The following is a 70,502-nucleotide window of genomic DNA, read 5'->3' on the forward strand; positions in this document are numbered from 1 at the left end:
TCCTCCCCGACGCTGCCACTTCCCGCATGATCTGTCTGGAGCGAAAGATGAAGAGGAAAGGCTCCGGGTGGAAAACACACACTGAAACATCGACAGACGAGAGGGCGAAAGCGCGGCGGACGGCATCGCCAGCATCCCAGACCTTGGCGAAGCCACGTTCCACGACCCCCACCAGAGCGCATTGGAGCTCGCCCTCCAGTTGCACCATCTCCGGAGTAGGATCGATGATGCACCTCTTGGAGGAGGCTGGACGGGGCGGCGGGGGAGCGGCGAACGGAGCGGCCAGCCTAGGACCGCGAGGGGGGGGAGGGTACGAGCCACGTCCACTCACCCTGTGCAAAACCGAACCGAGAACCGAAAGAAATACCCGAAACCGAACCCAAATTCGGTTTTTCCGGTTTCCGGTTCCGGTTTCAAAAATGTATAACCGTTGGATTTCGGTTTTTCCGGTTTAAACCGAATGGTTTTCGGTTAAACCGAACAAAACCGAAACTATATAAACAGGAAGATGCATTAGCTATCGCATGTGCTGTAGTAGCTTAGTGGTATGTACCAAACATTAGCTATCGAATGTGCTGTAGTAGCTTAGTGGTATGTACCGAACGTGTGGTGCAAAGGGTCCAGTATTCGATTCCTTGCTGCCTTGATTTTGTTTATTTTTTTCTCACCAATTGGGCCTCTGGGCCGATTTTGAGCACGCATGGACTTCCCATATGCACTTTTAAGCCGGTTCTGAGCGCCTTGGAGCGTAATCAGTGGAATCAGAATAACTACATCGATCAAAATTAGTAGGTGCTTTTGTTTTGAAACATGGTCATAAAATTTATGTGTTGCTCAAAAATTCGCGTCAATTTTGGTTAATTTAGTTATAACCGAAACCGAACCGAAACTAAATGATTATAACCGAAACCGAGCCGTATATTTATACGTAACTGTATTAACCGAAGTATGCAAACCGTATTAACAGAAAAACCGTATTAACTGAACCAAATCGAACTGAAAAACCGAACGCACACCCTGAACGTCCACCCACGAGCGACGCGTTCTGGCGCCCGCGACGCCCGCACCACCCCGACCAACGGCATCCACGGCAGCAGTCCGCTGCGGCTGAGGCAGAGGGCCGGCCGCGGGGGCCACAGGAGCGGCCGCCGGAGGGCCACGAGGTTTGGGGCAAGCACGCTAGTGGTGCTTGTCCGATCCACAGAGGAAGCAGCGGGAAGGGTTTGTGCAGAAAGCCGTAATGTGGTCATTGTCGAGGCAGTTGTAGCAGAGGCCGACCATCTCCTTGGGGACCGGCTTGCGCGGCATAGCGCGAGGCAGCAGGGAGACCGGCGGGGCCGGGGCCGAGCGGCGACGCTTCCTCCCCTGGGCGATGTTCCACTCGTCGGCCGCGGGCCCAGCCGATCTTTGACTGGGCGCACAGCGGGGCCGGCATCCACTGTCAATTCCGGCGCCTTGCACGCAGCCTCTTCCAGAGCACGTCGGCAAGTGGCCCAACTGGAGGAAGGAGGAGGGGCAGGGGAGGCACACCAGGAAGATGTCAGGCTTCCCTCGGAGCTGGAGTATTCGAGATCTACACGCTGGGCTTCCATGGCGAGGGGCGGGAATGTAGAAATATGAGATTGGAAACCTAATTGGTATTCCACGATATTCGTTGTTTTTTTGATCTGACCCTCGTATGGGGCATATATAGAGGTACAGGTGGGAGATAGACTTGGAGTATAAGACAAGTAATATCGTTTAATTGATCCTATCTTATCTCTCTAATTCCAACCATATTATATCTCTTACATTCCCCCTCAGTCGTAGCGGGAGCAAAGTGGACGATTGAAACTGGATTTGAAGTCTTGTGCTTCTGTCGTTTTCTCTGCTTCAACATCATCAACTGCGTTCGTCACCTAGGGTGGTCCTGCCGTCCCCTTCTGATGCCGTCCCCTGTCTCTCCTCTATTCCCTCCCACAGTCTAGCGGGAGTGTCGTGGACGCTAGTGACGACGCGGACGCTTTTGACTGGAGTTATTGCCGATGAGTCGCTGTAGACGTAGCCCTTGATGTCGATGTTGAGGTAGCCGATCATGATGTAGCCGTGGTCAATGTAGTCGTGGTCGAAGTAGTAGTCGTCGTAGTGGATGTAGCCGCATGTAGCTGGAGGCGCAAAAAAAATGCGATATGATGTAAAGACGGAGCTGCAATCGAAGACGATGCACCTTGCAGATGTCAAAGGGTGTCTTCGGGAGGAGCGTCTTGCAGATGTCAGAAGACGCGTAAAAGGAGATGAGGCCGCCAGCTTTGCCAGAACTGGTGGGAACCCATCGTGCACGCATCGTTTTTGCCAGGACCGTGCGCGCCGTGCGACCGCCAGTTTTGCCAGAACTGGAGGCGAGTCATCACAAATTGTGATGTTGGGTGTCGATACAGTCAAATCCGTCGGATATGCGGGGATGCCGTTGTCGATGAAGCTAACATGGGTATGCCGTCTGTAATATGGTTATGATTAGAGAGATAAGATAGGATCAATTTAAACGATATTACTTGTCTCTTACACCGTCGTTGTTGATGCGTCTTGCAGTTGAACTGTCCGAGGACACGGGAGATGTCCATCCATGTGGACGAAGTGGCGGCGGTTGGTTGACGATGATTCTTGATGAAGATCACGTTGATGAAGATCTTTGGTGATGAAGTGTCGGCGATGAAGTATCAGCGGTCATGTCGACCATGATACGTGGCTTGAAGGCATCCTTTTTGGCGACGTTGCGTTGATGCCGTGCTGTCGGAGAAGTCATGCTCCACACCGGCCTGCGTGTGGATGATGCATGTGTGCTTCCCGTAGATTTTCTCGAGGAAGTGAAGGTAGCTCTCGTAGCCGGGCGCGACGTAGTCGTTCAGATCGAGGGCGTGATGTCCCTCGGTGCAAGTCGGTGTAGATCGGTCGGGGTAGCCGATGATGTCGGCCTTGCTCGGCTGCAGACGTGGACGTATATACGTGCCGGTCCGGTTGATGCAGATGTACCCCTGGCCGCAGGCGCGCTGTAGACGGAGAAGCTTGTACGTGTCGATTTGCGGTCGCGCGTGTCGTCCAGCGTAGCTGTTTGACGTGGTAGCTGCACTGGAGGATGGCTCGTACGCAAGCATAGATCTCCTGGTACGCGCACGCATGGCGGCGTGGCTGCAGCGTGTGAAGGCAGATTGGATCGGTGGATCGTGAGCTCTCCATGCATGCACCTGATTATTCACCAGAGGCTGGATGGTGATGGATGGCGTGGAGTTCGATCGGCTACTGCTGCTTGGTGTAGATGGCTCGTTGCAGATTGCCGGTGTCGAGGTAGCTGCGCGGAAGGTCCGACGTGGCTTGTCATGTACCGTGTTCTCGGCCGGCCGGCGGCTTGAAGCACAGATTCTGCTCTGATTTTCACCTGGACGAGGGTAGCTGGAGACCATAGGGTATTTTCGTGGCCAATAAAAAAGCTAATGAAATTTGGGAATCAAGAATTGATCTAATCTCTATAATACCGATCTCATCTACGATGACCGGAAAACACTAATTAACGAGGGAGTCCTCCAGGGAGATTATGGAGATCGATCTCCCCGGGGGCGGCATGATGCGGAAGGTGTGACCAAAGATCGGCGACGTCCGTCTAACCGTTTTGATACCATGTAAAATATGACATTGGAAGCTTAATTGGTATTTCACGATATTTGTTTTTTTTTTTATCTGACCCTCGTATGAGGTATATATAGAGGTACAAGGAGGAGATAGACTTGGAGTATAAGACAAGCAATATCGTTTAAATTGATCCTATCTTATCTCTCTAACCCAACCATATTATATCTCTTACAGCAAATATGAGGCGCAGGCCACCGGCGGTGACCCACGGAGGCTGTGGGCGTCGTCGGCCGCGTGGCCGGGCAGAAGGCGCCCCCCCCCCCCCCAAGGCCCCCTAAACGGGCTTGAGGGGCGCCGACGCACAAAAACCTACCTAGCCGGCCTCCTCAAATTGTTTTTAGCCGGCGCGGCTTAAAAAGTTAGCCGGCACCCACAGGTTGAACCCAGCCCAAGGGGAGGCCAGCGGGGGCGCCGGCGTCGCGTTTTATGGCATGGGCCCGCCTTGTCCGCGCCATTTACTGTCCTCACCGGATTCGGCATTAATCGCCACCGGCTTCGCCTCGGCTTCGCAGGCGAGTTATGGCGGTCGCCGGGTCAAACCGCCGCTCAGTCCCGTCAGTTTTCACGTGGCACGCCCCCACGCATTCCCAACACCGTTTCCCGCCGCGTTCACACCCCCGACGGCCTATAAGGCAACGTCGTCGACCTCACCATTCATCCACCTCGGCCATCTCCTCCCTCGCCTTCTCTCCTCTCCCTTGCCCTCAATGCCATGGCCCATTGGGGCGAGCGCCGCTGGCTCCGCGTCGACGAGGCGGAAGTGGTCCGGGCGGCGGGCTACCTGTCGCCGCCGCCTGCCCCATGGCTGGCCACTCAGCTGGGGCGGCCGGCCCGTCCAACTGGTGTCGACGGGTGCGCGCCTGCAGGAGCGCATCTGGGAGCGCTGGGTCGCCCTGACGCCGGTGCAGCAGTCGTCGGTGGAGCGGGCTCGACAGACCGGCACCGCCTGGGCCGGTTTCTTCGACGATGAACACCCGCGCGCCATCAAAGATGTTCCGCACCCAACGGTGCGGAACAACATCGATCGCCGGCCAGCAATCAGCCGCGGCTCGATGGAGGCGCGCCGCTCCCTCATCCACCGGCCCTCCCCCCCCCCCCCCCCTCCTCCACCGGCCGAATGCCGCTGCTACTTGGGCGGTGGCTCCAGCCCGTCCTCGCGCGTGCCCCACCGGCTCATTAAAGATGAGTCGGGTTCATCCTCGGCTGGAGCACGGCGGCCGAAGCCGAAGACGGAGGAGTTCCCGGGTTAGCGTGCCGCCGAGCGCGCTAGCAGGGAGGAGGCGGAGGAGGGGCACCGGCTCCTCGGTTACGCATCCGAGGCCGAGGTCTAGGCATGGCGGGCGGTCGAGGCGGCCAAGGAGGAGGCGAAGAAGGCGGCGCCGGCGCTCGTGCCGGTGAAGCAGGAGCCAGGAGTCATCGTCATCGACTCCGACGATGACTCCGGCTTCAACTTCGACACCAGCGACAGCGACGGCGACTCGTGGATGAACCAACTAGATGACTAGTTATTTTTTCAATTATGTGAATAATCGCAAGTTTAATGAAATGTCGCCAAACTTTATGAAATGTCCCCTAATTTGATGAATGTTTGCCTAATTTGATGAAATTTCGCAAGTTTAGTTTTTAGTATCGGGGGTCTAGCTGGGACGCGGTAGGCCCCTAAATTCCAGCGCTCCCTCTATGTCCAAAAATGTGGCAGGCCGGACGCCATACGGTGGGGACGGCCGGAGATGCTCTAACGTGGAGTGTAAAATAAAAGTGGTCACTATGGCCACCGAAACACCTACGACACCAAAAGCGGATCTGAGTTGGAGATGAGAGGGGCCGTGCCTCCGGGGAAGCTGATCTCCAGCGACCCAGCGGCTGCCACCGGCCGGCCGCGTTGCGCTATTCCAGCGGCTGCGCGAGCGACGGGGATTTGAGGAGGATAATTTATTTTTCAGAGGTTGAGCAGTCGAAGGAGTCTGTCTTTCTTTTTCTCTACACTCGAAATTACGTTTTTACCCTCAGTGACTTGGTACCTTTGCCTTGTCCCCTCGGTATTGACGTGATGGTGATCTTCAGCCCTTGGAATTTGGATCTGACAGAATGAACGGCTCAAAGATAAGCACGACTGCACGTTCTCGTGCTTGAGCATAGTCAATGGGCGATCCTAGGTTTCTAGAAAATCTCTCGCAAAACCCAGGCGCAATGCCCCCGGAATGAGCATAGTCAATGGGCGATACTAGGTTATAAAAGGCCCCCGGAACAGCCAGGAAGAGTAGGTTCTCAGAACAAGAAAAGAGAGAAAGAGGGAGAGAGGGAGAAAGAGAATACATCTCTTCCCACAACCTGTGGTACGTGAGCCTTTTCATTTTCTTCGGAATGGTTAGTTCCGAGTTTGAAATTGCAGTCGCGATTAGGGCTGCAAATTTTTGATCCTCAGGGTATCCTTTGACCCTTCTTATTTCAACCAAATGAACTAAAATTTTAAAATGACACATTTTTTGGAAAACTAGTTCATTTGTTTGAACTAAGAAGGATCAAAGGGTATCCTGAGGATCAAAAATCTGCAGCTCTAGTCGCGATGCGCGTTTTTGTCCACCAAGGATCCGCTGAGCTGATAAAAATGTGCAGAAAATATGGTGCCTGTAGCGGGGGGCGGAGCTCTCGCCAATTGGATTATCAGCATCATCCTTCTCGCGCTTTACATGCAAACGTGCGTAGTACTCTCCTATGAACCCCCCACGCCCACCCTCATCTAGTTGTTGCGATCGAGCTTATATGTACTGCTGTTTTTCTTGTTTAAGGTTTAGGATAGGTTTCATCTTCTCTTACTTCGATGCGCAATTAATTTCAGCTTCAACGGCCCAGCACGCAATCATGACGGCGAGCTAGTGTTCCAGAATTTCCCGCTCATGACAAAATCGGCCAGCTGTTTGAAGCAGTTCTTCACGGCATGCGATGCTATTCAGACCGAGGGAACTGAGGTGTTTGGGTTCGTCTGCTCGGCGGGGTTCTTCGTTCTCTCTTCTGTAATTACCACTCATCTTGACGTGAGTCGCAGATCCTGGCCTAGAACCAAGGTAAGATTCACTGGATCTATTTTGTTTAAGATTAACTTAAACCAAAGTGAAGTTGAAGAGGCGACGGTGGACTGCTCGATTTTGTTTTCCGTTGCCTTCTATACGGTGTAGGCTTGACTTTTTTTTCCTACGCCCCAGGCTATGGCTTGGTCTGTGTGGGGCTCCTCCGTCTTGTCGCCGGGACACAGATATTTTGTCTTCCATTCTAAAAAAAATAATCAATTTAGTTAGCGCGGAAAAATAAATAAATAGGTAGTTATAGTATTGCCATTCGGGCTCTCCCAACACGGTGAGTCACACTGTGTCTAAACCATGCCAGCTAGGATAGAGTGTGACGTGATAGGCTAACTGAAGAGGAAAAAAAGGTTACGGTATCTTACTACCGATACGACTAAGTCGCTAAACCCGATGTGAAGAGGAGGCTGCTCTTGCCGGCACACTGCGCAGAAGAAAAACGATAGTTTTTCAAGTTGATTTAATGCATTAGCAGCAGATTTTAGCATTGATAGTACAATAGCTTGCTTATGAAATTCAGTAGTACAGTACTTGTGCATCAACTCTTATTACAGATTGTTTTCTGGGGGAACTCTTGCAGATCGTGGGCATGGCAACCTCAATGGCGGCCGGAGTCTTCTTGCTCTGCCGTGGGATGGTTATCCCACAGGATCATGCTTGGCACACTATTGCTCCTCCCACCATCATCATTTTTACAGTATCGGCAGAAGCTGGCCTGCTCATACACGCCCAGGTATAAGATCGCAGGCTTAAATTAAGCAGCACGCATGCACTCGAGAAACAGAACCTTTGACACGTACTCCCAACTTGTGTGCGCACAGATAAAAGAAGATGGAGGCAGCAACCACTTGGTTCGCGACCTGCTCATGAGATTGGCGGATACATCCATCAGCATCTACCGATGGACCCATTTGATTCGACAAACACGACATCCCTTGGATGCAGAGAAGATTCTGCGTTTGGTAAGGAGCTTCGGTTATTATTTGCGATTACCACTGTCCGGTCAACCAAGAGCTGAAGCATGGGTTGCGACGTTCGCAGGTCGGGAGCGGCCTTCCGGTGCTGATTGGAGCTTGCCAGGTCGCCTGGATCGCGTACAAGGCGGGCTTCGTCCGTGAGGTGGTCGAATGGCTCCGGAAGATCCCCTGGGTTTTCGCCGGGAAGAAGACGAGGATGCCGGAGCTGCCATGGCCGGAGACGAAGACGGTGACGCGGCGGAGAAGGCGCCAGAAGGAAGCGTCGAGGTCATGGTGGTGGAGGCGGCGACGGCGGCAATGATGGCGTCAGCAGCGGCGGTGGCTTATGTGTGTACATGCATGGGTGGATGTACCGCTAGCTGCCAACTTGGCTGCTCTCCGCCTTTTGCCTTTTCGGTTTTGCTATTTCTATGTGAAAGTGTTTTTTACCGGTGCCGGTAGCCGGATTTCCCGTCCGATCCACACGGCGATTCCCGCTGGACAGGCGTTGCTGGTTTGGGAAGCATTGACTACCCGCATGTATCTCGACTCGCGAAAGACCCGGGCATCCCATGCATCCGTCATCGGTGACGGAGTACAAAGGATGAGAAGATATTAATCAGATGGCAGATGCTTTATTTATTTATTTTTAGATCCCGTCGAAGTGTTTCATGGTTATCTCTTGTCTCCCTGCTTTCCCTCGATTTTTTGCTGCTTTATTCGGTGTCGTGACACTTGTATTTTCGTTATGAAAATTAATGGGAAAAGGAGAGATCCCTGATTGTTTATTTATTTATTTTTAGATGAATACCCCATTATCTGATTGTTTGATTGTTTCAAGACCATAATTAAACTATTCATACAAGGTGACACATATAATGAAAACTGTCGTTCAGTGCAAATTCATGAACTTTACATGTAGTACATTGGATAAAAAGCACACAATTCGGATCAAATGTGAAAATCCCATTAGCCACGTAAACAAACAGTACAAAATAAAATATAGACAAAGTAGCTGGAGGTACTTTCACCTTTGATTTGTCATGTGTTTTTGATCCAACAGTGTACGAAAAAAGTTTGCAAGTTTGCACTGAATGGGAGTTTTCCTTGGATATGTCGCTTTTATACAAATACATCCGATTTCTTTCTTGTAATAGTGCTTGTATACTCGACTTTCTTTCCTGTATTAGTGCTTGTATACTAAAGAAATAGTGCTTCAATGGCAATCTCGCGGATGAATTTTACGTGTGTTTGCCGGTCCAGTTTCTTGAAGGTGCTCATAGGGGGTGGTGTGTGTGCGCGCGCGCGCGTTCAGGGGTGAGTGTTCGTGGGTGTTCGTGAACGTCTGCGTCTGTTGTTTCTAAAAAAAAGTTGCGTTGACTGTTTATGTTTTTTGTTGTTTATGGTTTTGAAAAAAGTTACATGTTACTGTGTATATATGGCTAACTTCATTGAATTGGAAAGCTCATTTTTGTTGTTGTTCGTGATCCGTTATTTTCGTTGACTTGGCTGGAGCATGCATGCACGGTTTACTTAGCTTGGAAGGAAGGAGGAGATCTTCTGTCTCTATTGGGTGCACGCCCTTGAATGGTTTGCAATTGGGAAGCGGAAGGAGGAGACAGAGATGAAGGCACAAATTTAGGCGGGCAAAGACGAAGAATTCAATCAGGAGATCTATACGGACCACGGAGGACGGCTGGTGCGCTCAAAACGCGGAAGAGAGAAGACAGTTCCAGCTCAATTTAGAGGTCAACAGCACAGAAGAAAAATACTGAGTGCGGATTAGTATATGAGTAAAATACACCACTGGTCCACGAACTCGAAAAACGCATACTTAAATCTCTAAACTGAGACTACTGTGTCACTTTAGTCAAAAACAGTTTGGCGAGGGTTAAACACGCCACGTCGGTTTCAGCGACCCTTTCACCGGCGTCCTCGCCAAAATTGAGCGTTGTGGACTTGATAGCAACCTCAGGCGAGGCGGGGGCGGCAACGGCATGGTTCTTAGGGCCCCAGGATCCCCGCTTGGACGCAGCCACCTTGCCCCTCGCGGGCGGCTTGGGCATGGTGATTTTGCAAAAAAATTCTGAGAAAATCGAGTAGCAGCTCGTGGTCCTGTCCGAAGCCAACATGGCAGCCACATGACGTGTTTAAGTCTCGCCAAACTGTTTTTTGACTAAAGTGACACGATAGTCCCAGTTTAAGGATTTAAGTATGCGTTTTCCGAATTCGTGAACTAAAATGTTCATTTTTGCCGGGTTCATGGACCAGTGTATTTTACTCCTAGTATATTGCAAACCGAATAAGCCCCAAGGTTCCCCAAAGACAGCACACAGTTCCTGTTAGGGCACGGAATTTTTCTCCATAGATACATATTTCGTCAAATCAATACCGTGTAAACTAAAACAGGAGCGGGCGCTTTCTCGTAGATCAGGTGATCAGCAGAAGATCATCGCACTGTAAAGATAAGAAAAATGTAACATGCACCAACAGAAAATAAAGACGGAGAAGGCCAACTGAATTTTTCCTCTAACCACTCTACAATTGATTCAGCTTCCATGACAAAGCAAGTCAGCAGTAGTTCGTGTTTATTCAAGCTTGGATCAGCAAAGGAGAAAGAAAAAAAAGTAAGACTACATTCTGCTATGTAACTAATGGCAATAAAAGAGACATGGCATCAGGGGAGCATCTGAGCTTCTGCAAATTGTGTGGAAGCCCAGAGACACCCCTCCACCCCACTGACGAGTGGGAGCGACGTGGGGGAACAAGGGAGGGGCAAAACTACTATCATCAATTTTGCAATGGCAAAGTAATCAATCCAATCATGGCAGGTAACCAACAAGAGAGCCAACATTCTTCTACTTCCTAGCCTATAGCTCTTCAGTTTGTACCTTCAGCCCCCACATGAGTGCATCCTTTCATGAGTACTATCATCAATTTTGCATGTGTTCTCACCAGCTATGCTTAAAGCTCACGCTTTCATTGGGCATCAACGCTATTCTGTTCAAAGTATTTGGAGGTTAATCTTCGTCGTAAACCGTCATGTCCGAGTGTGGGAGATATGGACTTGAGGTGGTCAGCATTTTCAGATGCCACGCCATTCTCAGCGACTAACAAGGCAGGTGCATCATCCCTTTGGCAACTGCTGCTATGCATATCAACAGCTCCGTTACAGCAACTTTCTTCTCCATAGCTCGCATTCTTGGTGCCACTACAGCAAATTTCTTCTCCGTAGCTCGCATTATTGGTGCCAAGAGCTGCATATCCGTTCTCATCACCATGAACACTTACATCAATGCCATTTTCTTGTACCTGGTCTGGCAGTGCTGCGTCGCCAACAAGATCTTGCTCCTTGGAGATGTTGCCGGTTAGCGGATCATGCATAAAGCTTGCAGTGGAGCCCATGGCTGCGGACTCCCTGCAACGCTTTGTAAGCAAACCAGGAGACATGCCAATGCCACCTTTGCTGCTTCCAGATGAAATATTACTATTTGATATGTTGTTGCCATTTGCAGAGGATGATGATGTGGCATTACTACAGGACAAACCATCATCTCCTTTGACTGATTTCTCTCTAGAACAAGGCCTTTCAAGGAAGCCTCGTTGTAAGAATGGTTCACTGTTGCTTGTATTATTCCGATTTGGGTTGCTGCTTGATGGTGATCGGTGAGGCCTTGGATTAAAACCATTAACAGAAGGTGCATCTCTCTTCGCTGCATGCAAGGAGTGATTGCCAGATCGTGTATCGCCATTGAAAAGAACTCCATTGCTAGCAGTTGCAAACATATCTCCATTACAATGTACACTTCCAGTTGCAGAGGATGTAAGTTGACCACCGGAGTTGGCAATATGTCCTTGCTCTGGTCTGCTGAGGCGTTCGTTCCAATGACCATTTGTTGTTTGGGAAGCAACAGCTATGCTGCCACCATTTTGAATTTTTCCCAGAAAGGAAGACTTCTTTCTTGAGGGCTTGTCAAGGAAACCAGGAGAAAATAGAGGTTTTGGTTTTCTGGCCGTCCCATTTTCAAAGGTCGGGACTAATGTTTTGTTGCCTATCACTCCAGCTGAATCACTTGACACTGTGACAGATTGTTCTTGCACATTCCGTCTTTCAACTTCTGCTCCAGCTTCAAAATCGATATCCATATAGTCAGCTTCTGGAGCAGGTTCTTTACTTTCCTCTTCAGAGGAATGAACTGAAGATGATTCACATGCGGAGTTGCCAAATTGGTCAGGTCTCATTGTAGCATTGTCTTCCAACAGAGAACCTGGGCCTCTAGTAGCTTCTTCCAGGACATGTGATGCCGATGAAACTGGCAAATGTAGACTTTGATTGGTAATGAATTTATCTCTCTCGATGTTTATATGCAAATCCATGTCTGACTCCTGGTCGATGCTCATTTTATGCAAAGATTCATTGGTGGATTCAGAATCTTCTCGTAGATCTTCCAAAGGTTTCAAAAGTGATTCACATTTTAATGTAACATCCATTGGTAACAAATGATTTTGCCCATCTGAAGGAGGCACTCCACATTGTTTCTCCTGTTTAATGGGTTCTTTGACGGTAAGAAGTGGTCCAGGACGAGCTGTTCTCCTGAAAAATTGTCAAGGGAAAATGAAAGCTAGTCAGACCACAAGACCAAAGCATTTTAGCATAGTTGCAGTTAAGTAATACAGTTAGATTCCTGAGAAAAATTGTAAATAGACAAATAGCTTAGCACAAGAACAAAAAATACTGCTAACATGGTAAAGTAAGAAACTGAACAAAGTCAAGAACATTTTAGCATGTTGCTAGCAGTTAAATCGAAAGACAAGTAATACTAGTTCAATTTATGATCAAAAAGGTGGATTAAAGAGACATATAATTTAGCATGGACAAAACTATTGCAGAAACATGGTAAACTAAGAAACTTAGAAAACGACAAAAAAATGTAGTTATGGAAGTCCCATCCTGGCAGAAAACTCTCTTCCTCGTAAAAGAACAGAACAATATGGAGGCAAGTATGAGCCATACAAAAAGTTTCTTTCTTTTGACTAAAGGAAAATATGAATTCCACCCCCGCTATTAATATATCTGGTTGGAAATGAAGAAGGTTATAACACAATGCTATGCAAAGAAATACAAAGATCAGCAAGTAGATATGATCTGCTCAAGCTGACATCGAGTAACAAAAGGAAAAAATAGTCTTGGATTTTGGTATGCTAATATATGTAAGCTTTCTCATACCATTAGGAATTAGTGATCCCATATGAAAGAGACATAGATGAGGACATGCGTAACAATTACCTGCTATATAGAAGCATATAAGCACCTTGGGCATGTACTTCCTCCTCGTCAACAATCATCACCTACAAATGTAAGAAACAAAGTGGATCATTGGCCTTTACGATACAAATATTTGTATCATCATAATACAAAGGTGAACAGAAAGATACCTTGCAGTCATCAACTTTACGCCAACGTCCTCGAAAATCTTTTATGTAGCATATATAATGCCCAAAGTATGAAGCATTCATCATATCTAGATGAACAACGACAGCATAGAGATCATACTGGTCACTTCCATCAGTGGTACTCATGTATCGAGTTAGATCTAACTTCGTAGGGAATGTAACTCTCTTGTTCAATTTTCCATATCTACCACTCTGTGATAACCACATGAAGGTATGTTACGCACCACTTTCATAATCATATAATCATAATACAACAGCATTGATATAGTTCTGAGAAGCTCATACCCTAACCTGGAATCTTTTGAGAGTAATAGTGAGTATATTTGGAGCTTGATGAACTGTAAGATGCTTCTGTGCTTTCACATAGTCGCTGCATCTGCACAAAAGCAATCAACATGTTCCAGAAAAAATATGTCATTTGATTGAGATTTTGGCCATGTTAGATATACATCAATCTGAAGTCTACAAAGACAGAAAAAAAACCTTAGTAAAAAAGGGGATGGACTGACCCTTAATCTGATCTAGAAAGTACTCCCTCCGATCCTAAATTGTTGTCGAAATATTACATGTATCTAGACGCTTTTTAAGAATAGATACATCTATATTTGGGCAAATTTGCGTCAAGAATTTAGGATCAGAGGGAGTAGTATATATTAAGAACATAATCACCAGCTCACAAAACTTCGCACAAGATGAAAATCAAGCTAAGTTTAAGTATTCCTGCCTATTCTGTATTGTTGAAATAATTTGTGATCATGTATTAAGAAACTTAAGACAGACCAAGAAATCATTACATACTGATTCTTAACAAGAACAAGCTGGTTTCAGCATATGCTCAAGATAAATTAGTCGCCAATGGACATCATATCAAAATATGAACCTGCAATATCTCTGAGAAGTATACAAATGGAAAAAAAAACTTACCCATCACATCTGTATTTATTGTCCCCATCAAGCCACTCTACAGCAGTGAACTGATTTAAGCATTCTTCCAAGGATTCAGCGTCACCATGAATCTCAACTGTCAAGTCCATCATATTCTCATAGCGGTTTGAGACCATTCCACAGGCAGTACACTGAACCTACACATGCCATGAAAGTTAGGCACCCCTACGATACGTTTGATGCATTGTAACACATGCATATGGAAAGACAGGTATCCTTAGGAATCTAGAGCTGATTGAAAAGACAGACTGGCTAGTTGAAATTGAAATGTTTAATTTAATTTAAGTTAATGCTGAAACAAAAGAAACCTGAGATCTCAGACGACCGCCAAATATGTGCTGAATAATAGTTGTCTCCTGGATGCTAAGATCTACAACCTTCTCACCTCCAAATTCATCAAGGCAAGCGGACTGCATCTTATCTATTGCGAACCTACAAAAACAACATACATCATACAGCCTTCTAGACAAGCAAAAAGAGAGCAAACGCACATAAAAGCAGAGGAGTAATTCACCTCATGAATTCATGAGCATCCTCCTGTTTACCAAAGCCAAGGTTGCCACCAATATTTGGTAAATGAGAAAGAATCTTCATGGGAGCAAATGGGTGTAAACTATCAGTCGCTTTTTGAATATGAGATTGCAGCTCACATAAGAAACACCAATCTTCGTGTCTTCTAGAACCTGAAATTTTGAGATGCCGAAAACTGTTAGTCACAAATTATATGTTCACACGGAATCATTGTAAACCATCACTTACATTCCCTTGCATGGTCCTTCCATAACAGATATGCCACAAGTGGCCTTGTGCATGAAAGACATTGCAAAACCACATTGGCAAAGCAACTGCACAAAAAGAACAGGAACTATTAGATGGATTCAAGCAAGCATGTTTAGACCAAAAGATAGTATTATTCCAACATACCTGTTGCCACAATTCACAAGCCCACAAGGTAAAAAATCATGGTCCCTCCAATTGTACAGCTTTAAAAACTCATCATAAGGAAAGATAACCTGTGAATGGAACATGACTGATAAATCATGTGCCCATTATGCATGCAAGTTTCTGCATCAATAGTATAGGTACACACCTTGTTTAACTTTCGGTGGCCAGGCACTAACGAGATACGACCAAAGACAGACGACTTCTTACTGCTTGCCTCACCTCCACAGGGTAACTTGTCAACAGAATCTAGTTTCATTTGTTTGCACTTGAATTTGTGATCAGATTGCCAATGCTTCGACTGGCATTCTCCAGAACTATACAAAAGCATAAATGTAAGACAGATGCTCAGGAGAAATATAACAGCACAATGATACAAGATACTATCATACTAGTGTAAAACAGGATTCAGTGATCGTGTGTCATTAAATTACTGAAGCCTAACTAACAACAAAACGATACATGTAAGCTCCAAGCATGGGAGTGGGAAAACCTTCAGTCAAACCATCATTGTGTTGATTTGATTTATTATAACACCAACACCCAAGGTATAGCAACACACTGAAAAAAAAAACTTTGACAAACTTCCTTAAGGGCCAAAACTACCAGACATGACAAAACGATCCAAACTACATTGAAGATGAAACCATTTTTGTTACAGTCAAACCAAGCATATGATTGTGAACTGTTAAAAAACAAAATCATAATGTCTGATGTGTGGAGATCATAAAACATTTAAATATGAGAGCAGCATCCGTTACCACTACATCTTAATAATAGATAGGCAGGCACTATAGTTTAACTTATTCTTGTACTGTCCAAACACTCATCACATAACTCACACTTGAACACAAAATATCATGTTTCTCCTAGAAGAAAAACACAAGAGAATCAGAAAATATTAAAAAAATATAGATAGTTTTGCAAATTTCAGCAGTGTTTTCAACTCTATCTTACCAAAATACAGGAAGTTTCCTGGACATACGAAGTCAATACAGGAACCACTAACTATATAGCCTCTGATCCCTACTGTGACTACCCTAGCACTTACCAAAACTATAGGTTTGCCATGATTTCTCCTCAACAGCACAATGCATGTTCAATCACCCAAACACCCGCTCGATAAGCTCTACATCCAGGATAGCAAGAATTTGAACTTTCTGCTATACACGTACACAACCAAATCGCACAACTAGAGCATAAGGACCTGCAAAGGATACGCACATCATCTGTTCTCCCCATATCCTCACCAGAACACCAAACTGCACAAACACCACTCTATAACATCTGAAGACCAGAGATTCCAACGATTATGTACGTCCACACTCACGAACAACTAATCACTCGCCCAAAATACCAGATTACCGAGCATCCAAGAAACAACAGCAAAAATCACAATTCACGGTGAGGAGCATGAGAGGTAAGGCCAAGAACCGTGAAAGATCCTAGCATAATTGAGCGCACTAGTAACCAAATTACACAACACAAGCGACAATTTGGGCAGGAACTCGGTAAGATCACGTGCAGGGCGCAGGTGCTAGACCATAACAAGCAACAGGGAGGAGGGAGAGGGAAGAAGAAGAAGAAAGAGGAGGCGCACGCACCAGTACCGCATACGCTTGCACCCGGAGCACCTCTTGATGCTGGCGCGGCCGCACTCGGCGCAGGGCGCCGTCTCCCCGCCGCCGCCGCCAGCGGCCGCCTGGCCCTGCCCCTGCGCCATGGGCTGCTGCTGCTGCTGGTGGTGGTGGTTCTCCTGGGGCGGCATCGGGTACGCGAGCGCGCCGCTGCTGCTGTGGTGATCGTCGTACGCGGAAGCGAACCCCGCGGCGTCGACGACGAAGTAGCGCGACGCGGCCCGGCGCACGGCGGCGACGGCGGCTGTGAAGAGCACGAACCCGACGACCGCCGCCTGGATCAACGCCGCGAAATCGATGCCCCCGCCCGAACCCTCGCCGCCGCCGACACCCCCCGGCATCTAATATACCACCCCCCGGCTAGGGTTCGCAGCGGGAGCAGCAGCGGGTTAGGGTTGCGCGCAGCCGAGCCACCGCCGCCACCGACCATCCGCGCCGAACCCGGACCCGAACCCGACCCGAGTCCGACCGACCGACCCGGGTCGCACCGCACACTCACAGCCGGAGCCGGAAGGGGAGGAGAGAGCGCTCTGCTCAGCTGCCGGCCGCTGGCGTGTGGGGCCCCGGCGGCAGCGAGACTAGCGACTTGGCGAGCCGAGTCAACCCCGGGTCGCGCAAATGGTGGATTGGGGGCGCCGGCGGAAGGAAGTCCGGAAGTGAGAATTGAGAAAGGCCGTCGCGTCTCGCTTCTGCTCTTCCTCTTCTCCTCCGCTTATGCGTCCATGCAAGGATGCCGCAGGTCTTCTCGCTGCTGGTTGTTGCTGGGCAAGATCACTCTCTCCTTTTAGAAAGGGGAGAGAGATACCAGGAGACTTCTAGGCATAGCTGGATGGATTTATGGGAATGTCTTCTTGATAAATGATTAAAAAAAAGAGAATACTAGGTTTTGTTTTCTTGTTTCTTTTTCTGGTATATTTATTTAATATTTTTTTGGCCAAGGTGAGTGTAATTTTCTTCTTCTAGAAAACAAAATGAAAGAATGTGTAGAAGATATTTAAAAAAATTATATCCAGTTCTTTTATAGGACATAGCCAAATCAAATGGTAGAACTTTCACTGTGATCACCTTTGAAATTTTTGGACTATATGTGCAAAAACTTTATGCATCAATTTATCTTGATAAGTATAATTCATGATATACAATATCTTGATGATATACAATATATTACAATGAAAATCAGTGGCCAGAATACATTTCAAAGACCGTGGTGGTGACGCCATGACAATGTCAAGTCAACATGAGTTAGCATTTTCTTAAGCTAGGGGCTTCTTTTCTTTTTGTTGTCATTCTTCCGAAAACAACATTAAAAATACACGTACATATATATAATTGAAAACTTGTAAAACATAATTTGCTCACGTTGATTATTGTGTCTTTTTTAAAGGAGTCTTGCAGTATTAAAACCAATATTATCTACCGTTATTCCATGCAATTTCATATCCAGATTGAAAACGGTGTTCGCTTCAACCCTACCCTTCCATCTGTTTCTCGAAACACAAAATTGCCCCTCCCCGTCAGAAAACATAAAAATCAAAGTTTTTTTACAGGTGAAACCAAGTAAATAATTTCTGCAATATGTATTCCCAGTTTTTCTTATTTTTTGTGCTGAAAAAATAGTATATATACACAGCACATGTGTGAAAGCTTTTAACGGATGAATAGCAGTGGAGCGGCATCCTCGGTGTACCACGTTTACCTGTTGCTTTCTCACATCCGTCGACCTTGACCTGGCGATACACCTTCTAACGGCACGTACGAAATGATCATGTTTTATTCGTGGTGAAGGAGCACAATTTATGACGCCTTTGATTAGCAGTAATATCTTCTGCATCAAGTAACTTTTTTCCAGTTAAAAAACATTTTTTGTTTTGAAACGCCTCTTTCTTTTCATTTTCCCTTTTGAAGTTTGAAACGCCATTTTTGTTTAGTAAACTGATGGCCAGCGTCATGCTTTAATCGTGGCAGTTGTTACGAGCACAGTGCAACGGCACGAAGGGTATCCAAAGGATGCTAATTAAACGGTACACACAAACGAATAGTGAGTAGTTATTTCAATTTGATATGAAATTTTGATCCATTAACACTGCCAGTAGTAGATTTGTATTTTCTTTTAGCTACGGTTTGAGTTTGAGTTTTTTTTAGAACTGATCGAATTTTTTTTAGCTTGAGTCGATCCGTGTTGCTGCCTTGCTTGTACAGTTGTACTCCGTATGTGGTAGTACGAAGGGTAGGCCCAGTGCCTGTGGCCTTTATACGAGCCCAGCCCAGCCCACCGCACCCAAGTACGGAAGTACCCAACCCCACCTCGATTGCGAAAGGCGAAAGCCCGCCGTGCTCTGCGAGGCTGCGACCTGTGTCGTCCGGCCCGTCCCCAAGGTATGAACCCTAGCCGCCGCGTCGTCTTCCCAGTCTCTACTCGAAGCAGATTGATAAACCAATCCAGTGAGTCCAGTTCGGAACCATGGCGGTGCCCGCGGGCAGCTTGAAGTTTCCGCCGGCGATGACCGAAAACGCCGCCGCCGAAGAGAACAAGGAGAAGGTGGAGGCTGGCCCTAACAATCCTGCGGGCAGCTTGGGTTTCTCGCCGGTGATGAGAGGAAAAGGCGCCGGAGCGAAGGAGGAGAAGCGGAAGGACAAGGATGATGACGAGGAGGAGCTGGTCGTCACGAACCCTGTGCGGGCCAGTCTGATCTACCACTCCTTCGTAAGCCCCCTCACCTCGAATTTCTTGTTACTCCGTATTTATTAGTATTTGATCAGTAGATGTTATGATCGATGTTTTTTACTTCCATGGATATATATATGAGATTGCCGTTCAAGACCAAGGATCACGGTAGATCAGTAGATGTTATAGTCGATATTATTGCTTCCATGGATATACGCAATTCCCGTTAAAGTTCCAAGACCAAGCATCACGGTACTGCTTGCAAAACGTTGAAATGTACAAAAGTAAATAAAATGTGTTCAGCCCACCTGTTCAAAGACCACTTGAGAATGCTCAATTTGGGGTGCAAGCTTGGTCGATTTTTTTTGTTTGGCCTAGGCTTGGCTGGTGGTTGCCTGCCCTTGGGGGGATGCAGACAACCAAACAAGTCCCAAATGTTTTACAACCCCGATTTCTTTGTGCTGCAGAATATCTTTATCTTGATCCATGTATTTTCTGCGCTTACAATCATGATCAGCGAGTGTACGTTGGGTTTTTGTTTTGATTTGTGAACAAACCCTGAACTTCCCAAATCATTCACTTTGTCTCTGTTTTCAGTTTCATTCCAGTACAATACATCAAGACTTGTTATTTCAGTGTAGTATTTCTTCATTAAAATCACTACTAGCTCAACTTGAGAACTGAAACTGCTATATGATAAATAAGCAAAAGTTGATCTACATACACCTTGCATAGCTCATTTGATTCTGATTTCCAGAAATTCCGTCCTCGTCAACGACACTATAACATACAGTACACGATACAAATTTCTTGCCAACATGCACATTAGTGAGGGTGAGACAAAATTGAGAAGAGAAACAAACGAAGCCATCTAATTCTTCTTTGTTTCATTCTGTAAATTGGATTTTTATTTTTATTTTTTGCCAAACAGTATGCATCATTGCCTCATTGGGCAGCTGGGTTAGGTCCAGTGATGTTTTGTTTTTGCCATGTGTAGTCCATGTTAGTGCTAAACCCACAAAAGGGAGACAGTGATTGCCTTGGAATTTCATGGTTCCATTTACACCAAACAAAACATATAGGACGAAAATTGTACTTCAAGTTTGCAAGAATTATCGGAATCTAATTTTTCTTTCCTTTTTATTTCCTGCAGAACATTGCATTCGTCTTGGAAGTCATCTTCTTCATCGCCCATATAGTCATATACCACAATGCTAGTGAGTCATATACCACAATGTTACTGCCTTCGTGTCGCCTCTATTCATATTGCCACTTTACGCTATGCCCATGCTCAGGGATGTTTTCGTTGAGACATATGCCATGGCACCTCGTAGCAAGTATCCATAGTGTTGGTGATGAACTTCTGTTCGCTGAGAAGGTCTAACAAGCGTACTAGTGAACAAGGGGCACCATTTTGTATCTAAGGTCTACCTGGTAGTATAGTATGTTGCCTTGTATGGGGTTACACTTGTCAATCTTAAGGTTTTGTGCGCCATCTTGATAAACCAGACACATCATGTATTTCGCTACTTCGACCTGGTTGTTGTTTTGGCTGATATCAAGTGTGGGGCATCACATACCTGTTATCTGGCAGTTGTTAAGGTTTTTATGTAGAAAAATAACAATGACACAATTTTGACTGGTTCTTAGCCAAAACTTTGGTTGTCAATATGAGTCACACCATCTCTCACAAATTTTTAGCCAAATAGTTGGCAAAGTGAGGTGCCAACATTTGGTTGGGCTAGCTTTGTCACAAACCAAATATACCCTTGGTCTGGTGTTGCTTGCCCATAAATTGACTAACAAAAAATGAACTAGCGCTAGAGTTGGCTAAAGGGAATTAACTGACATGCCGAATAATTGGCAGCAATCCACACAAAGACCAAACTTTGGTCAATGATCAAAAAATTGGCAAGGTACATTTTGGTTTCGATCCAAACATACCCTACATACGCCCGAAGCTCTACTCGTAAACCCGACGGGAGACGGGTTTTCATCCAATTAAGGTGCATGGTAACAAAAAACACTCACCAAAAAATTGCATCCGACCAGGGGTCTCTCTTCAAACTCCGAAAACGGATTGGAGAGGCAACGTGACAATATACAACGAAGCAGCTTAGCTCTGACCGGCCGAGAAAATAAAGGTGCACATAGACATAGATTCCTATATGCCCCCTGCAGGGGGCAATACGCCAAGTCACCAATGTTAGAGTGATCTCCCAGCCGTGTGGGCCCATCGGGCCTAGATCTGATGCACCCTGATCGGGGGCGCCCAACCCAATATGGTTGGCGGGCCCTTGTCGCGCTGCGCTATATAAAGAGGAGGGGGGCCGGGTCACGCACTACGAGGTTTGCTCATTTGCCACCCACCCCACTGATACTCCCTACTGATCTAGGGTTTTGCGTAGACAGCGACGGGAAGCTCTGCCGCCGCCGTCGCTCCCCGTCGCTGTCTCTCCCTCGCCGTCGAAATGTCCGCCCCATCGAGCTCCTCATCGTCCCAAAGTGAAGGTGCGTTCCCTTCTTCCTCTCTCTCTCTCTCTCTATCCCATACCGAAATCTAGTTGAATCCTAGAAAGTTCTACCGATCGATCTACACCTAGCATTCTTTCAATGGTATCTGAGCCTTCTAGGCTTGTAGATCCGTCGGCAGTGAGAGAGAAAGAAAAAGGAAATAAGAAAAGCAAACCCTAACCCTAAAAGAGAAGCTCACCCGAAAGAAGTGGGCGCCGCCGCCGTCGCCAGTTGTCGGCCGCCGGTCACTTGACGGCGACGCGCGCACTGTTGGGTGCTGACGAGGGAATGACCCTTCGAGTCCTCAACCTTCATATACCCGATACAGCCCAGCAGGGGGTCCACTCGAAGGCCCATCAAGTATATGCAGGTCGAGTCCCTCAAAGTGCGGCTCAGGCCAAGAAGTATAATCTTTTCGTACCAGAATAAACTGATTTGATTGTAACCTTCCTGATTATCACGCTCGAGACCTAGCCGCCAGTATATAAAGCTAGGAGGGGGAGTCGGGAAGGGGTAACCTCTACACATACGCCAGATCCATCTGCGCACCATAGCCTCATAGCTTCTCTGTAATCTCGATCAATACAATACACCAAAAGCAGGACGTAGGGGTATTACCTTCCGAGGGCTCCGAACCTGGGTAAACCTTGCGACTTCCCTAGTCTTTGTTAGTCGACGAGATCGCTGGTGCACCCCGTGCTCTCCCTCAGTCGAAAACCCTTGAGTCAGGGTATTGCCGAGGTAGCCCCTCGTCATTGGCGCCAATTGTGGGGAAGAAGTGCATCAGATCTACGATCTTCTTGACCATGCTGTTCTCAATCCACAACCACGGAGGAGCCGATCCGCTTCGGGTCCTTGAGCTTCTTAGCTCACCCGCCGGCATTGCGCTTCGCTTTCCATGACCTCTACGGTCTTCTGAAGCAACGAACAGGTCTTCGCGGCGGAAGTAGGCGAGAGTAGTGGAGACGGACACCGCATTGGCAGAACCATCTTTGCCGAGGCACACGCAAGAGACGTGACCAATGATCGCCCAACGATCATTCTCACGCCGGAAGAGGAAGCTCGGGTCGAGGCCGCTCTTAACGGCACTAACCCTTTACCACCAGACGCCATGTGCAACGAGATGATGGCATATCACCATGCGCTAGACACTACGCATGCTCGACTGCGAGAGGAGTAGGCAGACCTGCAACGACGGAGAGAGGTCGCCGACGCCTCGAGTGCTCGCAGACAGCTCTCAGCGCAGAGTCGCAGTGCTTGCTCCCGAAGCACCCCAGATACAGAGCGGCGCGCTATCAATCTCGGTTGAACAATATTCCCAAGCGAGATCGCATCGGCATGACACGCAGTCTGGACGACGAATTGATGACCGTCAATACCCAGGGAGAGTTGCTTCCCCAGACGCCACAAGGAGCCGTGGTAGCTGCAAACACGTACCTCCTCTCCACTATGCCACCGGATGACGACCCGAAGGCAGCAATTCACAAGCAGGTCTTGGCCGGCTTGGGCCTCATCGGGAATGCCCTCATGGGCCCCAACTCGAACCAGATGGAGCCCCAGCGACATAGGGATGGAGGCTCCCCACGACAAAACAATCGCGCAACTCCTCCACGACGAGGACTGGAAGAACAGCCTAATCGCTGCCGCAACACCCCCGTACTAGGAGATGCTCGTGATATCATTATGCAGCGGAGAATTGATCGCGAGCGGTCAGCCCGTGCTGGCCGCATCACAGAAGAAGAGGATGAAACTTGCGGCGCGGCCTGCTTTAGCCGTCATGTTCGCAATTCAAAGATTCCCGACAATTTTTCAGTATCGTCGAGCGCAATCAAGTTTGACGGATCCCAGGAGCCGAGAGCTTGGTTAGAAGATTACCTCACAATGGTACGACCGAAGGGAGGAACGAAGAACACGGCCATGCAATGCTTGCAGTTGTAGCTCAAGGGGCACGCTCGCATATGGCTGGCTAGTCTGACAGAAGGCGAAATAGGCTCGTGGGACGAGCTCTGTCAAGTTTTCACCCGCAAATTTCGGGCAACGTTTAAAAGACCAGTTTCATTGGAGGAACTCCGAGCATGCACTCAGAGGTCGAGTGAATCCATTCGACCGTACATACAACGATGGACATCCCTAAAAAATGCAGTAGAAGAAATATCAGACGAAAGTGCAGTCGACGCCTTCAAACGTGGGTTGAAACGTGTCACTTTTAATGAAGAACTGGGACGGAGCAGGCCAAAAGAGGTTGCAGATCTGATGGAGATAGCAAATAAATGGTCGGATGGAGAAGATTCAATTCGAAATGAGCACAATGCACTACCCGATGATGAAAAAGCCGAGAGAGGACACGGTCGTAACACCGAAAGACGAAAGAAGCGAAAGGAGTGGGAGCCTAACGCTCCCGAGTTCGTAGCGGCAGAGTTCGAGCGTAACGGCGGTGGACGAGGTGAAGGAAATCATGAAGGACATCGGGATAGAAATCACCATGGCAACTACCGGGATAGCAGCAAGAATCAGCAGTGGCAGCCTCGGAGGTTGCGGCGAGATGGGAAACCCTCTTTGTCGTTGACGCAACAGTTGTCATCTCCCTGCCCCTTCCATGGTACTAGGGATGTCGATGGAAATATAAGGTGCGGCCACACGCTATGCGAGTGCCGTCGTTTTCACGAGTTGCATGACACACGCAGCCAGTTTCAGAATTCAACGGCAAGCAGGGATTACCCTCGGGGGCCAGGTCAGCAATCAACGAGGAATAATCCCAATTCTTTGGCTCTGCCACACGCCACTTGAGTTGGGATGGTCGCGCACAATGCACCACCTCCCCCTCCACTGCCACCAAATTTTGCTGGATCCGTGCAACACACGCAGCCTGCGTCACGGCCATCTGAACCATCAGCCGCAGCTAACGCGTATCCAGCGCTTTTGGAAAATATCTGCATGATACAGAAAGGAAGGCCGTCCAACCGAGATAAAAATGTCATCACTCGACAAGTTCATCTGGCTGTAGCCGCGCCACCCGCCACCCCAGAATACCTCAACTGGTCCGAGGTCGCCATTTCGTTCTCGCGGGCAGATCATCCACCTTCGATCCCGAGGCCAGGACAGTCAGCACTAGTCCTCGAAGCTCAGGTGGGAGGCTATGAGATGAGCCAGGTGTTCATAGATGGAGGCAGTGGCATTAACATCATATGTGCGGATACACTAAGGCCGTTGAACAGATCTTTAACAAATCTCCAAGCCACAGACACATCTTTCCACGGAATTGTTCCGGGAAAACCGGCAGTGCCATTGGGCCGGGTTAGCCTCGACGTCGTCTTTGGCAACCCCGCTAACTTTCGCAAAGAACGGATTGATTTTGAAGTACTCGACTGGAAATCGCAATACCATGTGCTTCTGGGCCGGCCGGCACTCGCCAGGTTCACGACCATCCCCCACTATGCATATCTCATGATGAAAATGCCTGGGCCCTATGGCATAATAACGTCCGAGGAAGCTTTACAAGGTCGGACAATTGTGACAGAGAATTCCATAAACTTGCTGAATCATTCGGTATGTAGACAGAACTCGCCTCTTTGAAGGCAACGACAGACAACGGCGTACTTCCCATGACGAAGAAAGCGCCACAACAGATAGAGTTCAGCACGAAGAGTGACACAACGGAGCATCAGTTACACCCGACGGATCCCAGTAAAACAGTGCTGGTGTCCTCGAGCCTTCCTCCCGCATAGGAAAGCGCGCTCGCCGAGTTCCTGCGCGAGAATATGAATTTTTTTGCCTAGGTACCATCCGATATATCGGGTATTCCCAGGGAACTCGCCGAGCACTCTTTGCATGTGGACGAGCATGCCAAACCCATCAGGCAACCGATGCGACGTTTTTCAGAACCCAAGCGGAAGGCCATTGGTGAAGAGGTCAATCGTTTGCTTGACGCAAAGTTTATCTGGGAAATTAAACAAGCGACCTGGGTGGCGAATCCCGTGCTTGTCCCGGAGAAGAACACAAAAGTTTTGCGCATATGGGTCGACTTCACCTCATTGAACAAACATTGCCCGAATGATCATTTTCCCCTACCTCGAATTGACCAGATCGTCGACTCGACTGCGGGATGTGCCCGGTTGTCATTCCTTGATGCATATTCTAGACACAATTAGATTCGATGGAAGGAGGACGAAGACAAGACAGCATTCATAATGCCTTATGGAGTTTTCTGCTACAGAACTATGCCTTTCGGACCGAAAAACGCAGGCACTACGTATCAACGCTGCATGCAGGCATGTCTTGGAGCGCAGCTTGGCAGAAATGTTCAAGTGTACATCGATGATATCATTATCAAGACAAAGACTGAAGATACTTTATTAGAGGTTATTCGAGAGACATTCCAGAATCTTGATAAGTATTGGATCAAGCTTAACCCGACGAAATGCGTTTTCGGAGTACCTGCAGGGCAGCTTCTAGGTTATTTTCTTTCTGCAATGGGAATCGAAGCAAATCCAGACAAGATCAGAGCAATAGTAACAATGAAGGAACCAACAAACATCCATGCATGTCGGAGCATGGTCTCCGGCACCCGGGATGCCGAGCACCCCCTTTTTGGTTCAGTGGCCGGCGTGGCGATGGACACGCAGTGTAGACACAAGAGTTTTACCTTGGTTCGGGCCACCCGGAGATGTAATACCCTACGTCCTGCTTTGAGTTGTATTCACAAGTTTGAGTGCGTACAGATCACCCGGGGAGTTCCCGGGTTGGCTACTTAGGTGAACGGTGTGCTATGTTCTACTCACTCGTGTTCCAACTGAGCTGAACCCTTTGACCGCTGGCATTGGTCCTCATTTTATAGACAAGGGGATACCACAGGTGACCCGAAGGACGAGAAGCTGGCCTCGATCTATGCGAAGATCAAGGCGCTTCGTGAGGCCGGGCTCACGGACATGGATATGGCGCGCCACTTCATCGGGAGGCGCGTGGTCCCCCTGTAGCGGCGATCGCATCCGGCGTGGATGTACATCGGGCTGGCGACCGGACCTGGCTGCAGCGCACGGACCTCCTCCTAGAGGAAATGCAGTTCTAGGTGAAGGGTATCACCGGCGAGGACAAACCCTACTGACTGCTCCCGCCTAGAGCGCACTCGCTCCACGCCGGGATCCCGAACCCGGGAGCCCGGGATCTCCCACTCTGCGACGAGTGGGGGATCGTGGAGGACCCCTCGGCGCAACCCTCACCCCCGTAGCCCCGGTCCCAGAAAGTCAAGGGGCCGGCTGCCAACTCGGGGAAAGGGGGCCAAGGCCAGGCCTCCGCCAAGGCAGAGGGCTTGGACTCCGATGACTCCTCGTTGGGCGTCGGAGGAGACCTCAGCGACAACGACGTTCCCTCGGCAGCCGGCGAAGTCGTGCCAGAGGAGGACGACGAGAAATATGACGTCCCCTTGGTGAGGCGGTCCGCAGCGGAGCGAGCGGGCAGGCGGGAGGCCACCCTGCAGCTCCAGGGGCCTCACGGCGACGTGAGGGCTGGGGCCTCCGGCAGCAGTGGCGCGGCTGCAGCAGCCGCCCCGACCACCCCGGCAACTCCGACAGCTCCCCCCGCGCGAAGCGGCTCTCCGGCGAGGAGCATCCTGGCGGACAGGGTGCTCAAGCTCAAGCCGGCGGGGTAAGTCCAATGTCGTTCAGAACAGCTTTGATTTCGCGAAATTATTTTGTGCCTGACTAATCTTGCGTTTTCTAGTTCATCGAGGAAGAGGGGGCAGAGCAGCGTGTCGCCGGCATCCCCAACCAAGAAGCCTCGCCCGGCATCGGGCGGCGGCGACCAAGACGCTGCTGACGCAACGGTTGCGACGGCGGCAGCGGCCGCGGGGGACCCAAGGATCCCCGACTCAAGCTCGCAGGGCACCGGCCCGGCGGCAGGTACGCGCAAGTTCGAACACTTTACTATTCGTGTCAATCCCCATGCTTGACGTAGGTGCCGCTCGTGCAGCTGCCGAAGGGGCTCTGGTTGCACCCGCGCCTACAGAGGTGCGGGTCATCGACCTTACTGGCGAGGTCAACGTTGATGCTTCGGCGGAGGTTGCCTCCGTCGGAGCCCTTCAGCAATCGGCCACGGCGCCTGCCGGGGCCGCGACTGCTGCCACAGGTGGTGCCCTGGAGATGCCCCCGAGCCCCCAGCTCGCCCCTTCAAACGAGCAGGGAGCAGCAGGGCTCGGCCATGCCAGGGGCGCGCCATCAAATCCCGATGCGCCCTCGGGGTCACAGACGGTCGCGGCAGGGTCCTCTTCCGCCGAAGCCGCCTTCAGCCTGGGAGCAGGGGAGCTCGCTGGGCAGACTTGGGGTCGGATCACCTTCGACCCCAGCGTGTTCCAGCATGGACACCAATGATCGACAACATCCAGCAGCAGTTGCTGATGTTCGTCGATTTCTTCAACGACGCGAAAGAGCACCACGCCCGCGTAGTGGCGGAACTGGGTGCAGCGCGATGGGAGGCGGTGGAGGAGCGCACCGAGCTGTAGCGGCTCTGGGAGGAGCTCCAGCAGGCGCGGCAAGCCTGCTGTGCAAGGGGTGCCGGAGCACAGGTCCTCCAGCAGCTATGGGATCTCCAGCAAGAGCACCAGCGGGAGCTCGAGCTGGTGAAGGCCACACACGCCAAGAGCGAGGAGGAGCAGCAGGCGGCTCTGGACTCGTTCCAAGGGCGTCTCCGGGAGAAGACGGACTTACTGTCCGGCTACTCCCTGGAGATCCAGCGCCTCCGCCGTGAGGTCGGAGAGCTGGAGACGGCGGCCGCAACAGCAGTTGAAGCCTCGGCGCGTCGGGAGAAGGAGCTGCAGGACCAGGCCCGCTCCCGAGAGCGCGAGCTTGCGGGGCAGCTCAAGGCCGCCCAAGATGCCAACTCGTCCCTTCAGGGCGAGCTTGACATGGCGGGAACTTCGGCTGATCGACGACGACAACACTACGAGGGGGAGCACCCCTGAACCCAAGGGGCGGATCGGATGATCGTCTGAGTTGAAGGTGATCGGCACATGCGACCACCTCAACGGCTGCTGCGCCTCCACGCTGGGGAGGAGGGCGCAGATCTCACGCGTGAGCCGCTTCACGGCGGCGTGAGACGTGAGACCATATGCTCCCTCGTGGATGTAGGCGACGTCGCGAGGCTCCTGGAAGCCGGGCTCGTTAGCGTCAGTATCACTGTAGACATCCTCGTGCTGCTCAGCGCGAGGCTTGTCGCGTCCCTGGAGAGGCCGGTCCTTGACGCCGCGGGCCTGACCGCGACCCCTCGCGGGTTCTCCCTTGTCGCCGCCGGCTGCGCCCCGGCCTGCTCCGCCGCGGCGGTTGTTCGGGCAGTCCCAGGACAGGTGCCCGATGTCCCTGCAGTTGAAACAAGCCCGGCAGCGCGGCGCTGCTTCTGCTTCTCCTTGAAGGTCTGGAGAGTGCGGCAGTCCTGTGCGTCGTGGGTGGCGTTGGTGTGGATGGGGCAGCGTGCGGCCGCTGCCGGCTTGCTGCCCGATGCTCCTGCCGATGCCGCCTTCTTGGCGCCCTCTGGGGAGCTCCCGGCTCTGCGGCAAGCACTTTCTTCCCGCCGTGTTTCCGGGAGCTCTTCTTCCCGGAGCCCTCTAGTAGGTTTGCCGCTGCTTTGGCGGCAAGCTCGGGTCTGAGGTTGGAGAACCTGTTGGTGAAGTCCCGCAACGTCTCCCCCGGTTTCTGCACGGCCGTGTGCAGTTCCGCCATGGTTCCCGGGCGCTTGTATCCGCCCTAGAACGCGTTCACGAACTGCTCGCACAGGTCAGCCCTGGAGGCTATGAACCCGGCAGGCAGGTTGAGCAACCAAGTCCTCGCTGATCCTTTGAGGACCATCGGGAACCAGTTGGCCCTGACCTTGTCGTCAGCGCCAATGGCGTGCATGCCCAACGTGTAGGTCAGGAGAAAATCCTTAGGGTTTATGGTCCCGTCGTATGTCCCGAGCGTCGGCGCTCGGAACTTGCGGGGCCACGTCACCCGGCGCAGCTCGCGAGTAAACGCGGCGTAGCCGTCCTCGGCGCCCATGGGAGCATCCTCCTGCTCTGGGCGCTGACGTTTCGCCTCACGCCGGCGTTGGCGCTCCAAGCGCTGGCGAAGGTCTTCCTGCTGGCGGGCGTTCAGGACGCCTCGCGCGTCACCCCGTGTAACGGTCGGTGACGAATCCGTGACCCCACGGGATCCTCGCCTCCTTGCCCTCCCAACGGGGGAGGGTGTTCTCCTTTCCCCGAGACGCGGGGCGCGTCTCCGCGTCCCGAGTTCTGCCCCCGGTCTGAACCAGTGGGGGCGCCCTCGCCTTGCGGCTGCTGGGCGGCAAGTGCAAGGAGCGCGTCTAGCTCCGCACTCCATGCTTCATGCGCCGGCGTGCCTTGCGATGGCCCGGCGTGTCGCGCAAGTCTCTGGCAGCGAGGATGCCGAGCACCCCCATTTTGGTTCAGTGGAGGGCGAGGTGATCGCTCCGGCGATCGCCGGCGTGGCGATGGACATGAAGTGTAGACACAAGAGTTTTACGCAGGTTCGGGCCACCCGGAGGTGTAATATCCTACGTCCTGCTTTGAGTTGTATTCACAAGTTTGAGTGCGTACAGATCACCCGGGGAGTTTCTGGGTTGGCTACTTAGGTGAACGATGTGCTATGTTCTACTCACTCGGGTTCCAACTGAGCTGAACCCTTTGACCGGTGGCATTAGTCCTCGTTTTATAGACAAGGGGATACCACAGGTGCCTATGAATACAGGGTGACACGTCTCCTAGACGCGTGTCACGACTGCATGGAATACAATTTTACTCATCCGTGCTGGATGCCATGCAGCGCCAAGTCCACTTTACACGGTAGAAAAATGGTTCGTAGGGTAGTCGCCCTAGCCTTGCTCAGCAAGACTAGGCCTGCCAATAAGACTCATGTCGGTGCATTAAATGCATTGCGCCCGCCGTCTTGTCCTGTCTTCACTGTTCTGCGGGCCCCGCCTGCATGTCCGAGCGCGGGTTGTTGGGGTGCACCTTCCCGGCTAGCGCACCGGCTAGTTGTCGGGAGGCGTTCCATCGGCTTCCCGGGACCGGGGTTCCCGGGAGCATTTTGTACTCAGCCCTTAGCTTTAGCTTCACTAGGGGTCGTCTCCTCAAGGCAGGTTTCCCGGGCTCGTCGCTTCCCGGGAGTCCTTCCTGATGGGGCTCCGTCACTAGCCACTGGTACGACAATGCAGTACCACAGCTTACAGGAAGAGTGGCCGCCCTCAGCCGTTTCATTAGTAGATTGGGAGAAAAAGCTTTGCCATTTTACCAGCTACTCAAAAAGGGGGACAAATTCACATGGACACCCGAAGCTAGCAGCAGCGCATTCGCCAGTCTTAAACGCATGCTGTCAACTTCACCGGTCCTTGTAGCCCCACTCGAGAATGAGCCACTCTTGCTATACCTCGCCGCCACAAATCAAGTGGTCAGCACGGCCTTGGTAGTAGAAAGGGCAGAAGAAGGGAAAGCGCAGCCAGTACAGAGGCCAATATGCTATGTTAGTGAAGTACTATACCTCACGAAGCAGCGTTATCCACATTATCAGAAGCTGGCATACAGAGTATTCATGACAGCCCGGAAGCTGGAACATTATTTTCAGCAACACCCGATCGTCGTAGTAAGTGAAGCTCCACTCGCCAACATTCTCAACAACCTAGATGCTACAGGACGGGTCGCCCAATGGGGAATCGAGCTTTCGCCCAAAAATATCACATACGAGCGCCGGAAAGGAATCAAGTTGTAGGTGTTGCCAGATTTTATCGCCGAGTGGACCGAGATGCAGACTCCAAGCCCACCCGATTTGTCGAGTGCCTGGACCATGTACTTTGATGGATCCAAACGGGCAGAAGGTGCCGGGGCAGGAGTAATATTGATCTCACCAAAAGGAGACAGGATGCGCTATGTTTTCCAGATGCACTTCCGCAACGCCTCCAACAATGAAGCCGAGTACGAAGCTTTGTTACATGGCATGCGGATGGCAAAAGCATGTGGCGCCACTCGCCTAATGATCTATGGTGACTCCAACTTGGTTGTGCAACAAACAATGAAGACGTGTGACGCAGTATCAAACACCATGATCGCCTACCGTGATATGTACAACACATTGGAGGGTAATTTTGATGGTTGTGAGCTCGCGCATGTCAGCCGAGCCAGTAATGAAGAGACTGATCATTTGGCCTACCTAGGATCCACACGGGCAGCAGTTCCGCCTGGCGTTTTTCTGGAGATCATCCGTCAACGAAGCATCAAAGAGAAGAGCGCGACAATTTCAGTCAAAAAGTCGCCCAACTCAGATCTTACAATCTATTCAACAGTTTCACCCGACAACCCCTCAGATGAGCAAGCAGCAGCCGGCACAGTCGAAGTCCTGGCTATTGAACCAACATGGATGAAGCCTTCACTCGCATACATGCTTCGGCAGGAGTTGCCAGAGGATACAACCGAAGCTAGAAGGATTATGCGGCGATCAAAAGCTTTCACAGTAATCAACGGCGAGTTGTACAAACACAGCGTCTCCGGCATTTTTCAGAGATGTATTTCACCAGAAGAAGGACATGATATCCTCCTAGACATCCATCAGGTCACGTGCGGGCACCACGCCGGAAGCAAGACAATCGCCGCCAAAGCCTTCAGAGCTGGGTTCTACTGGCCCACGACCCTACTCGACGCCTAGGCTATCGTCAGCAAATGCGAGGCATGTCAAATGTTCGCCACGAAGCCGCATGCCCCAGCATCTGAACTCAAGACAATTCCCATCACCTGGCCTTTTGCGCAATGGGGACTCGATATGGTAGGCCCGTTGAGGAAGTCGCGTCATGGAGGACATCGCTTTCTGCTAGTCGCGGTTGACAAATTTTCGAAGAGGATCGAAGCCTTGCCAATCGCAAGTGCCACATCTGCAACGGCAATTCAATTCTTTAGATCTATCGTGTTCCGTTTTGGCGTTCCTCACAGTATCATCACAGACAATGGAAGCAACTTCAAAGCAGCCGACCTTCAAGACTTTTGCGAGCAGATGGGGATCCGAATCAACTACGTTGTGGTCGCGCACCCGCAGACAAATGGCCAAGTCGAAAAGGCCAACGGTCTGCTCACTGAAGGCATGCGGAAAAGGTAGATGACACCCTTGCGGAGAGCAGCTGGCGCATGGGTCGAAGAACTCCCTTCCGTACTCTGGAGCCTCCGGACTACACCCAATTCTTCAACGCAGTTCACCCCTTTCTTCATGGTGTACGGAGCAGAAGCAGTGCTGCCATCGGAAGTAAGGTATAACGCACCTCGGGTCGCAGCATACGCTGGACCAGATTGCACAGAAGGTATGGAAGATGCACTCGACGCAGCAGATGAGGCACGCGACATCGCCCTCGCTCGGTCAGTAGTCTACCAACAGAGTCTCCGCAATTATCACGACCGTCGACTACGCCGTCGCTCATTCGTTGAGGGCGACCTAGTCCTTCGGCTGAAACAGAAAGGTCATCACAAATTGGCATCACCATGGGAAGGACCCTACATCATATCCAAAGTAATTCCAGGCAGTGCCTACATATTGAAGGATCCAATTACTAGCATCGATTGCGGCACGCTGTGGAACGCCGCACCACTACGGCGTTTCTACGCTTAGTTTTTTCTACAAACAGACTCAGTTTATCTTTTCATCGTCTTCAGTTTCTATTCAGTCATATTATTTCCGTCAAGTACGTCATTGAATAAAGACTAGTTTTTCCCTCGTACATGAGCTGAATTACTACATTAAACACCTCCTTCTCTCCAAAGACCTGAGGGATGTATCTATATAATATCGCTCAAGTTCGGGAACTCCAACGCCGCAGTTAAAACTCCGCGGATGGCACTCACCCGACAGTCAATCAGGACTCGGGTGCTGCGCGAAACACCCTCGAAAATAAGCATTTTACAAACCATGATTATCCCCATCCAGGAGAGGACTCCGAACCATCGGCTCAACACCCTCATCAACGGCCGACACTCAGGCGCAAGTCTGTCGCACTTCGTCACGACACAAAATATTCAAAAAACGGCACCACATGCAATCCCCCCAGATCCAGGCCGGGATATCGAAGCCGAACAAAAGCCAGGCCAACGGTGGCGCCAGTTACAAGCTGCTCATGTATATAACTCTTGATGACAGCCGAATCCGTGAACAAACGGACCAAACCCCGGAGACTTGGTGAATGCCAGTCGTAATCTGGCGGCCTGAGCTCAAACAAGCTTTGGCCCGGGTGGCTCGATCCTGCAGAAGCGCCAATACATACCCCCTATCGGAATCGAACCAGAAGGAACGAACCGTCGGCCCTGCCCGTTGAAGCGTGTTCAGGCGATAACGAACGCCCTCAGCCTCCTCATGGGACTCGGGGATAATTTCTGCAAACACAAGACAACTTGTTCAAGACGGGAAGAAATACAGAACGGGCAATCACCATGGACAATGCTTACCGCACAGATCAGAGCTTATCGAAACAAGCTCCCCCAGGAGAAATTGTTCTCGGGTGGCAGCGGCACGAGCCTTCGACTTCAACACAGCAAGCTCCCCGCGAAGCGCCAAGAGCTGACGTTCAGCATCCCTCACGCGATCGTGAAGATACACAATCTCATCAGAGCGACTCATCTCGGCGAAAGCGATGAAGCAGTTGATCTAGCCAGATATGCCAATCAATGAGTCCAAACCCGACTATAAATAGTCGACCATGGACTTGGGGGCTACTCCCATCGGGAGCGCTGATCGCGCACCCGACGAAATTTTACTAATTCAAGATCTGTTCGAGTCCGTGCCTAACTCCACGCTGTTAGCCACGCACTCGGGGGCTACTCCCATCGGGAGCGCTGTCCGCGCACCCAACGAAATCTTCCAAACTCAAGGCCTGTTCGAGTTCATTCCTAACTCTACGCAGTTGGCCACGCACTCGGGGGCTACTGCCATCGGGGGCGCTATCCGCGTACCCGACGGTAACCCAAGCAGCGAATATGGGCAAGATGCACAGCATTTGAACATCGATTTATAATCAATATAACAGATGCATTACAGCGGCCACATACAAATTGAATTTGTTCTTTCGAGTCCGTCCCCAACTACAAGCAGTTGGACACGCACTCGGGGGCTACTCCCATCGGGAGCACTGATCGCGCACCCGATATCTTTTCCCTAGGTGCCTACGGTGCGACTTGACTTGCGACCCGATTCGCCTCAAGCTGTGTTTGCTCCGCCTCTTCACGAAGAAAAATGATCCATCGAGCCGGTTGTAGAGTTCGATCCATCTGGGGTCGGATATCAATTGTCTCCCTAGGCATCACAGGAAGCTCGTGGATGTGATCAAGATCCAAACTGGGGTGCTTCACCAGGGCAAACGCCAAAGCATGTTGAGCGCCCCTGATCATCAAACTCCAGGCAAAATCTTGTATCCCTGTGCCGCCACAGAATTTTTGCATTAAAGCTTCAAGTACAGCAGGCGGTCGACGCAAAGGAAACAAGGCTTGGTATATGTGCTCCAACGTCGATCGACAGGACTCGGCAAAACCCCCTATCTGGTAAACACGGTCTTGCATCAATGCCAAAGCTCGGCCCCTGTCGCTGTCATACCAAAAGGATGATCTGTTCGAAGTGTTCAGCCTGCTCAGTCGGGAGTTCACCCTCTTGGCCTCCAATTGGGGATCAAGTTGAAGACCTGAAGCATCAGAATCAGTAACAGCCACAGTCGCAAAGGCGATAGTCAGATTAGTCGAAGGAAGGAAAATCAGTTACCCGCTAATTTCTCGCACATCGTCGACAACTCCTTCATCAGGAATTCCTCGCAGTCAGTGGCGGCTTTGGCTTTCGTCCGTTGCACAGCCACCTCCCCCGTGACCACCCAAAGTTTTTGCTCAGGACCCTTTTGTTGGTCCCTCAAGATCGTCGGGTCCAAAAGAGAGGTGGGGGAAGGCGCTGGAGTCGCCACGGTAGCAAGCATTGGTTGCGACTACACAGGAACGGCCTCGGCAAGCGGTGTTTCGCGCTTTTCGTCATCATCGCTCTACAACGCCAAACAAGACAAAAAAGAAAATATATCTTCAAAAGACGACCAAGAGACATTCATATCACATCAAAAGAAGAAATTTCAGGCACCATAGTACGGGTTCATCTTAAACAAAGTCATGGCGGAGTCAATACTATGAGCTATTACAGCAAGGCAAGAACGAACTTCACGACGAAGGATGAGCTCCCACCTGATCCGTAGCCTCCTGCGCGGTCCGAACAGTCGCCGCGTTCAGTTGCTTCATGACGGCGGTAAACTTTTTCGCCAGTTTGCCTTCGCTTGACAAAACGCTTCAACTCGACTTGCCCGTCAGGAGTTGTTGGGGCACCATCAGCAACCTTCTGCAGCAACGCCTGGTCAAGTCCATGCTCGAGCGAGAGAATGAAGGCAGCCTCAGCACCCGAGCGAAGTCTTCGAGTGGATCTTCTCCATCGAAGATGCTCAGCAAGCCGTTGAGTGAGCTCGGCGCCTCGACGTCTGGATACATGCTCGTAAATAGTGACCTCAGAGAGGAAGTCACCTTCACGAGCATGTCACTCGCATGATCGCACAACTCCCAGACGGAGTCCACCACGCCACTCAACTCAGTGACTTGGTGTTTGCCATGAAGAGAGGATAAGGAGCTGAGGGAATCTGTGCCAAATTCACATCAGCCGAAGTAATCAAAGGGGAAAGGAAACATCCTCAGTTATGATTAAACTCACCGGTGAGCGCGTCGACGGCAGCCGAAAGTCGCGTCTTCAACTCGTCGTCTCGAGAGGCAATCTCCTTCCTCTCGAGTGCAGAGCTCTCCTGCACCTCCAGCTTGGCCTGCTTGACAGCCGCGTCCACCTCGGCACGGGCAACCGCCCATTCCTTGGTGGAATCCGCAACCAGTTGCTCGTACTTCAACCGCCATTCTTGACTATTGCCAACCGCCACGTCGCTTAGTCGGTTGGCTTTTTCAGTCAAACCTGCAAATACAGGCAAGGTTAACAGGCAACAAGTCCATGCAGACAGTATGGACAGGGATTAAATCCGGTTAAAGTTCGTACCGTTGGCGTGAGCAGCGGCCTCTTTCGCCTGGTCCAGCTCTAGGCGTAGCTGCTAGTTCTCCTCCTCCAGTATCAGGTAGCGGTCGCCAAGATCTACCAACCTTTCAATGAAAGGCTGCAATTGATAGAAGCATGAGTGAAAGCCATTAGCACAAAAGTCGACGGCTGAGACGCCGAAGTCGACGGCTGAGACAATAGTTGGAGTCGGTGCCGTTTCGGGAAGCCCTACTGGCGAGTTCCTCGCCGCGGAGAATCTTGCACCTCGCACCGAGCCAAAGACGCACTCGGTTTCGAAGGACTCCGGGCTGGAGAACGAGAGTTCTTGGCCACGACGTCACCATCACTGTGGGTTTCGGCTACTCGTTAACTCGGAAAGAAAAAATCCCAACAGGCAAAAGGAATGGCTTTTAAACAAAGCGTACCTGGAGGAGCCACTCGACGACACATCCAAGATGCGAAGACATCCCTTCGGCTTGACAGCGACCTTGGCCTTCTTGGTCAGGGGAGCCGACGGAGACGGCGACCGGGGCCTCGGCTCATCGGATGCGGCTGTGGCGCTCGAAGGAATCGTCTCTTCAGGCACCTCGTGCTGATAAGAATCTCCGGTTGATTGGTCCGCCTCACTTGACCGACCACGCTTGCGTGATTGATGGTCATCTTCGTCCTCATCCACGTCATCCTCGTAAAGGGCGTCGGAGTTGGAGCAGTCGACCAATTCGTCGTCATCGACTGGCACTCCTTCGATCAATGGAGGCTGGCTCATAAGCTCTTGATGGCCTTGCAGCAACACTTTTCAATAAAGACTAACATGGAAATTGCAGAGTAATAAATGGCGAGGGAGCAAGTAAAAATCACCTCTTCACGCGATCGATCGGGTCCGTAAGGCGGCAGAGGCGACTCCAGATCTTCCAAGGTGATCTCCTTTCGAGTGACCACCCTTACTCGAGTCAGAAGGTCCTCGTCCGACAGCTCCTGCGCGCAGACTCGAGTGGAGTCTGACGGCCCCGAGTACTCCCACATGGAGTGGACTCGAGCTTGGATCGGCTGAATCCGCCTCTTCATGAAAAGAGAGATAAGCTGCAGACCACTCACCTTTTTCTCGGGAGTCTGCTGAAGCTCGACAACTTGCTTCAGCAGAACAGTAGCCTCTGCATCTTCTTCGGATGTCAGCTCGTGGTTCCAAGACTTCAACTTTCTCACTTGAGCAGAGGCGGAGAACTCGGGCAGGTTGAAATCCTTGCCGTCGACTGGCTCGTCCTGGAGGTAAAACCACCGACTCTTCCACTGCTGCACCGACTCGATCTGATGAAGGGAGAAGTACTGAACATCTCCGCGAACTTGGATATTGGCGGCGCCGGTCTTGTAGATCCAGTCACCTTTACTTTGCCGCTTGATGATGAACAGTTTCTTCCACAGACCCTGGTGGGGTTTCACGCCCAGGTAGCACTCACAGAGCGTGATGAAACCCGCAATGTGTAGATAGCTATTGGGTGTCAGATCATGCATCTGAAGCCCATACGCCAGCAGCAGCGCATGGAAGAAGAAGTGCACTGGGAGAGAGAGGCCGCGGATAACAAAAGCGTAGAAAATAACTCGCTCCCCAGGCCTGGGATGGGGAGTTACCTCATTGCCCGGGACGCGAACCTTGCCGGAGTCTTCGCCGGGAACTAGTCCGTGCTTCTACATCACCGAGAAGTGGCATGCCAAGATCCCAGAGCCCTTCCACTCCCCGGTCCTCTTGCCGCCAGGCGCGACGTCAGCAGTCTTCTTGGATTTCTTGTCCAAGGCGGGGGGAGCATCGCAAGATGCCTTCTTGCCGTCAGCAACGGTGCTGGCACCAGCGGCAGTGGAGATCTTCTTCCTGCCCATGGCAGCAAGCGCGTGATGGCAGTGAGGAACGAAGTGGGGAGCGAGAGCGACGGAGAGGAGGCTGGGTTTGAGCAAAGGAGCAGAGCGCAGAAGGAAGATGCGATGGAATGCAGAAGACAAGGGGGCGAAATGGGGCAGGAAGAAGATGATTGATAACAGGAAGGAGCGGAATCACCGCCGCACGATTCAGAATGATGCCACGCGTTTCGCATCCATGTATGACGCGTGGCCCCAGCAGAAACGAGCCGTTCCTCCTTCCATCGGTTCAGGAACCCATGACAGCTATTATTGCGCCTAAAATCTTGCGCACGTCGTATGGTCAAATCAAACTGACCACATCCATAGTACTCAATTCAGTCCGTGCATAAAGCATAAGGTACGTCCCATCGACTGCCTAGACCATTTCTTTAATCAAAACGTCAGCAAAGACGTCATATCAAGCTCTAGAAAACTCGGGGTTGCCACCCGACAGCACAGGAACTCGAAGTAAAGCCTCCGGCAGGTTTGACTCAAATACCGCCAGTTATCCAGGCTCGAGCCTGGGGACTCGAGTGCTGATGTATGCTAACAAAGTTTTTGCCCCGTTGCAATCAACTGGACTCGACCCATCGAGTATTCCAGGCGCGTTACGCAACCATCCCACACAGTATCAGTACTATTCGCAGAAACGCCCTGTGGTTTCCGAGCCACAGGTCAGGAATTCCAAAAATTCGGGTCTGACAAACATTCGAGTCAATTGACCGATGGACGGTTAAAGCAAGAAGACTATCTGCATCTTGATATACAGTCGAATAACTGAAATAAAAACTCTTGAGTCCCTACCCGAGCCTGCGCCTCGAACAGGGACTCGAGGGCTAACTGACGAGGGAATGACCCTTCGAGTCCTCAACCTTCATATACCCGATACAGTCCAGCAAGGGGTTCACTCGAAGGCCCATTACGTATATGCAGGTCGAGTCCCTCAAAGTGCGGCTCAAGCCAAGGAGTATAATCTTTTCGTACCAGAATAAACTGATTTGATTGTAACCTTCCCGATTATCACGCCCGAGACCTAGCCGCCAGTATATAAGGCTAGGAGGGGGAGTCGAGAAGGGGTAACCTCTACACATACGCCAGATCCATCTGCGCACCATAGCTTCATAGCTTCTCTGTAATCTCGATCAATACAATACACCAAAAGCAGGACGTACGGGTATTACCTTCCGAGGGCCCCGAACCTGGGTAAACCTTGCGACTCCCCTAGTCTTTGTTAGTCGACGAGATCGCTGGTGCACCCCGTGCTCTCCATCAGTCAAAACCCTTGAGTCAGGGTATTGCCCAGGTAGCCCCTCGTCAGGTGCACGCGTGCGTCGGCAAGGGGCCGGGGACGATGCCGCATGGCCGGAGTCGGCTCGCAAGAAGAGGAAAAGGGAGGCCGGGGGAGGAGAAGGAACGGCGGCGCGGCTTCCGAGCCGGCCAAAAGCCCTCCCGCCGCCGCTGCCAGTGAGAAAAGATGAGAAAGGGAAAAAGAAGTTAGGGTTTGACTAGGGTTCGGCCGAGGTGGTTTTGTCCAGAGCGCAGATCGCTCCCAGCCGTCCGATTCGGTCGGACGGCTGAGGATGACGCTGGCAAGGCTTCTCCGCTTGGCTGGGCCGGGTGCCCTAGATGGGCTGCGCTGGCCGAAAGATTTTTTTTTTCTTTCACAGAGGCATTCTTTTACAGTTTATGATCAGTTTTTGCACATTTTGGTATTATTTTTTCTCCTATTCAAACTGAACCAACGAGATGTTTGTTTTAGGAAATAGAAAAGTGCAAAGTATTGCTTCTGAAAAGTATAAAGTTATAATTTTTGTTCATAGTTTCCGTTGCAAATAGTTTAAAAGTGTTGTTTAAATTAAAGAACGTGATTAAAAGTGTTTTATGTTAATTGTGATCGTGTTATTTTTTTCTTGACCAACGTCATTAATAGCATGATCATGATTAATGGTTAAAGTGTGCATTTAGTTCTATTTTCTGCCCAACGGTGATATAGATTAAATTGCACAAACAGTTGTATGAATTAATTTTGACCGACGTTGGATTAATGCATGCAATTGTTGTTATCTTCTCACGTCACTGTGGTTTCAGGAGGGTACTACTTGATGGGATGTCTCAAGGACGTACCAACCCTCAGGGGTGACAACTACACTCAGTAGAGAAAGAAAGTGGATCTGGCTTTTGTTTGTGGCGAGGTGGACTGGGTGGTTGACACTCCACAGCCACCAAAGCCTACAGAACCAGTCAGGGATGTAAAAGATGATGATGTTGCTGGGGAGAAAAAGAAGAGTGAGTATGCTCCATTGGAGATGTCATACACCCTCGAGAACAAAAAGTGGCTCACCGCCAACAAAAAGTGCATGGCTTTTATAAAAAACACAATTGAGCACGCTATTGTGGGCTCAATTGCAGATTGTGCTTTCGTAGGGGTGTATCTTGAAAAGATAAAGAGCCAGTTCACTCGTTATTCAAAGATATATGCTACCTGGCTGCTTCAGCAGCTGGTGACAGAAAAGTACACAGGAGGAGGACATGGCATAAGAGAGCATATCCTCAGGATGAGCAACATGGCTTCTAAGTTAAAGCCCATGGATGCTGATTTAGAGATTAAGCCTGCAATGCTTGCTCATCTCGTTATGGCTTCATTGCCAAAAGTGTTTGACACTTTTGTTGTCAACTACAATATGCAACCAGAGCGGTGGGATATTGAAAAAACTATAGCCATGTGTGTGCAAGAAGAGGACAGAATTAAATCCTCATATGGTGGTTCTCTGAACTATGTGAGGGATAATAAGAAAAAGAACTTCCCTCAAGGCAATCAAAGTTCTTCTTCAAAGCCACATGGTAAAGCTCCCATGCAACATCAGCAACAACAAAAGACTTTTCCAGTGGACAAAGACACATGCCTCCACTGCAAGAAGATCGGGCATTACAAGAAAAATTGCCCGGAATGGCTAAAGTCAATCATGGCAAAGAATGGTATAAACTCCATTTCCTTTGTAAATGAATCCCTGTATACACAGTTTTCGAAATCTACTTGGTGGATTGACTCTGGTGCAACTGTTCATGTTGCAAATTCTTTATAGGGATTCCTTTCGACGCGGACTACGCAAAGAAACAAAAGATGCATTGAAGTTGCAAATGGAGTCCAAGCGGACGTAGAAGCTGTCAGCGACATCTCCTTGGAGCTTCCCGATGGATTCACGATCCTGCTTAGAGATGTGTTTTATGTTCCTTCATTACACAGAAACTTGATTAGTGTATCACGTTTGGACAAAGTTGATTATGAATGTCATTTTGAACATGGCAAGTGTGCCATATGGTTTAATAATGATTGTGTGGGTGTTGCCTTCCTTCACAATGAGCTTTATTTATTATCCATACGTGAAAAGGTACATTCTATGTGTAAAGTGAATGAACATGTTGCCGCGTCGGAGAAAGTACAAAAGAAAAGAAAGAGGACTAATGAATCATCAAAATTATGGCATTGTCGTTTATGCCATATTTCGAGGGGGGGGGGGATAGAAAGACTTGTTAAAACATAAATTCTTCCTCCATTAAAGTTCTCAGAAATAGAGCAATGCGTAGATTGCATTAAAGGAAAGTATGTAAAACAAATAAAAATGGTGCAATACGTAGCACCAGCGCACTCGAAATTATTCACACTGACATTTGTGGACCATTTCCTGTGAAAAGTGTGGATGGTTATGATTCGTTCATAACATTCACAGACGACTACTCCCGTTATGGTTACATTTATCCAATAAAAGAAAGGTCAGAAGCATTGGATAAATTTAAAATATTCAAGGCTGAAGTTGAAAATCAGCATGATAAAAAGATAAAGATAGTAAGATCCAACCGTGGAGGGGAGTACTACAGTCGGCACACCCCATATGGCCAAGTCCTTGGACCTTTTGCAAGGTTCCTACAGGAGACTTGAATAGTTGCCCAGTATTCAATGCCGGGCGAGCCTCAGCAAAATGGAGTAGCTGAAAGGCATAACCGTACCCTTATGGATATGGTGCGCAGTATGATGAGTTATTTCACATTACCATTGGGATTGTGGATGGAGACATTAAAAACCGCCATTCACATTCTCAATAGATTGCCAACCAAGTCGGTGCCAAAACACCGTACAAGCTGTGGACAGGAAGAGTACCCTCTCTACAACACCTGCGGGTGTGGGGGAGCCCAGCTGAGGCCAAAGTGTTCAACCCAAATATTACAAAGTTGGATACCAAGACAGTAAGTTGCCATTTCATTGGCTACCTTGAAAGATCAAAAGGTTTTCGTTTCTACTGTCCAGACAGATACACAGTTTGTGGAAACGAGACACGCCGTCTTCTTAGAGGACAAAATGATGAGGGGGAGCACGGTGGCTTGAAAAGTTGACCTTGAGGAGAAGAGGGTGCCTGCACCTAATCCAATGACTCAGGAGCCATTCTTTTCACTACTTGTTGTTGACGCACCGACAATCCCTGAGATTGTGGTGCCGACACCTGTTGCAACTCCACACATGACAACAATGAGTGAAGGTCCGGAACCTGTCCGTCAGGAGCCGACTCAACCCATTGTTGCACATGAAAGGGAGGTGCAGCAGCCTGAACATGCGCCACATGTGGAGACACAGAACGTGCCAGAAAATGAGGCCCTTAGAAGGTCTCAAAGAGTTAAAAAGTTAGTCATTCCAAAAGATTATAAAGTTTATAATACAGAAAAAGTTCATATGGAGAATGATCCCACTTCATATGAAGAAGGCATGAGTAGTTCTCACTCATCGAAGTGGCTGGAGGCCATGGAAGATGAGATGAGATCGATGAGTTCCAACGAAGTTTGGGACTTAGAGGAAATTCCTAAAGGAGCCAAAACGGTAGGCTGTAAATGGGTCTACAAAACCAAATATGACTCCAGAGGGAATATAGAAAAATACAAAGCACGACCCGTGGCAAAAGGATTTACACAAAGAGAAGGAATAGATTACAATGAGACATTTTCACCGGTCTCATGCAAAGATTCCTTCAGAATAATAATGGCACTAGTGTCGCATTTTGATTTAGAGTTACATCAGATGGATGTAAAGACGGCATTTCTAAACGGGGATTTAGAAGAAAAGGTCTACATGAAACAACCCAAGGGTTTATCATGGAAAGCAAGGAAAACATGGGATGCCGCCTAAAGAAATCCATTTATGGATTAAAGCAAGCCTCACGACAGTGGTATCTAAAGTTTAGTGAGACCATTAAGAAATTTGGGTTTAAAGAGAATGTTGAGAACAACTGCGTTTATGCAAAGTTTAAAAGTGGGAAATACATTTTCCTAATCTTGTATGAGGATGATATCTTGCTTGCTAGCAGTGATGTCAGTCTACTACTAGAAACAAAAAAGTTTTTGTCCTCAAATTTTGATATGAAAGATCTTGGTGAAGCGTCATATGTCTTGGGCATAGAAATTCACCGAGATAGGAAAAATGAGGTTCTAGGACTATCGCAAAAGGCATATTTCGAAAAGATTCTAAAGAAATACAATATGCATGCGAGCAATGCCACACCTGCTCCTATAGTCAAGGGTGACAGTTTCGGGAAATTTCAATGTCCCAAAAGTCAATATGAGATCGATCAAATGAAAGCGGTTCCATATGCTTCGGCCGTTGGAAGCCTACAGTATGCACAAGTGTGCACTCGTCCTGACTTAGCTTTTATCACCGTGGTACTCGGTAGATATCAAGAAAATCCAGACATAGAGCACTGGAAAATGGTAAAGAAAGCATTGCGTTATGCGCAAGGCACAAAAGACCTAATGCTAACATATAGAAGATCTGATTCCCTAGAGATAAGAGGGTATTCAGATGCAGACTTTGCGGGAGACAGAGATGATAGAAAATCCACGTCTGGATATGTATTCACTCTCACAGGCGGGGCTCCAAACAGTCAATAGTTGCATCATCCACGATGTATGCAGAATTTATAGCATGTTATGAGGCCACGAGGCAGGCGATATGGTTAAAGAAATTTATATCCGACTTGAAAGTAGTGGATTGTATCGACAAACCACTAAAGATGTACTGCGACAATGAGCCCGCGGTGTTCTATAGAGATAAAGTATTATGTTGTGAAAGATAAAATCCAGGATCACACTATAAGTCTCGAGCATATAAGGACAAAAGATATGCTTGCGGATCCGCTTACGAAAGGCCTACCACCCAGTGTGTTCAAGGAACACTTAGCCGGCTTGGTTTTAAGGAAAAGCCTATGATTCATGGATAAAGATTGGCCCAAAAAGAAACAGAATTTGTTTCAACACGGATTTGTAGTTGTCTGATTCTATCGGCAATTGAGCTGAGACGATGAAACATGCTCTACGTACTAATCAGTGGTGAAAAGTTGAGATCAAGGGGGAGAATGTTAGAGTGATCTCCCAGCCGTGTGGGCCCAACGGCCCATCGGGCCTAGATCTGACGCACCCTGATCGGGGGGCCCCAACCCAATATGGTTGGCGGGCCCCGGTCGCGCTGCGCTATATAAAGAGGTGGGGGGGCCGGGGCACGCACTACGAGGTTCGCTGCGTTTGCCACCGACCCCACCGACACTCCGTACCGATCTAGGGTTTTGCGCAGACAGCGACGGGAAGCTCCGCCGTCGCTCCCCGCCGCCGTCTCTCCCTCGCCGTCGACATGGCCGCCCCGTCGAGCTCCTCGTCGTCCCAAAGTGAAGGTACGTTCCCCTTCTTCCCCTCTCTCTCTCTCCCATACCGAAATCTAGTTGAATCACAGAAAGTTCTACCGATCGATCTACACCTAGCATTCTATCAACCAACACCCAAATTGAGTAGATATAGGGCGAGCTAGGCATGTCCAGCTCCAGCTGCGCCTTCGTCGACCTCGAGAAAGCAGGCGCCGCAGAAGAGTCGCCGGAGCCCGATCAGCCCGCCGCCAATGTTGTACGTCATCGACTCCACGGATCGATCCATCCATCCCCTGATTGATTTATTCGGATCTTTAATTAATATTCCTTCCTTTCCATAATTATTATCGAAATGTTACGTGTATCTAGACGCTTTTTAAAAATAGATACATTTGTATTTGGGCAAATTTGAGACAAGAATTATGAAATGGAGGGAGCAGATCGATCTAGTTAAGCTCTTACTCGGCTCTGACTATATTATGAACTAATCCAACTTAATTAACTCGTCATGGTTTTGCGTATGAATGCAGTGCGTCATGGTGACGATGGTTGGGCTTGTGGTCACGATGCTGGTGGCTCTCGTGACGTCCGGCACGTGGCTGGCGCTGCCGGTCGCCGCTGTGTTCGCAGCCATATTCTACGCGCTGCTGGTGCTCGCAGGTAAAGTTTTCAAGGCGGAGGAAGAAGCCCAGCTAATTGCACGAAGACGACGACGACGACGTTGCTCGGCCGGCAGCGGCGAGCAGATCATGAGGCCCGGCCCGGCCCAACATCGATAGTTTTCTGTCTAGAAAAGAAAACGTCCAAGTCTCCAAGAGAACTTTCGTCATGCTCTTCTTCTTTTTTTCCGGGTAAACTTTCGTCATGCTCTTCAACGCCAAGTCTCATACATGCATATAATGTGTTGTTTGCTAGTCACATTCAATGTACCATAGAAATTGGCGTTGAGCAAAGGTGTTAGATTTGGTTAAAGTTTGTGCGCTAGCTAGGGTTATTTTTGGCTGAAATTTAGAAGAGTCATGGCTTTTCTGGATTTACATTCAGGCCGTCCAATTATTTACGCATGCACCTTGTCAACGTGTATTGTTTCTGAGATTTTCTTTTTCCTTTCTAGAACCGTTCCATATTATTGTTCTGAATATATATACACAGCTCTGATGATGTGTAGGCACGCTGCACGCAGCTGTAAATGCTGAGTGTTTTTTGCTTTCCGGGTGATTTGTGCTGATTTTTAAAGACTAAGCCAGGTTGTTCAGATAAGCTAGACTAATCCATTATTTCCCCTGTGGTCTTGGCAATGGCATGTCACGGAGTACCACACAGCTAGCTAGGTGCTCGCTTTCGGCGACTCCATTAATTCATCATTAGTCGTATAAATAGATCCAATCATCTTAATTAAGCTAGAAATGTACTCCTACTAGTATGTATAAAGTTCTATTTCGTACTGTAGTTAAAATGAATTCGTATCTAGTGCATGAATATGGGGGAAAAGAATGGGTTTTGTACATTATTATATAATTACTGCTACTTAACATCTCCAGTTGCATCGCTTGCAAAAGAGTAGTAATTAATTGAATAATGACATAAATAAATTTCATCTCCAACTTTCTGCTGTGCCTGATCCACGCGGCTAGCTAGCTTTTTTTAGAAACAGACCGGCCCACTCGGCTAGCTATGGAGAAGCCAAGCATGGCCAACCACCTTGCACGTTCTAAGATGCCAAGCTTTAGTTACTGCGTCCATTAAGTGCTGACAATAATAACTTAATTAACATGAAACTTAATTAGTGCTGTGCTACTATCTAACCTATCATTATATATAGCTGCACATGGAGCCTACGTGGTTTTGCTTGTTTATTTATTTTTGGTCTGCCACAGAACTGCTATAGCTGTCCAGATTTAAGAAATAAGATTGTATTGTCATTTCTTTCATCTCTTTAATTAAACCTATCTAGTCTAGGCTTATTGATAGACAGCCCATTTTAACTTTCGGCGTTGACTTTGTTTGAAGGGGAAGAAATTTGCAATGAGAAGACATCAAGTTGGTCACATGATGAATACATGCATGAAAATGTGGTTACATGCATAATCACTTGAACTACACTTTTTTCCCCTTTGGTAGTTCACCTGTTATTGCAACCTCCCACAGGTCAACGCTTCCTGCTAATTGTTGTTTAACTTTTTTATTAAAATATTATGCACATTCAAATATATTTCATAAATTCAAAGTAATTGACATTTATTAATTTTATGAGGACTAGTCAAACTTAATTGCCTTTCTTCTGGATCTTTCAGACACAAATGCTAGGAAACCCTCTCAATAAATAGTCCTTCAATATCATAAAAGTTGTCATTTTGGACATGAACAAATTCAATCTTACAAAACTTTGACTGTCAAGGACTTCAAAAATATTTCCCCCTATTTTTAATTGATACCTAAAATTTTTGTGTCTAAACTTGTCTCAAAAGGTACTTTCTTAATACCATATGATTTAATTGGATTTTTCTTTTGAGAAAGATTTAATTGGATTTTATAAGCATACTCCAATAGAAATTAGTGGTCAAAGTTATGTTTTGGAGGCCATGCATGCTAATGTTCAAAACGTCACTTTTATGAAACTGGAGGGAGAAAATAAAAAAGAGCAACATCACTGCCCATGGTCACAGAAGGGTTAATCTAAGCCCAAAGCACAAAACTCTGCTAGTTGATCTAAAATATTCCAAACACGGCCTTTTTTTAGGCAAACATGGCCTAATTGGTGATTAGAAATATTAGGAATTGTTTGTCAAGCAAGTGTGAGATCATTATTGTGGGCTGGGTGGGCACATTGTCTAGTTCATGCACCAACAATTAATTAGGTTCTTTACATCAATTCGGCTGCAATGCTCACATGCTGAGCTCTTTTTTTGGCCTTAATTCTTTCTATTCCCAAAAGCAACTATATGTACATCGTCCATAGCTGGCGGTCTAAAGCAAAGCGAGTAGTGGTCAAGTAGTAACAGAAAATTAAAAAATAAAACCATTTGGTTCTCTTGTAGCCTTGTAGGGCTTAGCTAAGCGCCTCGGTACTCTAGTTGTCCTGCTTCTTTTGTGGCAACGGCAAATCTAGCTGTTGGATGCCCTACATTATAAGCTACTTGGGCCCCTTGATTACAAATGACAACAATATACAATTCCTAAAAAAAAATGTAACTTAACCCAGCTGTATGCCTGTATGTACTACACTTTTGCAGAAGAATTGTCAGCCAATTAGATTATATAATTATGGTTGTATAGAGGATGTAATTAACTATAAAACTAGCTAAAAGGCCGCCAATGCAATGCCATCCCCAGTATGTGTATAGTTGCCGCGTGTCTTGGTTTTAATATGATCAACGGCCGTGGGTGCTGCAGGGATCAAAGCTGACAGAGCACGTTAGATTGTGGTTGCTTGGCCTCTTGTGTCACCATTATTGTGCAGGTTGCCACTACTCCATTAGTAGTAGACTATGCTTTTAGAACAGCTGCTTGATATTGCAAGTGGAACAGCTTCTTAATTAGTGTTGTCTTAATATATACAGTACTTGCTAGGACATTAGGCATTAGTGGCTTGGGGGTGGATAATGTAAGTCTCCTTTGCAAGTCCATGGCCGGTGCATGTTCGGATGGATGCAGATTATTGGCAACTAGTTGCACCCCTGCATTTTATAAAGACGTTATTATGAGGATCTGGGAAAGCTGTGATAATTAAATCCATGGATGTGTAACATGTTACTAATAGAGTCAAATAGTTATTTCTCAGTCGACAATCGTATCCATCCAACAAAGATTTTCTTATCCATCGGACCTACATTAATCTTACACGAATCTCAATGATTGAATAAAAAGGTTGTTATCATGCATCAATTAAGAAATAGTTATTTCTCAGTCGCCTAGAAAATAGCAAAACCGAAAAAGTATAATATTTGGAGATAGGCAGCTCTTGCTTTGAACCTAGCTAGCTAGTTCAGTTGCCTAGTTAAGGATATTCAGATTCTGATTTATAGTTACATGTATGTCTATAAAACCTGTGAAGATGCTGCAGCCACACTTAATTTCTTCGTAAAGTACAACTCTAGCTAACCCAAAGTCAAAGATGGCATGTAACTAGCAGTGATGAGAACCTATCATCAGTTGGCATAATGGCGACACGATTACAGGATAAAAGCAGCTAACTGTACTTAATCAATTATGAACAAGGTCCAGGCCGGACTTCCTGCGGAGGAACACAGCAGCTGCTAGATTCTCTGCCTCGGTTTGTTATAACTAGCACGAACGAATCAAGGCACATATATATGTAGCTCCCAAACATGGCAACAGCAAAAGTTTCTGAAGAAAAGGGTTCACGGCCGGGTTCAGATAAAGATCCTCTGGCACCCGATCGAACATAAGCTATTTTTTCTGGCTCCGCTGCTCTGCTTATTGGCATCCATGATCCATCATCTGTCTATAGATTACCTGAAAAGTAGCAGTGGCATAGGGATTTAGCCTGCCTAGCCGCTTCGAGGCTGATTAAGCTGGTGTACTACACTCTACTCCATATGCTTTGCACGGCGCTAGCACCACTGCACCAGTTATAATGACCCCATTATATTAGCATCTCCACTCAGGCACTTACTCAAGCAACATGTAAATTCTTTAATCTCGTTTGCACGTGCCAATCAAGAGGCCAGGAAACACACCGGCCATCCTTAAGCCAGATCGATCAGTTGGTTGGTTGGTAAGCAGGTAGGTACAATGAACCGCTGAGTGTGTGTGCGTGCGTTGAAGGAAACATTGTCTCGTGGCTTGATTGGACGAAGCAAACACAATTCATCTACTTGATTATTACTAGTTACAAATTCCTAGTTTAAGTACTACTACTTGTCAGCGATAAACTTGTTTAATTTCGTTCTCTTGCATGGTTGTGTGATTACTGCAAGTTGTACCCAAATCAAGGACACTAAACTTGGTAGCTGCTGCCTCTCAACTGGCGCATGACATGGCATCCACGATAGATCGATGGCCTCTAAAGTATCCACATTGTCTGCATGCAGAGAACACCACTGCAACAATTTTCTTTGTGTCACCTTCCATGTCAAAACCGTAGCCATTTTATGCCACGTCAATCAAACATGTTCGAATTTTTTTTTACCCATTTCGAACAATATTTCATCCATCGAACCAGTTTCTTGAGAATTTTTTGAGAGCCTTTTTTTCAAAGCACCACACACAGAAACCGCTATATTGACTAGGAGAGCCATGCATGAAAGACCCTAAAAAAATTAAACATCACATGTAGCTTCCTAGGATTCCTTATAAACATTGAAACCAAGGACCATCGTCAAACTCCCGTGATGTTGAGGCACTCTTCAGAAGAGAAGCACAATCACCAATATTGCAATAATCCATGCCCTATAACATCGCAGGAGTAAACAAGAAATTTCGCAGTATTCTTCTTATTATAGAGCATGGCTAGGCTCGGGTTGTGCCAGTTCAAGCCAAATCTGCACGGCACAACCGCCAAGAAACAGGCTTTTCTGTTATGTGGAGACGGGGTTGTAGGCCCTACTTGTCAAATCCGCCATCAACTAGCTTCAGTGACACGACTTGGGTTTCATATAACCAATTAGTACTGGAGTGGTATTTCTGTTATAATTTTTTTTAAGTTGTGGTTTTTGAATAGGAAACACCCAATTATAGAAGTTCCTTGATATTTACTCAAAATCTTTAGGTGAAGTGACCGTACATTTACACCAGGAGACCCGACTACCGTCCGATTCTCCCAAATGTTTTACTCCCTCCGGCCGGAAGGAGTACTATATTCTTTATATAAAAGACGAAGGTTGTTCTGTTAACGTGGTTTTGTTCATGGCTAGTGAAAAGCAAACTCTTTTGTTTCTTAAAAAAAATCTTGAGACAAAGAATGGTTTCGACAATTTTGAAGTTGCAATTCAAACGATCCTAGTTCAAAAATGAGTTATGCGTTAGTTTGACATTGGAAACCTTTTTTTTTTGCTTCTTTCCTACTCCCTCTTGTCCATATTAATTTTTGAAATATTACATGTATTTAGATGTTTTTTTAGACATATATACATTTATATTTGAGCAAATTTGAGACAATTAATATGAATCGGAGGAAGCATGTATTCAAAACTCTCACAGCACCGGACGAGATAAGTGACACTTGTCACTGCAGGCCGTAGTAACAGCCAGCCAGCAGCTGACAAGATGGCCCCACGCCGTCGAGCTGGCATCTCGGAAGTATACAAAACGCGCTTGCCAAGGACTGGACCCCACATGGCAGTTCACACTCCACTTCGTTTTAAAAAATCTCTCTTCTTCTCCTTTCCGCCTCCGCCCAATTTTTTAACTCCCCCCCTCGTCGTCGTCGTCCTCGTCGCTTCTCGCCGCGGCCACCGCCGGCCCGGCCGGGGCGGCCGGGGCGGCGACCAGATCGGGCGATAAAAATATTCGTCCTCCCCCCCCGCCCCCGCGCGATCCTCTCTTTTCTTTTTCTCCTCGCACATGGCCCGTGGCCGCGATTCCTCGCACCCGTTTGCGCCCCCTCCGGAGTTTTATACTATTTCCCCTCACATGGCCGCGTCGCCCCTCCTCCTCCTCGCTCTGCTCGCTCGCTGCCATTAGATCCTCCTCCTCCTCTGCTCCTCCATCTCCTTGCTCCGCGTCGCGTTGTTGGCGTTGCATTGACTCCCCCCCGTCCACACTCCTCTCAATCTCGCCCTATCTCTCTCAGCTCAAGTCCCTGTGGGCTGTGTCCGTGCCGGATCACCGCGACGCGCGTTCGGAGGGACCGATCGAAGGCGTTTCAGGTGCGTTTTCGCGATCTTTGACCATGCCGTGAGGTTTCCTGATCGCCGGGTGCCGGTCTTGGCATTCCGTCGGATGCTTTGCGGGCGTAGTGCGATTCTGTCGAGCTGTTGCGCTCTGGGTGGTACTTGAAGTGTTTCTCGTTTGATCGGGTGGGTTTTGGGACCGTGGACTTGATCTTAGCGTGTCCCCGGCGTTGTTAGCTTCGCTTGGCGTTCTGTCGAACGGGTTCTGGGCATGGGACGGCGGAGCAGAACAAGGTTGGATCCTACTGGGATCAGCTTTCTGACGTGCGCTCTGTGTATGCGGTTGCTCTCGTGGTTGTTTTGCGTGCGTGTGCCGTTCTCCACTGATGAAATGTTTGACTTTCTGAGGTGTATATGTTTGGTTTGATTGGCAGTGACCCGGGCTTGATCTTTCCTAGAGTTCAGTCTAATTGTATGTTATACTAATTCGATAGATTTGCATCTGTCGTCTTTTCTTTGGATATGTATTTGATTTTATGGTTTCGGGAGTCACGTAGTAGAATCTTAGATTCAGTCCTGCACCTTTTTCACTGCCATCCCTTGATCCGAAAATGCTCTCCAGCTGCCTTGAAGAAAGGGGAGGTGCCAGTCTTTACAGCATGGAATTTCGTTAAAAGGAGAGCCGTATGTCTGCTTTTGTTGCCACAGTGACGAGCGTTTACTTGGATATCTTGAAAGCTGGAACCCTTTTGGCATTTTCGCTACAGAATTTGACTTGGATATGCATGCTCTGTTGATCTTATTTTGCTCTCAGGTCAAATTTTTAGTGTCTTCATCCCATTGAAATCACTGTGCAATTCAGTTAATGGACTATTTCAGTATAGACTAATTCGACCACCTCTCATGATTAGATTTCTTCTTTCATTTGGCACCACCAAGTTGCAGACTTGATGTTTATGCAGAAATGAAGTAGCTACTGATCCTCTCTCTATCTTCAGGTTGGTCTACGTAGGAGTTAAACTACAACCTGTACCATTCTCAGAGCAGTGGGAACATTGAAATTTGAAGTAAAAATTGGTGTGTGTGAGCTACAGTCGGCAACAACACCTGTTTGGTGCATAATCTCTTACGTTTGAGTGAGATTTCGATGTGACCAGGTAACAACGGTGCTCGTTATTGAAAAAAAATGGGGGACGAATACCTATCTGAGCCTGAGGATGAAGTCGCACCATCAATGTGGCCTGAGAACATAGGGGATAAACACCAGAAGCAGTTCAGAATGGAAAACCTTGGGAAGGACCACGATGCACTCAAGGATGTTAAATTTAGTCAGCGGCCTGTTCGTGGGGATGTCCACCGGCTTACGGAAATGGCAAATTCTGAGAAAGGCACTTCTCAAATGCAGTACTTTATGAAGCATTGGGAATATAAGCGGGCCAATAATGCTCGTCTTCTGAATGAAGAGCTTGGTCGTCTCTCCCAACAAAGAAAAGAGATTGAACAAAAGAAGCAACAAATCTTGGAAGAGCAGCGGTTTCAGGATGAGAATTATTATGCTGCAAAGCGGCAAGTACCAATACTGGATGAAGTTTACAAAGATGAATGGAAGCGACCGAGCAAAAAGAGTGATGAACTTTCTTGTAATCAAGAGCTTAAAATAGATGCAGAATACGACACTATTTTGTACTGGAAAGAGCGAGCGATACAGTTAGGAAAAGCGCTCGACGCAAGCCTGCAAAGGGAGCGTTCGTTGGAGGAAAAGTTGGAGGAAGATATAAAGAATCTTCAGTCACATACACCGGTGGAGGAATTCTCTGGAATGTTAGAACGAGCTGATTACTTCTTGCACTTGGTTCTCCAAAGTGCCCCCATTGTAATTGCTCATCAGGTACGCTTTATCTATGTCCTCACCTGTTACAGCTTTCTATGCACATTACATGCCATTTGAATGAAGGCACGTGATGGAGCACCGAAGATGAACTTCCATGCTAGGATATTTGTAAATAATACATATTCTCTTTCTTATTTACAGGATGCTGACTTGCGGTACCGTTTCATTTTTAATCACTTCCCCACACTTGCTGATGAGGTAATTTAATTCTTGTTGATACCTTGACCCTGCCTTTGTCTTTGTCATTTCTGCTTCATACTGTGCAGTGCTCTTTTGTCCTGTAAATTGCAATTTTGGCTGAAGCATAATTTATTTTTCAGGATGTCATTGGTAAAACCGACCACGAGATATTGTCAGGCGAGGGTATAGATGAGATGAATAATGTCAAGAGAGAGGTTATGGCCAAGGGTGTAGCGACTAAGAGAGAGTTTGTGTTTAATACTCCATTATTTGGAGAGAAGACCTTTGTGACATACATTGAACCAGTTTTCAGCAAATCTGCGGAGACAATTGGTGTGAATTATGTTGCAATGGACATAACAGACCAGGTGATTTTTTGAATTTACTTCTCTCATATATGCCTCTCCAGTTCCTTTTCCTGCTGAATCTTTTTTTTAGACAATTGTTCTTGCTGAATCTCGAGAATCATAAAATACTATTTGTTTCCCTTGGCTCTCTTGTGCAACAGTACACTTTTTCTTTAGTAAAAGTGGTCTCAGTGTTCTTGTTGTTCTGCGTGGGATGCATAAGATTGTAGATAGAAGCCTACAACTACATGCTAAAATTTCACTTTTATCCCGTAGAACTGTGCCTATTTCCAATTCTGTAGGAAGTAGTTGCCTCATGTGGTTTTGTAGCAAATTGGCATTATGGACCAGTGGTCAACTTTCACATGCTATATTCCATGGTTAGACTTGTAAATTTCAATTTTGGTATTGCACGTAAAAATGATATTGTGCATCATCCTTCTTGCAATGATTGCATAGACTATTCTCTGAGGGTAGTTTCCACAGGAAATGAGACTCCTTTCTCATTTGCAAGAAGTTCCTTAATTAAATTTTGTTTAATACACCACATGCTGTTCTACATTTTGTTCCATCCTGCTGAACCGCAACCCATCTACTTCTTTGCACTTTAGGTCAAAACAAGAGAGAAAATGGCGGACATAAGGGTGAGAGAAGCTATCCAAAAAGCCAAGGAAACAGAACTTAGCAGATCTCTTCACATAACTGGTCTGCATCCTGTAGCCTGGTGTATTTTACTCTAATCTTAATTGTGTGTTTTAAGTCAGGATGGTACACTGAATACTTCCAATTATCTAACATTGCAGAGGAAACAATGCGAGCAAAGCAAATGCTAGCTACCATGTCCCATGAGATCAGGTCTCCCCTTTCAGGAGTTCTTAGCATGGCTGAAATTCTCGCAACTACAAAACTGGATAAAGAGCAATATCAGTTGCTAGAAGTTATGTTATCTTCTGGAGATCTTGTATTGCAATTGATCAATGACATCCTTGATCTTTCCAAAGTGGAGTCAGGTATTTAAAACCATATGGTCTCTAAGTGAAATGAGCCATTCATCTTCATCTGTTTAAGTGGTTTCAAGGAGTTGCTGGATGGAGCACATTAAGACAAGTTTTTAAAAATAGAATATGATTAACACACACTATAGGGATATATATATACATTAAGTGCATCCTTGCCATTGTGTTATTTGTAGTAAATAAGTTCAGAATTAGAATTTTCCCAGTAAAGGTAGTCTTTTGAGATTATTCAAAATACGGCCGGTGCATTACCATTTGTCTAAGACACTTGAAATCTGAAGTAGGTTGTTTCTGCCTTCATTACTTCAGGAGCTATGAAACTAGAGGCTACGACATTTAGACCAAGGGAAGTAGTTAAACATGTCCTCCAAACTGCTGCAGCATCTCTGAAGAAGGAATTGACCCTTGAAGGGTGCATAGGAGATGATGTTCCATTAGAGGTATTGAGGAGAACCAATGATCTTTTATTCCATGCTTTTTGTGTACAATGTTGAGGTCTTTTGTATTCATGTATCTGCAAATTGAATTCAACAGCCTTACGAAAGAAAAATAGTGTACCTGTTTCTAAAATTTAAGCAACTGTGGATTAGGGGAGGCCTATGGAAATTCAGGGATTCATATACTTAAACGATATACTCCGTAATTTATTTCTCCAAAAGAATGAGATTATTTATCTCAGTTTTTTTTCCAATGTTGTTATAGGTCATCGGTGATGTGTTAAGGATTAGGCAAATTCTGACCAACTTGATCAGGTAACCTTCCATTTCATCTTCCTAAGTCATACTAGCCTTTAAAGAGGTTTGATAAAGTTAAATAAAACAGCACATGTGTTTGGATGAAAAAATATATCTCTGATGACGTTTGGCATTTGGAACCATTCCAGCAATGCAGTGAAATTTACACATGAAGGGAAGGTCGGAATAAATCTTCGTCTTGTAGATAAGCCGCAAGTGGGATGTGAAATAGAAGCCGGAGAACTTCGTATGAGAGCCCATCCTGCAAGCCCAATAACTACCGACGCAGAAAATTCTATTGCCTCTCCAAGACACTCTGATAAAGATACTTTGCGTTGCTCCAATCGTGAAGATGCTTGTCAGAATGGCATTGCATCAAATGAAAATTTCAGGGAGTATCACGAGGGAGAAGTTGTTTGGCTTCGCTGTGATGTATATGACACTGGGATCGGAATACCAGGTTTTCCCTGACATTTATTGATTGTACATGATGCATGATCATATTAGAAACTTATACTTCTGTATATGCTTTATATCCTTTCCCCTGACTCTTTCAGCTTATGTTAACCTGCAGAGAAATCCTTGCCATTTCTGTTCAAGAGGTATATGCAAGCCAGTACAGATCATGCAAGAAAATATGGTGGCACAGGGCTTGGCCTAGCGATTTGCAAGCAGCTGGTATGTTTTTTTCTCAGTTCTAGTTAATAGATTCATCTAAAAGACGCAATTATCATATTCAGGTTTCGGTTTTGTCTCCATACAAGTAGTTATGCATGCATTAAACACTGATACCTGGAAATACAACATAAATACTTTAATGTCTAACCATTCTATTGATTTTTCACAATGATTTAGGTGGAGTTGATGGGTGGTACTCTAACTGTTGTCAGCAATGAGAATGAAGGATCAACATTTACATTCGTGATGCCTTGCAAAATTCCTGTAAAAGAGGAGCACAGTGATGGTCCTGATGACATGCCCAATTCTCGTAATGATTTCACTACCACTGATATAGAAGGTTTTTTCGTTTTCAAGCCAAAAGTGCGACATTCTCTTCTGTTTTCTGGAGTTCCAATGATGAACAACAAGATGTTTGGCAGCAAGCTTATGTGCTATGATCCTGCTAACATATTAGAGGATCCTAAGATGTTGACCAATGGTTTTGGACCAATGAAAGAGAACTCAGGGAAGCGTAGCCCTGCTGCTAGTCAGTCCAATGGTCCAAGTGTTGGGAGCATAGATGAAGAGCAATTGGATGGTTCGATGGCCCTTGAAGTGAATAGTCAAGCTGAACGAGTTTCCAGTTCCCGAGCCGATGCAGTATCAGTTTCAGGAGCTGGCATCCATGAGGGTAGGAAAGCTTGCAAAGCTCTTGAAGAGAAAACACTTAACAAGAAATCCAAGTGTTCTCCAAGTAGCAGTAAGGCAAAGATCCTCCTCGTCGAAGATAACAAAGTCAATATAATAGTGGCAAAATCAATGCTAGAGCCTCTGGGTCACGGAATAGACATAGTAAATAATGGAGTGGAAGCAATCCGTGCAGTACAGCAGCGTCAATATGATCTTATCTTGATGGTAGGACAGACAACATTCTCAATTATCTAACTTTATATGCTTGGCATTAATTTTGGTTACTCGTGTTTACCTCACCAGTTCATCCATATGTAGTTATCACTTCATTCTAAATTGCCTCAACCTGAAAATCTTCTAAGATACCAAATCAATACCCTGACAATGCTAAGTTTTCTTTTTGCGGGGATGACGATGCTAAGTTTACATCAGAATTTAATTTCCAGCCAGCTGCCACATGCTTTACATGAACAGAACACTTCTGGTACAAAATAAATAAATAAATAATGGAGCAAACAGCTTCTTAACCTGTTAGGTAATGGGTAAGGACTATACCAATTGCTTGACTTGTTGAAATATGTTACAAGCTTTCATGGGTTATCTATTGTCGGTGACAATGATTAGTTATCCTAATTACTCCTATCTTACCAGTCACCATGATCCAGTACAATTGATTTATTTTTGGGGGTATTGCCCTACCTTTATATTTTATAAATTTAGTTTTAAACAATTATTGCACCTCAAGTTGTGATATCTTTATCGGTACAAACTTAAAACATCTATCATATATTAACCTTCTTCTACTCTTCTGCTGAAAATGGTTATCGTACCTTTTTGACAGGATGTTCACATGCCAGTAATGGATGGCCTACAAGCCACTAGATTAATCCGTTCTTTTGAAAATACTGGGTGTTGGGACGCTTCTGTAAAGCCTTTAGACAGCCAGATGATAGCTAACACAGCTATTTCATCTGATTGTGCACAAGAAAGGAAAGAGAAGAGAGTTCCTATAATTGCGGTAAGCTTACTTTTGAACAATCCCAAACTCATGTTAAATAGTATCTCTGTCTCAGGTTTGTTTGCATGTTACATCATGAATTTTCTATTTTCTTGATCACACACTCATATGCAATACCAACTAGCAAGTTTCCAAAATGCTCATGTTTTATGGTGAAAAACAAAATATGGTCCTGAGGGTATGCCCTACTTCTTAAGAGAAGTGTCTAACATTTCAGATAATAGATTTACCTATACTTTGTAATAACACAATGTGAAAATAACATGAAGATCCACTAGTGTAAGTGTTTCTCTGTCTCCTTTGACATATCTAAACATGTTGATGCTAGGATTTGGAGATTTTCCAGTGTCTTTCTCGCCATGAGATTTCACTTCTCCATCTGGCTTTAAATGCCAATGCATGGGATTTCCTTGTGGCTTGTGAAGCCTCGATAATAGAATTGTGACAATTCATTAAATCGTTTTTTTTTCTGGAATATTGTATAACCCCAAGAATCACATTATGCATTGCAGATGACAGCAAATTCATTCGCAGAGAGCGCTGATGAGTGCCTTGCCGCAGGCATGGATTCCTACATATCTAAGCCAATGAACTTCCAAAAAACAAAAGAGTGCCTGCAGCGATATTTGTTATCTCAGTAACTAACCAATTGTTGTAAAGTAGAAAGGTAACTTTTAGCTTAGGAAAGTTTTGTGTAATCATATTGGTCTTTCTTGTAAATGTTATTCACTCGGTGCATCAAAAATGCAATAGATATAGTGTATCCTGTCTTCTCAACCACTTACCTTGCTGATGGGAGACACAGCTCTTCTTTAGAGAACGGGCCTACCTAGCTCCATCAGTAAGATCACATAGCTTACTCAATACTTAAGAGTCCTTATTTTCTGTATGAGACATGAGCTTATATGGGGCCATTTGTATATAATTCTAATGGAGGTTCCTTTAAAAGTTAACCATCTATCTCTACTGTCAGCAACTTCGATTTTATGATGAGGTGACGTAGAGTTCAAGCTATCTTCCTTCTGCTGTGAAACGGCTACTGATATATGCATTGCCCAAATATTTGTGGATTAAAGCTGTCATCTTTATGATATGGAACTTATACTACGGAGTAATATTGTTGACTCTAAGATGTATGCATTACCTCTGAAAAATGGTTGTCTTGCTTCCTCGACTCAAATAGATTCCTCGTCTTGTTACCAAATGATGCCTTACTCAAATAGACAAAATACTGGCACAAACCAGTGAACTGCAGTATTTTTCAATGTGTTGTTTCTTTTTATAAGTGATCAATTAATGCCTGCTATGCCATGTTCCTTATCCTAGGAATCCAGCTCTGCTATTGCTGGAAGCGTGGAACGTTGACATCAATATAAGCTCCTTGAGTTTTTATTCTAGAGATTGTCTTGCCACATTCCTAGCATCATGCTATATGCCAAGGTTTGATGTTGGCTTGTGATCCAAATCCCAGTGGCCGGAAGTTCCGGCCATTCCAGACGCCAGAAGTTCTGGCCCAACTTCCGGCCGAACCTCCGGATGCTCGCTGTTACTTTTTGGAAAATTGCGGAACTTGATGCGGAACTTTCGGATATTCAAGAATATGCGGAACTTCCGGCCTCCAACCGGAACTTCCGGTGTGTCCGTTACGGATCTGCTTTGCCCTAATGTTCCTGCTATATATACCCCTTGTAAGCCGCCGTTTTGGGCAGAGTTCGCACGAGTTGAGTTCGTGAAATCTCCCGGCATTGTAAACACTCTCATATAATGAAGTTTCGCTGGCTGGCGCCTGTGGCTTTTCCCTCTCGTTGTTTGAGAGAGTTTTCCACGTTAAATCCGTGTGTCCTTGTGCTGTGATTTCTTCTTTGTTCTTCGTTCTTGCTTGTCGCGTTCATAACAAGTGGTATCAGAGCCCAAGGTTCCGCCTAAGGTTTGCGACATGTCTAACTTGAAGTTCAATCTGCCACAGCTGGACTACACCACACGATTCTCGTTGTGGCAAGTGAAAATGCGGGCGATTCTCGCCCAAACTTCAGATCTGGATGAAGCGCTTGATTCCTTCGGCAAGAAGGATGAAAAGGAGTGGACTGCCGAAGAAAAACGCAAAGATTGTAAGGTTTTGTCATTGATTCAACTTCATCTATCCAATAATATTTTGCAGGAAGTGTTGGAGGAGAAATCTGCAACAGCCCTGTGGCTAAAACTGGAATCAATCTACATGTCTAAAGATCTAACCAGTAAGATGCATTTAAAGATGAAGTTGTTCACCCATAAGCTGCAAGAAGGTGGTTCGGTAATATCTCATATAACCGTTTTTCGAGAGATAGTTTCTGATTTGCAAGCTTTGGAGGTTAAGTATGATGATGAGAATTTAGCCATCTTACTCTTATGCTCATTGCCTAGTTCTATACAAATTTCCGCGATTCAATTCTTTATAGCCATGACTCTCTAACCCTTAATGAGGTTTTAGAAACACTTAGACAGAAAGAAAAGATGAAGTCTATGGTGCAGACCAATGGGTCGTCGTCAAAGGCAGAAGCTCTGCAGGTTCGTGGCAGGACCGAGCAGAGGAACAACAACTATGGCAACCGAGATAAGAGCCGGGACGGAAAAGCTCGTTCAAAGTCCTGTGGAAAAGATAAGTTCTGCAGGTACTGTAAGAAAAATAATCATGTCATTGAAGATTGTTATAAACTGCAGAACAAGTACGCCGGAGGGCGTAGACTTTTGAAGGTATCTAGAGGTTCTCTCATTCACGTGATAGGTGATATGAATTCTGCCAAATTATATGTTTTAGAGGTAGCACTTTGCCTGGTTTTGCTGCTGCTATTACACCTAATGATTCTAATGATTGTGCAAAAACGAATCTGTGACATATGCGTCTTGAGCATATAAGTGAACATGGGATGGCAGAGTTGGTCAAGAGAGAGCTGATCGATGGCTGCAACTTGAGTAAGCTTAAGTTTTGTGAGCACTGCGTTTATGGTAAGCACAAAAGGGTTAAGTTCATTTCTTTCACCAAAGGCATATTAGATTATGTGCATGCTGATGTTTGGGGACCCTCCTGTAAGATTTCTATTGGTGGTGCTAATTACATGCTTACCATTATTGATAATTACTCAAGAAAATTTTGGCCTTATTTTCTGAAACAAAATCTGATGTTTTTGGTGCATTCAAGAAGTGGAAAGCTATGGTAGAAAAGCAAACTGAAAAGAAGGTGAAAATTTTGCGTACTGATAATGGTGGTGAATTTATTTCTGATGAGTTTGAGGAGTTTTGCAGCAATGATGGTGTGGTTAGGCACTACACGGTTGCCCGTACTCCACAGCAAAATGGCGTGGCTGAACGCATGAATAGAACCATCATATCAAGGGCCCGTTGCATGCTGTCCAATGCAGGTTTGGGTAGGCATTTTTGGGCTGAGGCAGCTTCCACCGCATGCTACCACATAAACAGGTCACCTTCTATTCCACTTGACAAGAAAACTCCCATTAAGGTATGGTATGGTAAAAACCTGCTGATTATCACAGTTGAGAGTTTTCGGTTGCACCGCTTATGCTCACGTTGATAATGGAAAGTTAGAGCCTAGAGCTGTTAAGTGCATTTTTCTTGGCTATGGTTCTGGAGTTAAAGCTTTCAGGTTGTGGAATCCTGAAGCTAAAAAGATTTTCCTGCGCAGCAATGTTGTCTTTAATGAAAAAGTTATGTATCATGATATTTTGTCCACCGATGCCTCTCGCATTGAAGAGGAGAGACTTAAAGTGCAGGTGGAGCACATTGATAAATTGTTGACAACGATGATGCTCAGGTTGATAATGGTAATGATGATAGGAACAATGATGATAATAATGATGATATTGTTCCACCCTCACCACCTGTTTTGCAGCAACCTACACGGTCTATTGCAGCTGACCGTCCAAAGAGGAATAAAGCTCCTCGCCCACGTTTAATTGAAGAGTGTGATCTTGTTTATTATGCTTTGAGTTGTGCAGAACAGGTGGAGCATGATAGTGAACCGGCCACATATAATGAAGCAGTTGTTTCCGGCGACCGTGTTAAGTGGTTGTCTGCCATGCAAGAGGAGATGCAATCTCTTGAGAAGAATGGCACATGGGATGTTGTGCCCTTGCCTAAACAAAAGAAGGATGTTCGCTACAAGTGAATCTTCAAAAGAAAAGAGGGTTTGTCTCCTAATGAGCCTATGAGGTTTAAGGCAAGGTTAGTGGCAAAAGGTTTCAGTCAAATAACAGGTATAGATTACAATGATGTGTTCTCTCCAGTGGTAAAGCATAGTTCCATCCGTACTTTCTTTGGTATTGTTGCTATGCATGATTTTGAGCTTGAGCAATTAGATGTGAAAATTGCATTTTTACATGGAGAGCTTGAGGAGGAAATATACATGGACCAACCTGAAGGGTGCATAGTTCCTGGTAAAGAGGAGTTTGTTTGCAAGTTGAAGAAGTCTCTTTATGGTTTGAAACAATCTCCTAAACAGTGGTATAAAAGGTTTGATTCATTTATGATCTCACGTGGCTTTAGTAGATCTCAGTATGACAGTTGTGTCTACATTAAATTTGTTAATGAATCACCTATATACTTGCTGTTATATGTTGATGATATGTTAATTGCTGCCAAGAGCATGAAAGTAATCACTACTTTGAAGGCACAACTAAGTAGTGAATTTGAGATGAAGGATTTTGGTGCTGCTAAGAAAATCCTAGGTATGAAAATTAAAAGGGACAGAAAATCTAGATTGCTATTTCTTAGTCAGCAGAGTTACATTGAGAAAGTACTTCACCGTTTTAATATGCATGATGCAAAGTGTGTTAGTACTCCTATTGCTTCTCATTTCAAGTTGTCAGCGTTGCAATGTCCTACTTCTGATGAAGATACTGAGTATATGTCACGAGTTCCCTATTCTAGTATTGTTGGTTCCTTGATGTATGTCATGGTTTGTTCATGTCCTGATTTATCATATGCTATGAGTTTGGTCAGTCGTTACATGGCTAATCCCGGTAAAGAACATTGGAAAGCTGTTCAGTGGATTTTCAGGTACCTCCGTGTCACATCCAATGCTTGCTTGAAGTTTGGCAAGACTGATGAGGGACTCGCTGGCTATGTGGATTCAGATTTTGCTGCCGACTTGGATAAAAGGATATCCCTCACAGGTTATGTGTTCACGGTAGGTGGATGTGCTGTGAGTTGGAAGGCAACACTGCAACCAGTTGTTGCTCAATCTACAACCAAAGTAAAATATATGACTATTGCTGAAGCTTGCAAAGAGTCTGTTTGGTTGAAGGGTTTATATGCTGAGCTTTGTCAAGATGTTTCTTGCATTAACCTGTTTTGTGACGGTTAAAGTGCTATTTACGTTACTAAGGATCAGATGTTCCATGAGAGAACCAAGCACATTGATGTCGAGTACCATTTTGTTCGCGACGTTGTTGCACAAGGTAAATTGAAGATATGCAAGATCAGCACTCATGATAATCCTGCTGATATGATGACAAAGCCTGTTCCTATTGTTAAGTTTGAGCTATGCTCAAGGTTAGTTGGTATAACTGTTTAGCCCCTAGTGGTTGTTGGCGCCGAAAGTGTTTTCTTTGTTGTTTCAGGAGTTGTTGTTGTTTATGCTATAAGGAGGAATTTGCTATAAGGAGGAATTTGTCTCAAGGTGGATGGCTTGTGATCCAAATCCCAGTGGCCGGAGAACTTCCGGCCATTCCAGGCGCCGGAAGTTCCGGCCCAACTTTCGGCCGAACCTCCGGATACTCTCTGTTACTTTTCGGGAAATTGCGGAACTTCCGGATATTCAAGAATATGCGGAACTTCCGGCCTCCAACCGGAACTTCCGGTGTGTCCGTTACGAATCTGTTTTGTCCTAATGTTCCTGCTATATGTACCCCTTGTAAGCCGCCGTTTTGGGCAGAGTCCGCACGAGTTGAGTTCGTGAAATCTCTCTGGCGTTGTAAACACTCCCATATAGTGAAGTTTCGCTGGTGGCGCCCGTGATTTTTCCCTCTCGTTGTTTGCGAGGGTTTTCACGTTAAATCCGTGTGTCCATGTGCTGTGATTTCTTTTTCATTCTTCGTTCTTGCTTGTTGCGTTCATAACATTTGATACCAATTGACATCTAGTCATGGCCATCTGTGAAAGTAAAATCTTAGTAACTGCATTATTACAGAGAGTTGGCATTTAAGAAGAATTATCCCGATATTCCTGTATCTCAGATGCCCGCAGTAAATTCTAAGCTGGAGCTTTGCATGAAACAATTTAGAAGTATTGGGAAAGAATCCCCCACAAGGATAAGAATCGCTAAATGATCTCTCCTAGATCATTATGTTGGATTAAAGCAGCAATCACCAAATAAACAGTTTGCTTTTCTGATGGAGACCTGCACTAAGCCCAGTGTTGCCTATTCTCCTTCCTGTTGGTTACAACAGATTTGCATCAAATCTTGTTCTAATTCTCTTTATGATCCAGCATGAAGCATCATTTCTTAATTACAGCATAATTTTTTCCCTTGCAGATGATCCTAGAGCTGCTTCATAAAGATCTGGTCCTGATTCTACCATTGTTTATTCCTTCTTACAAGTGCCGGTGTCACTAGCAGCAGTGAAAGGGGCACACTGAAAGGGACCTGACAAATGCAATGGATAAAGCTCCCCCTTTCTTCAGGTCGGGGGAAAGGTTTTCCCTCCAGGAGTGATGTGCAGAACAGTTTGAGCACAAGGGCTGCACGAGCAAGGGTTGATGTACGCCTGAACAAGCTCATTGTGGACGGCCAGGCGGTCTCCGTCACGCGACCCGGTTCGTCGTCATCTTGACGGCGATCGGTCATGAGAAGGAGCTACAGATCAGCAGCCATTTTCACCAGCGAGCTAGCTTCAGTTGCATGCGTGGCGCCTATCTACTCTTTCTTCAGATACCAAAAGGGGGACACAAGTTGGTGATGGCATATGCGCTGGGTGGATGCATCTTGCTTTCTTGTGCCCTGCATCGCCTGATAAGCAGCCCTTCTGCAACATGTGCTGCCACTCAAGAACATCCATGCATCTGAACTTTTTTTAAATAGTGGAACAGAATCTCTCGCCTGTCCTCTGAAGCATAGGTGCACACACAGGTCACAGCCAACCGTTTAGTACAGTCAGTCAAGTTACAAAACAGCAAAAAGGCTGTAAAGGCAACAAAAAAATGTGACATGTCACATAAAAATCAAGAATTACATAGACTATGCAGCATTTGCCACTCAAACCGGGACATAAATCCCCCGATGGCCTATCCATGCATGCATCTGAAGTCTGCCTATTCTGGATAATATCTTAGTATTTTATTGTACCCACAAACAAGAATCTGAATGTGCAGTCATTCAGACAGAAAACTGAATCGATCCTTCTTCAGGGCCGGCTGGTATCTTCTCTTCTCAAGCATCAGGTGCTCACCATCATGGCCAAGAACTCACCAGGAAGCCCACCAGAACACCAGCCAGGTTACACTCCTCTTTTGCTTTGCATCTGCTACAGTTTCAGAACACCTGAGCTCTGTAGGCAGGTACCAATTCCTTCCTGCGTCCCAGAAAAACCCAGCAGCCCACAGGGACATACAGAGTACAGAGGTCAAGCTGCCGGCACACAAACGGTGCCTTTTCTCGGATCACTTTAAGCACTTGATCCTCAGACACCCTCCAATGCGACGCTGACACGTCGTCGCAGCCGTCGTGTCTGTTTGCTTAAGAAATACTAAGATGCTGTGATCCCAAAAAAATTGTGCAGCAGAGTGTGGTTAGATGTGCACTCGGTGCAGTGCAGTGACGGGACGTAGAGATTCAGTTCGCTGGTAAGGGTGTTCGATAGTAGGATTCCTCCCAGGTATTCTTCCCCACAAGTGGCCAAGACATGTTGGGGCTGCTGCGTTCCGTCTGCATAACGACCTGCTGGGGCTTCCTGTGTTTCTCCACAGTGATGTTTCCAAGTGGTATCTCCCTTGTCAACAGTACAGCAAGCTTTTCCTTTTTCTTTTCAGTTGGCAGAGAGGATTTGCAGAGTGTAATATGGAAATATACAGGAGTAACTAGGACCAGCAAAGTTCTAGTATTTCCTTGGCTCTGGCAAAACAAAAGTTCTGTTTCTTGTAATAATATTTTCTTTCCTGAACATGTCTGGATTGTACTACTGTCATTTTTAACATGTCTAGATTGTGTAGTAATGTCATTTCAACATGTCTGCAACACCAAATTTGAATTGAAAATGTGTCTGAAAATGGTAAAATATTCTCCTAGTTCCCGGTAAACAAAAAAGCATGACATGGTTTAATCTAGCAACATCCAAGATGTGTTGTCGACGACGACGAGGCCACCATGCTTGCGTATGCGTGGGTTAACGAACCCAAGACAAAAATTTAAGAAAGGCACGTAGTATACTACCTAGTGAGCGTGAGAGTGATCTCACCCCTGTCCCCGCCGTTATTCCGTTAGCCGCATCCTTGGTACGTTACGTGACCCGGCCGTATACATGTATGTTCCCGTAAGCCAAAACCGGCCGGTCGCCTACGTTTTCGCCTTTGTCTCGCGGCCCGGCAGTTCCCCACCCAACGGACTTTGGTTAATTATCGGCATCAGGCAGCAGTCAGCAGAGGACAGTGCGTAGACGTAACAGAATCTGACGACTGGGCCCCGCCGTCAGCCACACGTACGCTTCAGGCTGAATATAATCACCAACTTTCAGACCGCGCCTGAATATTTTGCGCTACGTACCTTCTGCATAAGCATGGTTTTTTTTATTATTATTGCGCACCCGCCCAAAAAAAAAGAGCATGGTTTTATTGTACCTTTTGAATTTATTTATAAGCATTGCTTAATTATTTTTGTCTAGCTGCTGGGCAATATATGCGAGTCACATGCGTGAGCTGGATCGAAGACCGATTAATCAAGTGTTTGATATTGAGATCGAGGTCGATATATACTTGGATTATCTCGTTGCTTTGATTACTTTTAGTTTGCAGACAAAATCTCTAAAACGGTAAATTGAATCCCATTGTTCGGATAATGTACTGCCTGAATTTTCCTCCGATAAATATATGTCCATGGAAAAATGTAACCCACAAAACTGGGAAAATTAAGATAGGATTGAGGGGCAGCAGCAGTGCAACAGCATGGACATATAGCTATGTAGTGTAACAGGTGTCTGTGTACTTCCAACCAGTTCCAGAGAACACGAAAGAGACCAACTTTTCTTGCCAACATATTATGGCTAGCTCACCGGTGACCATTTTTTCCTTTATATACGAGACTGAATAATCATGGGCATTAATAAAAGGCCCAAAAAACATATTTATGAGGGGGGGAAATAAAGGGGGGAATTTTGTGGTGTGGTGGCAGCGCCCCATTGGCCAGCATCGATCATGCATGTGTGATATCGACTTTATCAGACACGGTTCTCTCATTTGAAACCGTGCCTCCGGGAGATATATAGATATATATGCACCACATGATTATATTGTTTGTTGTCGATTCCGTCTCATGCAACACGTATTCGTATTGATTGATTGATTGCTTCCTCATCTGTATATCCACATCGAGTGTTGAAGCCAAGGTACGGAGTATATATATAGCTTGGATTGTAGCGTTCCTAGACGGCTAGACCCTATTTTTTTCCTTTTATCCATTGCAACGCGTGCCCTTTTTTTTTTCTTTTTTGGAAGGAACTAGACCATTATGTTACTCAAAATATATACGGTTAAAGTTAGCTAAAATTACGAAGAGAAAATCCAAATTGTGAGATTTGGAGTTTTGGACCTTCGAAACAGACAGGATTAGTCACCACGCGGTAGAAAAAAACTAACAAACCCGGAAACAAGTGCTCTCTCGCCCGAACTGCGTTAATCGGTCTAGACCTGAAATAAATACCAAGGAATTGAACCACAACAATCAAAATACACACGTGTGTGTGTGTGTGTGTAAAATATAATATTCGTCACTTTGACAGAGTGAGTAGATATTATCGCCCGCGCATAAATGTGTGTCAAATCGTTGGCCTCAAAAAGGGAAATCGACAGAGATCGACATGGCCAAATCATGCAGCTGGGACGAACTTTTTCTGCTGGGTCGGAAAGTCAAAACCGCCGCGGGCCAATTAACGGTCGATTGCTGATCTTAACGCCAACCCGAACCGAGCGCGACGCGTACGGTCCTTAATTTAGCTGCCACTCCACTTCTAAAGCACGCTCGTGATCCGATCAGTATAGTCGTCCCTTAAGCCACTTGAGCCCAAAACTAAACCGATGCCCTTTTGCATGTATACTTGCATTTGTGATGATCGATGTGAAAATGTGATCCCGTGGTAGGATTATAAACCGCCTATATCCAGGCAAAGCCATTGTGTAAAAAAATTGTAGATTTTAATTTCCATAACTAATTGTGTCCGTGCCTCATACTGTATACACGGCTCTTTCGAGTTTTCAAAAACTCTATCTATTCTGTCATGATATGCAACGCGCTACAAATTAATAAACATATACAGTAGAGAGTTGTTTGTAAAATTGAGACAAACATTGCACTCATTTTCTCACGCGCAATCATGCACGATGTGCAAAGGGAAGCTATAGCTAAGCTTTGGGACCATCATTAATTCTTTTCTTTTGGTGTGGATAAGCTCACACCGAGTAGCTGGGGCAACAAACTAAGCCATTTTCTTTGTAGTATTTGCATGCACATACATATCCTTCCTCCCATGAGGCCAAAGAATGCACCTTTTCTCATGCACTATATTTCAAGGTCACATACTTAATCAGAGAGAGATACTCCCTAACAAAAAAGTGGTTTACGAGGGAATATATGGAGCACTACACTAATTAACAAGTAGAGTATCTATTTATACTTGGATATATATAACCTGCTATGGCATTCTATTGGCCCTGAAATTGGGCACCTCCGGCCACTCAATCTGTCACGCTAAGCTAGCTCTAGCTAATGGAAGCTTAATTGCAGACGTAATCCACATCGATTTGTTTGCTGGTAAAGCTCCACTAAGTACAATGGATTAAGCTGGCTAGCTAACTGATTCTTACGGATTAGGACACGGCTTTTTAGTAAGAGTAATTAATTAACAACTTTATGCGACATGTGGAAGCATGCATACAAATATTCTCTGGCTCTCTGCTAAGCTTTAGTGTATTATATTAAAATGTCATCTGGTGTGCTAATTGATCCTACTGTAATTCTACATCCACCTCTCTAGATCTGATTGTGACAACCGATTTGATTTTTACCGTACCTAAAATGAAAGGAAGATCCTATAAATATGCTGGGTTCAATTCGCAAGCATTCCACAAGGACGATATCATGTTTAATTAATAATCTAGTAATTACCCTAGCTAGTGAGGATATATATTCACCAGTGGTTAGGCTTAATATGATTAGAAACTACTACTAGCATCAGGACACATCGATCTCCAATGCTCCCCTTTATTGCTACTAACATATCCCTGTCTTTGCACTCTTGCATTAATTTAGCTGAAAGAAGAAGGACGATGCTTACGCCCCTCCTAAACGAAATCATTAGCCTTGCTTTTTGGTTTTGTTTTGGAGTCTCCCATAATAAGTGCACACCTCAATAATTCTTGTAGAGTCCTAGATGACCTCTCTTCATCCCCTGTATATTTGCTTAGCCAATTGTGACTGTCCACACTGCTACGCA

The 70,502-nt window shown here is 46.8% G+C and overlaps 4 protein-coding genes across 13 annotated transcripts; 3 read left to right on the forward strand and 1 right to left on the reverse strand.

The window, feature by feature from the left end:
• The first annotated feature begins 6,544 nt into the window (after positions 1-6,544).
• Positions 6,545-8,345, forward strand: LOC104582090. The gene is made up of 4 exons (XM_010231419.2): positions 6,545-6,728; positions 7,324-7,476; positions 7,565-7,705; positions 7,785-8,345. The coding sequence occupies exons 1-4, from the start codon at positions 6,561-6,563 to the stop codon at positions 8,019-8,021; spliced, it is 699 nt and encodes a 232-aa protein (XP_010229721.2). The 5' UTR covers positions 6,545-6,560; the 3' UTR covers positions 8,022-8,345.
• Positions 8,346-10,196: 1,851 nt separating this feature from the next.
• LOC100846465 (ubiquitin carboxyl-terminal hydrolase 19) lies at positions 10,197-17,474 on the reverse strand. Of its 2 annotated transcripts, none has more exons than XM_010241766.3 (11): positions 16,645-17,474; positions 15,189-15,357; positions 15,023-15,111; positions 14,858-14,943; positions 14,613-14,781; positions 14,407-14,530; positions 14,078-14,235; positions 13,439-13,529; positions 13,136-13,345; positions 12,987-13,048; positions 10,197-12,293 (listed from the first exon to the last, which is right to left on the reverse strand). In XM_010241766.3, the coding sequence occupies exons 1-11, from the start codon at positions 17,016-17,018 to the stop codon at positions 10,679-10,681; spliced, it is 3,147 nt and encodes a 1,048-aa protein (XP_010240068.1). In that variant the 5' UTR covers positions 17,019-17,474; the 3' UTR covers positions 10,197-10,678. The 2 variants fall into 2 exon arrangements, with proteins under 2 accessions (XP_010240068.1, XP_003560376.1); XM_003560328.4 differs by having other exon boundaries at positions 13,445-13,529; positions 16,645-17,473.
• Positions 17,475-18,902: 1,428 nt separating this feature from the next.
• LOC100820963 lies at positions 18,903-46,400 on the forward strand. 9 transcript variants are annotated; one of them, XM_014897720.2, is made up of 5 exons: positions 18,903-19,053; positions 19,130-19,381; positions 20,496-20,559; positions 40,894-41,781; positions 41,889-42,238. In XM_014897720.2, the coding sequence occupies exons 4-5, from the start codon at positions 41,112-41,114 to the stop codon at positions 41,933-41,935; spliced, it is 717 nt and encodes a 238-aa protein (XP_014753206.1). In that variant the 5' UTR covers positions 18,903-19,053; positions 19,130-19,381; positions 20,496-20,559; positions 40,894-41,111; the 3' UTR covers positions 41,936-42,238. The 9 variants fall into 9 exon arrangements, 8 of the variants coding, with proteins under 8 accessions (XP_014753206.1, XP_024312854.1, XP_014753207.1 ...); XR_002961963.1 differs by adding an exon at positions 21,739-21,853 and having other exon boundaries at positions 18,961-19,381; XM_024457087.1 differs by lacking the exon at positions 40,894-41,781 and adding an exon at positions 21,739-21,853 and having other exon boundaries at positions 18,976-19,381; positions 41,889-42,158.
• Positions 46,401-51,851: 5,451 nt separating this feature from the next.
• LOC100821560 (probable histidine kinase 1) lies at positions 51,852-59,772 on the forward strand. The gene is made up of 13 exons (XM_010241783.3): positions 51,852-52,312; positions 53,275-54,164; positions 54,309-54,365; positions 54,488-54,715; positions 55,306-55,399; positions 55,498-55,704; positions 56,020-56,150; positions 56,413-56,462; positions 56,594-56,904; positions 57,019-57,122; positions 57,300-58,019; positions 58,636-58,812; positions 59,325-59,772. Exons 2-13 carry the CDS (start codon positions 53,463-53,465, stop codon positions 59,451-59,453), a joined length of 2,910 nt encoding a protein of 969 aa, XP_010240085.1. The 5' UTR covers positions 51,852-52,312; positions 53,275-53,462; the 3' UTR covers positions 59,454-59,772.
• The last annotated feature ends 10,730 nt before the right edge of the window (positions 59,773-70,502 follow it).

This window comes from Brachypodium distachyon, chromosome 1 (genome assembly GCF_000005505.3).
Source record: "Brachypodium distachyon strain Bd21 chromosome 1, Brachypodium_distachyon_v3.0, whole genome shotgun sequence".
Taxonomy (NCBI): Eukaryota; Viridiplantae; Streptophyta; class Magnoliopsida; order Poales; family Poaceae; genus Brachypodium; species Brachypodium distachyon.

Coding starts and splice junctions, on each gene's coding strand:
- LOC104582090 (XM_010231419.2), top strand. CDS start 6,561: ATGACAAAATCGGCCAGCTGTTTGAAGCAGTTCTTCACGGCATGCGAT. Junction 6,729..7,323: donor GATCCTGGCCTAGAACCAAG/GTAAGATTCACT, acceptor GAACTCTTGCAG/ATCGTGGGCATGGCAACCTC. Junction 7,477..7,564: donor GCCTGCTCATACACGCCCAG/GTATAAGATCGC, acceptor GTGTGCGCACAG/ATAAAAGAAGATGGAGGCAG.
- LOC100821560 (XM_010241783.3), top strand. CDS start 53,463: ATGGGGGACGAATACCTATCTGAGCCTGAGGATGAAGTCGCACCATCA. Junction 55,705..56,019: donor TCTTTCCAAAGTGGAGTCAG/GTATTTAAAACC, acceptor TCATTACTTCAG/GAGCTATGAAACTAGAGGCT. Junction 56,905..57,018: donor CACTGGGATCGGAATACCAG/GTTTTCCCTGAC, acceptor GTTAACCTGCAG/AGAAATCCTTGCCATTTCTG.
- LOC100820963 (XM_014897720.2), top strand. CDS start 41,112: ATGTCATACACCCTCGAGAACAAAAAGTGGCTCACCGCCAACAAAAAG. Junction 41,782..41,888: donor GTCAATCATGGCAAAGAATG/GTATAAACTCCA, acceptor AATTCTTTATAG/GGATTCCTTTCGACGCGGAC.
- LOC100846465 (XM_010241766.3), bottom strand. CDS start 17,018: ATGCCGGGGGGTGTCGGCGGCGGCGAGGGTTCGGGCGGGGGCATCGAT. Junction 14,531..14,612: donor GATGCTCATGAATTCATGAG/GTGAATTACTCC, acceptor TTGTTTTTGTAG/GTTCGCAATAGATAAGATGC. Junction 13,530..14,077: donor AATAAATACAGATGTGATGG/GTAAGTTTTTTT, acceptor GCTTTTGTGCAG/ATGCAGCGACTATGTGAAAG.